The sequence below is a fragment of the Mixophyes fleayi genome, chromosome 6, assembly GCF_038048845.1.
Source record: "Mixophyes fleayi isolate aMixFle1 chromosome 6, aMixFle1.hap1, whole genome shotgun sequence".
NCBI classification, from domain to species: domain Eukaryota; kingdom Metazoa; phylum Chordata; class Amphibia; order Anura; family Limnodynastidae; genus Mixophyes; species Mixophyes fleayi.
Window position 1 is genome coordinate 84,282,512 of NC_134407.1, and position 72,089 is coordinate 84,354,600.

General features: G+C 40.3%; 2 protein-coding genes across 5 annotated transcripts; both read left to right on the forward strand.

Annotated features, from left to right (window-relative positions):
- The first annotated feature begins 7,525 nt into the window (after positions 1–7,525).
- On the forward strand, positions 7,526–16,476 carry LOC142161405 (uncharacterized). 4 transcript variants are annotated; one of them, XM_075216986.1, is made up of 4 exons: positions 7,526–7,851; positions 8,380–8,491; positions 9,549–9,659; positions 12,000–16,476. In XM_075216986.1, the coding sequence occupies exons 2-4, from the start codon at positions 8,461–8,463 to the stop codon at positions 12,953–12,955; spliced, it is 1,098 nt and encodes a 365-aa protein (XP_075073087.1). In that variant the 5' UTR covers positions 7,526–7,851; positions 8,380–8,460; the 3' UTR covers positions 12,956–16,476. The 4 variants fall into 4 exon arrangements, with proteins under 4 accessions (XP_075073087.1, XP_075073088.1, XP_075073086.1 ...); XM_075216987.1 differs by having other exon boundaries at positions 8,424–8,491; XM_075216985.1 differs by having other exon boundaries at positions 7,526–7,712.
- Positions 16,477–22,723: 6,247 nt separating this feature from the next.
- LOC142095345 (uncharacterized) lies at positions 22,724–50,629 on the forward strand. The gene is made up of 6 exons (XM_075178297.1): positions 22,724–22,865; positions 25,331–27,256; positions 41,886–41,993; positions 45,597–45,788; positions 45,871–45,967; positions 47,909–50,629. The coding sequence occupies exons 1-6, from the start codon at positions 22,842–22,844 to the stop codon at positions 49,816–49,818; spliced, it is 4,257 nt and encodes a 1,418-aa protein (XP_075034398.1). The 5' UTR covers positions 22,724–22,841; the 3' UTR covers positions 49,819–50,629.
- Positions 50,630–72,089: the final 21,460 nt, after the last annotated feature.

Genomic DNA, 72,089 nt, shown 5'->3' on the forward strand with positions numbered 1-72,089 from the left:
TGTATACTAATAATAATACAATTATACTAATAATACTTGGACTTCAATTTTTTTTTCTTTAGTTTCTTTGGTTTTTGGCCACTTAGGTTTTTTTTTTGCTTTCATCTGTGGATTTTTCATATGTCTTTGCAATCAAGTCATTTGTAACTGCTGCTTCTCTGTGTTGTAGCTGCACACAATTATCAAAATGCCATTTAGCCATATTACACAAAATTTAGCAGGAATCAAACCCATGAACCCACTGATGAAAAAGGGATTGTTTAACTACTACGCTAACATGAAAGTGGAAACAGTATGTGCATGAAATTGACTAGAAGGAAAAGCTGAGCATCACTGTCTCTCATAACAAACAGTTTAACGACAATAATTTTGATTAATGTAATAGTCAATCAATTATATGATTATTATCCAATCTACAATGAAATATTCGAGCCCTCAATGCTTGGTACATGCACAGTTTAAATTTTGGGATAAGGAAATTCCCAACAGAACACATGCATTACTGCCAACATGAAGGTTGAAGGATAAACACTAAAGTATTACACACACACATTCTCTTGTTCTCCATCTCGAATAATGTCATAGTAAAACTAATAAACGTGGATGTAACGGCTAACAATTCGCAATCATAAATATGCACACTAGCCATATTACACGGCAAAACATATACTAGCATACTCTTCTACAAGTTACACAGTGGAGTACATCCACAGAAACATGGGAATATACAAAGTCAGCACAGATACAGGCATGATTCTGGTTTCGAACTCATGACCCTGCTGTTGCCAGATGGAATAGCTAACCTCCACACTAACGTCCAGACTAAAGAGTACATATGCTATATTGTCTATACTGAAATAATAGTTCATGCAACATATCTGCAATTGTGAAACCTGATTCTTTACACAAAAGGAACACCTAAGTATATTAGCAAACAATGTAATCAAAACGAACCACATACACTTACATCATTTTTTTTAATCAAATGAAAAAATATGGCTGGTGGTTTTTTAGGCCAAAACAAACACACGCGCTCTCTAAACGCACCTGTGTCTGCCGTCATCTGAGCAGGGTCAGCGTATGCAGCTGCAGATACTTCATTAATTATGCATCCCTTTAAAATCACATTTGCTGCACTACTTTTTGGTTGGGAGTTCAGTGGTTTTGGTGAGTAAGACAGATGAAAAAATGCAGTTTAGAGATATTTGGAGCAGTACCTTTCACAAATCAAAGTATGTTTTAAGAGCTAAAATAGCATTGCAATGTGTTTTATTGTTTGATACACCAATGCTAATTTAACTATAAGCTTATCTACTTTGGGTAGTAAGGGGTTTACATTTAATTGTATATATTGGATTTTTGGTGGTAGGAGTAAAGTATATAAAATTATTTTAGATTGTTGGCCTTCTTGCACTGTGTATTGTCACTTTGAATAGAGATTGCATCTTGACATAATTATTTATAGTTTGCTTTTGTAGGCCCTTTTCTTGTCTCTATTTGTTACCTGCTCCCCCTCCTTAACAGATTATATGAGAGAAAGGTTCCAATTTGGGTTCGCCTAAGGTGCCTTTGCTGAATTTGTGTGTGGTAAGTATAAAGTGGCACCCACTCTTATGTCTGTTGGGTTTCTCTTTCTGTATTTTTCTGGTGAGGTGGTTATACTGCATTTCAGCTCTGCCACAAAAGGACCAGCTGACATCAGGTCAGTGATTCTCTCGTTAACACAAGTGAGTGTTAATGTGAAGTGTGAGAGTGCTGATGAGGACAAGGCTGGAGATCACTCTGCCATGCTGATTGAGTTAGAATATACTGGAAGCTTTAAAAGGAGGGTGATGGTTGAAATCATTGTTCTTCCTCTGTTAACCAAGGTTACCTGCAAAGAAACACATGCAGTCATCATTGCTTTGAACAAAAATTGCATCACAGGCAAGGATATTGCTGCTAGTAAGATTGCACCTCAACCATTTATTGGATCATCAAGAACTTCAAGGAGAGAGATTCAATAGTTGTGAAGAAGGTTTCAGGGCGCCCAAGAACGTCCAGCAAGCGCAAGCACCATCTCCTAAAGTTGATTCAGCTGCGAGATCAGGGCACCAACAGTGCAGAGCTTGCTCAGTAATGGCAGCAGACAGGTGTGAGTGCATCTGCACGCACAGTGAGGCAAAGAATTCTGGAGGATGGCCTGGTGTCAAGAAGGCCAGCAAAGAAGCCACTTCTTTCCAGGAAAAACATCAGGGACAGACTAATATTCTACAAAAGGTACATTTTCTCTGATGTATCCCCTTTTAGATTGTTTTGGGGTATCTGGAAAAACGCTTGTCTGGAGAAGGAAAGGTGAACAATACCATCAGTTCTGTGTCATGCCAACAGTAAAGCATCCTGAGAGCATTCATGTGTGGGATTGCTTCTCAGGGAAGGGAGTGGGCTCACTCACAATTTTGCCTAACAACACAGACATGAATAAAGAATGTGTCACGGTTTGATACACTGGACTTTTGGACCTGCCCAACTTGGTGCTACACCCAGCAGGGTGCGGAGTCTAATGGACGGATGGTATTCACCTGTGATCACCGCAAGGTGATTTGGGCTTAGCGGCATCCGTCCGCAGGTCGCGGTCCCTACCAGGAGTGTTAGGCGAGATCCCAGGGGAGTAGGAGTAAGGTGTATGTAGACACACTGAAGATAATTGGGATATAAGCTCAACTTCCAAGTAGCGGAGTGAAGATAGATGCAGGATGAACAATTCAAGTAGCGGTTTAATGATGACTAGAGATTTGAACAGAACAGTCTTTTGTATATTGACACAAGGAGAGTAATAGCAACAGGTACGGTTCCACTAGCAGAGTAACAGGAGTAAATACAGCTTAGCAGTATAATGACATAATAAGAGCAATAGTGGCATGAACAGTCCAGCGGCAGAATGGTAGCAACAAGTGCAGCTTGAGTATTTGGGACCACAGTATGGCAGCACGATAAGAGAGGTGCAGTTACCAGCAGGGTAATAACGATAAGTGCAGCCGGAGTGGAATAGCCTGTAATACAGCAACACAATAGAGACAAATGCAGTAGGAACAGTCCAGCCAACAAAGGTAGATGAAGTCAAGCAGCTTGAGAAATACAACCTGTAGTACAGCCGGACCACAGGGACAGATGCAGAGTAGTTGATCCAGATAGCACAAAGATGGAGATTGGTGCGGTTTGAGCGGTATAGCCCGTGGAGCAGCGACACAGCTGAAACAGGTGTAGCTTAAGCAATGTAGACCGTGGAGCAGTAACACAGCAGAGTCAGGTGTAGCTTGAGCGGTACAGCCCGTGGAGCAGCAACACAGCAGAGACAGGTGCAGTTTGAGCGATATAGCCTGTGGAACAGCAACACACAGCAGAGGCACGGACGATCAAAGTAGACACACAGGAAACAGGCAAGGTCCTAATCAGGCAGGTAACTTGATCAACAGGCCCAGAGGAAAGGGAGGAAGTGCCTTTTCAAGTTTAGAGCCAGAACTAAGAACCAATAGGAACCTGCAATGGACAAACAGGTACTAGGTCTGCGCATGTGCAGAACCAACACCAGCAGCTGAGATATGCTTAATGAGGGACAGGTGAGTGTCTTAGTCTTCGGTTGTGGAAGCCGAATGAGCGCCGTGTGACAGAATGGTACCAAAACATACTCCAAGAGCAACTTCTCCCAACCATCCAAGAACAGTTTAGTGACGGACAATGCCTTTTCCAGCATGATGGTGCACCTAGCCATAAGCCAAAAGTAATAATTAAGTGGCTCTGGATCAAAACATCAAAATTTTGGGTCCATGGCCAGGAAACTCCCCAGACCTTAATCTCATTGAGAACTTGTGGTCAATCCTCAAGAGGCAGGTGGACAAACAAAAACCCACAAATTCTGATAAACTCCAAGCATTGATTAGGCAAGAATGGGCAACCATCAGTCAGCATGTGGCCCAGAAGTTGATTGACAGCATGCCAGGGCGAATTGCAGAGGTCTTCAAAAAGAAAGGTGAACACTGCAAATGTTGACTCTTTGCATAAACTTAATGTAATTGTCAATAAAAGCCTTTGACACTTATGAAATGCTTGTAATTTTACTTCAGTACATCATAGCAACATCTGCCAAAAAGGTCTAAAAACAATGAAGAAGAAAACCAATATGTGTGTCATTCTCAAAACTTTTGGCCATGACTGTAGGAAGGTAAGCAAAGAATGGTGTGAAATGGGGGCAGCAGTGTGATGAAGGGGCACAGCAGAGTTGGATTAAGGGAGGAGGGTCACGAGCCCCAGGCCTTCCACTCTAAGGGGGAACAAGGAGCGATGCAGCAGAACGGCAGCGGCGATCACAACTAAACTTAAGGAGGCTGTAAATAGAACTATAGGGTGGGGACTGCAAAGGGAGAGACATGTAGAGGGACTGCAAGGGAAAGACATGGAGAGGGGGCAAAGGGAGAGAAATGGAGAGGGGGCAAAGGGAAGAGACATGGAGAGGGGGCAAAGGTAGAGACTGATGTGGCAACGGGAGAGATATAGAGGGGGCGATGAGAGAGATATGAGGGTAAGAATACGTTTTTTACTTTTTTGGGATGACAATATGCCCTTAGTTGTAGGACGGAGGAGTCAGGATTAATTAATAAACGCTCCCTCTAAAATAAAAGTCTAAATCCGACCCTGACTGCAAATGTAAAATTACCAAGTCCTAGAAACCCAGAGATAAAAGAAGGTGCAAATATAAACAGCAGTGAATATTGAACATAAAGTTAACAATATAAGTGATGGTTAAATCTGTGCAATTGATAAAAATGGGGAGGGGGTGAATAAAATTAAAAACATAATAGCTGAGAAAAGAAACATCAGAGCCGGATTTAGACCTCATAGGGCCCTAGGCAGGATACTATTTTTGGGCCCCCTCCCTGAAACAATCCATAGCACTATATTTTTGCAGCTTACCATATACCGCTATAGTTACGTAGAAGTGAAAGCATGTGCCGCCGCATGCCTACCATATACCCCTATAGTTAAGTAGATATGAAAGCATGTGCCGCCGCATGCCTACCATGTACCCCTATAGTTAAGTAGATATGAAAGCATGTGCCGAGGGCGTGGCTTGCATCTTTGGGGGCGTACCTAACATGTGAAAAGAGCAAGGCCACCCTGCTGCAGAAAAAGGCACCCCTAATTAATTACCAAACAGTCCCGTTTTTTTAAGTAGTTGGGTCAAAACAACATAATAAATATTGAAGTCAGGGCAGAAATACTTAAGTTGTTTGCAAAAATAATACGCATAAATCCAAGTATTTGCTCTTGTCACTTTTGTCCCTCTATCATCACACTGTGCCCCTTCATTGTCACTTTTGCCCCTTCACAATATCACATGTGCCCTTTCCCCATCACCTCTGTGCCCATCACCATCCCCACCTCTGTGCCAATCACCATCACCACCAATGTGCCAATCACCATCACCACCTCTGTGCCCATTACCACCTCTGTGCCCTTCACCATCACCACTTCTGTGCCAATCACCATCACCACTTCTGTGCCAATCACCATCTCTGTGCCGTTCACCATCACCACCTCTGTGCCCTTCACCACCACCACTTCTGTGCCAATCACCATCTCTGTGCCCTTCACCACCTCTGTGCCCCTTCACCATCACCACTTCTGTGCCCCTTCACCATCACAACTTCTGTGCCCCTTCACCATCACCACTTCTGTCCCTTGTTTAACTTACCTTTCTATTGCGCGCTGCTCCTCCTCCGTCAGTCCAGATGTAAAAAAAAAAGAAAGAAAGAGTCACGTGATCGCTCGTCGGGTCCCGGCAGCCTCTCCTCCTCTCTCTATCACTGAGACACTGAGAGGAGAAGAGGCTGCCGGGACCCGATTCGCGGCACCCGACCCCCCCTCCCCCGATTCGCGGCACCCCCCTCCCCCGACTCGCGGCGCCCCCCCCCCCCCCCCCCCCCCCCGGGAGGGGCCGAATTTTTTTTTTTTTTAAATTACTCCTGTCCCCCCCAGCTGTGCCCCCCAAGAGCCGCTAGGCCCTAGGCAGGTGCCTAGGTTGCCTAGCGGTAAATCCGGCCCTGAGAAACATGGTACAAAAAATGATAGTAAAGAAAAATATAATAATTCAGAAAGAAAAATAGAGTAATATGTATATAAAAAATAAGAGGTTCAGGAAATACATAACTTGTTCACCATCTAAATGTTAATAATAGAAAGATACTACATAAACAAAGGCTACGGTAACGAGTACCTGGTACAATTAAATCCTTAGAAGGGGACAAATAAAGTTATGATGCAAACAATAGGGAAACGTAAACACTTAGTAGCAAATAAGGTGGTGTGGAATCAAGTAGAGATAAGCAACAAATATTGGAAACAATATTGCGAGAGGAGAGTCTTTGTACAGCTCTTCACAGAAGATAAGGTGGGGGAGAGGGGAGTCCTTGCACTGCTCTTCACAGAAGATAAGGTGGGGGAGAGGGGAGTCCTTGTACTGCTCTTTACAGAAGATAATGGGGGGGGGGAGAGAGGAGTCTTTGTACAGCTCTTCACAGAAGATAAGGTGGGGGAGAGGGGAGTCCTTGTACTGCTCTTCACAGAAGATAAGGGGGGGGGGGAGAGGAGTCTTTGTACAGCTCTTCACAGAAGATAAGGTGGGGGAGAGGGGAGTCTTTGTACTGCTCTTTACATAAGATAAGGTGGGGGAGAGGGGAGTCTTTGTGCTGCTCTTACAGAAGATAAGGTGGGGGAGAGGGGAGTCTTTGTGCTGCTCTTACAGAAGATAAGGTGGGGGAGAGGGGAGTCTTTGTACTGCTCTTTACAGAAGATACGGTGGGGGAGAGGGGAGTCTTTGTACTGCTCTTACAGAAGATAAGGTGGGGGAGAGGGGAGTCTTTGTATTGCTCTTCACAGAAGATAAGGTGGGGGAGAGGGGAGTCTTTGTACTGCTCTTTACAGAAGATAAGGTAGGGGAGACGGGAGTCTTTGTACTGCTCTTACAGAAGATAAGGTGGGGGAGAGGGGAGTCCTTGTACTGCACTTCACAGAAGATAAGGTGAGGGAGAGGGGAGTCTTTGTACTGCTCTTTACAGAAGATAAGGGGGGAGAGGGGAGTCCTTGCACTGCTCTTCGTAGAAGATAAGGTGGGGGAGAGGGGAGTCTTTGTACTGCTCTTTACAGAAGATAAGGTGGGGGAGAGGGGAATCCTTGTACTGCTCTTACAGGAGATAAGGTGGGGGAGAGGGGAGTCCTGGTACTGCACTTTACAGAAGATAAGGTGGGGGAGAGGGGAGTCCTGGTACTGCACTTTACAGAAGATAAAATGGGGGAGAGGGGAGTCCTGGTACTGCACTTTACAGAAGATAAGGTGGGGGAGAGGGGAGTCCTTGTACTGCTCTTTACAGAAGAGAAGGGGGGTTGCATGACGTCACTAAGCACAGACAACAGATTCCATGTTAGCTCCGCCCTTTTCCTCCTTCTCCCCTGACCGTCCAATTGCAGTTATACGACCGCTCAATCATCATGGCTGACGTTATATCCGTCTATGTGTGAGTGACAGTCAACCAGTGGTGACCGGAAATGATAGCTGCAACAATAACAGTGCAGCCTGGGGCTCTGATGCCGGTTGCTACCTCTCTATGAATATTCCCTACTGGTGCAGGCTGTGTCACTGTGTGCAGGAGTGGCTCCACCTGTATCGCTCTGACATAGTAAGTTATCTGCAGGAATGCACGCAGATTGCTGCCATATCCTCTCCAGTGTCCCATTGGCACCTGCAGATCATTCCCGTCATCCATAGCCATTGTCAGTGCAGCTGTGAAGAGCTGAGATGGATCCACACACTCCCTGGTATATGCAGAGCTGACTGAAGACTCAGCATGAAAAATTATATGTGTAATATAAAACAGCTATTTGTAAACTGTTTTTATGACATGTCCATAAAACATAATGTGGTTTAAATGTTTGCATTTTATTCTTTGTGACAGATTATTGGTAATTTTCTAGTTTATGTTCAAAGATACTTACAATTTGGTTATCCCAAATAATTTCAACACTGTTGGTGTGTAGGTTGAGGTCAATTTAACCTGTTATTTTATGTTTTCATAATTTGGGATATGAAATTTCTCTATTACCTAGAACCTTGATATTTTGTCAACTTGTGGACATAGACTTTTATCACACATTCTTTATATAAAGGTTCCCTTAATCGGAAGGTATGAACAAGCTACTAGTTACATTTAGAATACATATCACAGAACAAGAGATTGTATAATACATTCCCATAGTTTATCTGGCCTTCTGGAACATTGTGTTCTGTTTTAGAAGGTACTTATTTTGTATCCTCCACAACCTGAAGAGCTGCTCTGTGTTCTTTAGGAGCAGTCTGAATTTACATGGTTGTCACTTACTTCTCCAATCAGCAGTGGGGCCATCTAGAAAAGGGAGAAGACATACCGGATGGAGGATTACCAGAGCCCCGGGTCTTTAGGTAAGAAAATCTGTCTTTCTACTAATACATTCAATGTAGAGCATATTTAGTGTTAATTATGTACCATTGTTTTTTAAGTTTTTATTTTTTAGTAATTATGAAGTTTCGCGTCCTAAATTATTCCAACCTGATGAACAATGTTGAGGCAAAGGATAATCTTAAACTACCTTCCTCAGTAAATAAGTATGACACCGACTCAAAAGAACACAAGTTTAGCAGTACTTGCCTGAAATAAACTTAACTTTAAGGTCTCCCTGTTTTTTTTTCCAAGTGGGTCCCTGCATTTCCTGTTTTGTAGTGACAAGGACTTGAAAATGAGGTGTGTGTGTAGATAGATAGATAATCTCTCTCTCTATCTATCGCAGAGAACCAGCAATTATTGGTATTTTTATTATCTGTGTTTTTTTTTTTTTTTTTTTTTTTAATAACTGGGTCTGTGATAAATTATCCCAGGGCCGTAACTAGGGCTGTGCGATAGAGGCGACCGTGCAGGGTGCAACGCTGAAGGGGGGCGCAGTTTAGGAATATTCTAGGTTTATTTGGTTAAAATTGAGGGCTTGGGGGGCGGCATTTGACATTCTCGCCCCAGGCGCTAGAATTTTAAGTTACAGCTCTGCGGCTTTCGGTATATATTTTTGCATATGTTAAATGGTCATTAGGGCAGAGAACCGGTTGTTAATTTATTTGAATCCCACCACTATATATATATATATATATATATATATATATATATATATATATATATATATTATATAATGCATTTGCAAATATGTGTAACAGAATTCTTTAAGTAAAGTGCTAGCAACACCCCCACATTAGGTTGGCCATACCCACTTGGCAAATGTCACTCCCACTTAGATGGGGGGCGCCGGTGCCCTGTCTCGCCCAGGGCACTAGAATGTCTAGTTACGGAACTGAATTATCCTATATAAGAATCTACTTTCTGTCTGTAACTTGTTAAGTATATCATTTCATTATATATGTTCTAAGGTCATGCAACTTTTGTAAGATTTGAGATAAATAATACTATGTACCCACTCATATTATTTGTACACAGGACAGATCAGTGTGAAAAGTGAAATGGCATCTGTGATTGACCAACGAGTAGAGCCCCGTGTGCCCGATCCTCGGCATTCTGAGGACATGATTGATGTTGATACCAGCACAGGTGAGTAATCTCTTAATCTCTCTATCCATGAAGACATTTTAAGACAGATAGAAAAATAAGACAATGGAGGACCTTTGTGAAGACTGGTAGAAAAATAAAAAAATTGTTTTCCCCATACCAATTACATTTTAATTGTCATCGTTCTAGTGTAGCTTAATAAGTGAAAGTGAACATCTGATTAGTTGGCATGTTCTAACACCACCATTTAATCTGCACTAGTTTTCACAATGGTTCACATGTGCTGGCATTTTTCCTATGATCAGTCTGTTTACAGTTTGTATTTTATAACTGAAATGCCGAAATAGTCTTCTCATCTTGCAATGTAAACATCTAAGCTAGTAGGATTGTGCAACAAATGGTTATATGGTGTCAGCCTCTAGTCTATTTTTCAGTTGTTTGTCAATATTGATTCTTTAACCTGGTTCAGATGTCGCTTGGACAGCCCCCTTAACAACTCAAAGGTGGACTACATTATATGAAGCTTGACTGTTGGAGTTTTTGATGACTTTTTAAATACCAAGATTTACAATTTAGAGATCCAGTGGTAGCTTATAAAATTTGTTCGGCCTATACATCCAGCCTGATATTGCGACAATGACTAATGAATCTGTGTCATTTTATGGAGGTGAACATGAGAATTGAAGAAGGATGTTTTTTTTGTTTTAGTTTTTATTTATTTAGTATTTCATATGTGACCAAGTTTTGATTATGTGTTTTATTTTGTAATATTTTCTTATGTATGTGGCATCACAGGCTGTGAACCCTTTTCCCTCCTCTTCACTGCTGCTGCCATCACCGTGCTGTTACTACACTGACTGTCAGTATATGAAAAGTGAAGTGGTAGCAACAGCCTGAAGTAGAAAAGGTGCAGGGAAGAAGGAGATGTGCTCAATCTAATGTAAAGCTGCACTACATATAGTCCTCTCACCCATTCCTCCAGCATCTTTGGTCAAAAGTGGTAATGGTACAGGTGAGGGGCAAGTGTGCAGTTGTTAAGTTTCCCAGTATGAATGCACGGAAAGTATTGATATTTACTAAAAACGGAGTGTCTTTATTTTGAACACAGGTCACACAGTTAATAGCAAAATGCAGTCAGTTAATAAAGGTATCAAAAGTCTATAGGCACAACATGTAATGCTGGTGAGATGTATTGTAGAACTCAGTAAGACAGGCAGGGGTTAATGCAGAATAGTCTGGCACTAGTCTGATGGAAAGGGTAGGAGGTAGTGAGCAACCAGATGTATTTGGCAGAATCAGGTCACAATACAAAGGCACACTGGATCAAGCAGGAACGAAAAAGACTTATTAATGCTGGAATCCAGGTATAACAGAGAGAGTGCAGGTACAAAGAGACTGAATTGCTTGGTTTAATCACTGGAGCAGGATATACTGTTGTCCGGGTAAAGTAGATGGAGTGCAGGTACAAGGAGACACTGGATATCAGGTACAAATGGTAAAATGCAGATGCAGGATACCAGGTTTAGCAGAGACTGGTATCCAGATATACAGATGAGGTACAGGACAAGGAGACTGAATACCAGGTTAGTCAGGAGGCACAAGGCACTGGATATCAGGTACAAATGGGGAAGTGCATATGCAGGTTACTAGGTTTTGCCAGTTTACAGGAGGCACCAGATGATCCACAGGAGAATCAAGCAAAGGAGTGTCAGGCAAGCCAGAGGTCAGAAGATCCACAATGATACCAGGGAGAAAGTAGGAGCAAGGTCAAATGAATCCGGGCTCTTGGGTCAGAAACAAAGGTGCAAAACGATGGAACAGTCAGTGCCAAAATCAGGAGAACAACAGGCACAATAACACAGAAGTACTGACAGGGACCAGAAACAACAAACATTTGATGAACTGCAAGAAGCAATGTTTAGGCCGGGTATATAAGGCAGTGCAACAGGTGCAGGTGATTATCAGGATGGAGGTTAACTCCTGCAGGCTAGTTGGAAAGGTCCAATGGAAAAACAGCAGCACTTTTGGTAGCACAGAGGTATTGCAAGCCAGATACAAATTCTGATCAGTGTCCTAACAGCAGTACAGCTCTATATAAAATTTGATATCCGTTTTGTGTCTGCATTTTAGGTGTATACCAGGTATGGCTCTGTTATATTGGAATTAGTGTTAGATTTGGCATAAATTATGACTCAGCATATTGGCTGTGCACCAGCTTACGGTTCTGAAACTTCATTTTGGCATCCGGTATGGCTGATATCACTATATATTACCTTGAACCATTTACCTGAAGACAACTCTTAGAAAAAGAGCTTAAGACTGATACAATTAAATTTTTACACCCATTTTCACAAAATAACTTATTATATTTGTTTTTGACAGACAAATCTGAGAGAGAGAACATACTTGAACAAGACGACATTTCCCTTGGGCCTGAAGATTTTGTGGTAAATGTTATCAAATATGAAGACAATGATCTTCAAGATATTCAACAGGAGACACCATTGTCAAGTTCTGAATATGGGACATTTTTTACAAACTACTCAGACCTTGTCACACATAAGACAAATCCCAAGGGAGAATTATCCTTTTTGTGCTCTGAATGTGGGAAAAGTTTTGGCAGCAAGTTAAAACTTAGCAGACATCAGAGGATTCACACAGGAATCAAGCCATTTTCTTGTTCTGAGTGCGGAAAAAGTTTCATTAGGAAGTCCCATCTTGTTATACATCAGAGAGTTCACACAGGAGAGAAGCCATTTTCATGTTTTGAATGTGATAAATGTTTTGGTGATAAGTCGGATCTTATAAGACACCAGAAAATTCATTCTGGAGAAAAACCGTATTCATGCGCTGAATGTGGGAAGTGTTTCAGCCGCAAGTTCCACCTTTACACACATTTGAGAATTCACATTGGACCAGCGATGTACCCATGTTCTTACTGTGAGGAATGTTTTAGAAAAAAATCAGATTGTGTCAAACATGAGAAGATTCACACTGGAGAAACTGGATTTATATGTTCCGAATGTGGAAAACCTTTTAAACAGGAGTCTCATTTTATCACCCATCTCCGAATCCATACAGGAGAGAAGCCCTTTTCATGTGGTGAATGTGGGAAATGTTTCAGTGATAAGTCCGTTCTTGTTCGACACCAGAAAATTCACACCGGGGAAAAGCCATACACCTGCTCCATTTGTGGAAAAGGTTTCATTCGAATGTCACATCTTGTGATACATCAGCGAACTCACACTGGCGAAAAGCCCTTTGGATGTTCTGAATGCGGAAAAGGCTTCCCTAACAGCTCCCGGCTTCTCAAACATCGCATAATTCATACAGGATAGAGAATATTTTTTATATTGCTGATCTCTTAGACTTCATGTGTGTGGTACAATAAATCCATTGGTTGTTATGTTCTTCGTCTGTTTTGAACACTGCTACATATATGGAAGAACTTCTAAAGTAGGGTTGCTATTTGCATGTTGAATAATATCACTAGTCTGTCACATCCTTGTAGCCATTTTAGAATCTTTGGAATTATGAATATGTTTTGTATTTACATAACACTTGCATGTCCTGAAGGTGAAATTGTATAATTTGGCTTGTTTTAGTAACATATTGTATATGTATATAGCGCCAACATCTGCTGTAGCTTTGTGCAAAAATGATCTGTTTTATATCACATATACTGTAAGAACTCAGCAGCAGAGCTCTCTCTACCCTCTGTCTCATGTCTGTACCTTCTCCCTCAAGTTTATTTTTATTTCTTTTCATTATTTCAACTGGTACTGTAGAGTTTTGTGGCGCCTTATATATAAATGATGATGATATAAATACAGACAACATCTTTTACAGGGGCCATATGTTGCAGTTGAAAGCAGATTTGCACATCCATATATTTGATACAGCCCTCTGATGCTTTATTTGTGACCCACAGCTATCCTGAGTTTTGGTGTAGACTGTAATATGCTATAAGACATTATTGTTTCATGTAATCCCACCTATATTTTTAATACATACAGGTGGTTCTTCCTAGGATTGTCTTTCTGGACAAAGCACACCCTCTATCAAATTTTTACGTCGTGGGTCATAATTAATGAGCCTTTAGTTGTTACGAAGTCCTAAATTTGACAGATCTAAGTTAATGTGTCAAATAATTATTGACAGATTTCACTTTGCAATTATTTATTCAACAAACCGTAAGCCAAAATGTAGAAGTCATGTGTGAAAAAGTAAGTCCACCCTTACTGCTTCCATTTACATATACGTTCACTTAAGCAGGTGCTGTTAATTAGTTGCGCTTCAGGCAGTGTTATCACCTATATATAAAAGCAACAGCTTTTGTCAGTTCATTGTGGAGCATTCTTATATGTTTATACCATGTGAAGGAGAAGTCATCTACAATCATCACTGAGAACAATTGTTGCTGCTCATCAGACTTGAAAGGGTTATAAAGTCATTTCCAAATAATTTAAAATCCATCATTCTACAGTGAGAGAGGTTATTTAGAAATGGCGAATTTAAAACAGATGCCAGTGTTCCAAAGAATGGACACCCCAGCAGATTCACCCACCAGGCTGTATGATGCTCCAAGAAATCTTATAGAACCTTAAACTTGCGTGCAGTCCTCTGTTCATGACTCCACCATAAGAAAAAGACTGAAGAAATACAGTTTTTTTGGAAGGGTAATTAGGAGAAAGTCTTGTAGAAAAAAAAAAAGGAAAATCCCAGTACGCCTTACGTTTGCAAGCTTGCATATAAATAAATTAATTCTGGAACATTGTCCTCGGGACAGAAAAGGCCAAAGTTAAGTTTGGTGAAAACTAAACAGCGTATCACCATATGAATTTCAAATTAACCACCAAACATTATAGTTTGGGGTTGTGCAGTCACAGCACTTGGATGCCTTGCAATCATTGCATCCACAATAAACTAGAGTATTTTAGAGGTAAAGGTAAGGCCTTTTGTCTGACAAGTGAAGTTTAGCCAAAATTAGATCTGGCTAATTAACTTCTGCCTCTAGGCACTGGGGTCTTGAGTTCAATTCCTGACCATGGCCTTACCTGTGAGGAGTTTGTATGTTCTCCCCGTGTTTGCGTGGGTTTTCTCCGGGTGCTCCGGTTTCCTCCCACCCTCCAAAAACATACTGGTAGGTTAATTGGCTGCTAACCAATTGACCCTAGTCTGTGTGTATGTTAGGGAATTTAGACTGTAAGCTCCAATGGGGCAGGGACTGATGTGAGTGAGTTCTTTGTACAGCACCACTAATTAGTGGAGCTCTATAAATAAATAATGGTGCTGGGACAGGACCTTAAGTAAACTGCATAAAGATTGCCCTCCAATGTCAAATAATGGAAATAAACAGTTTTGTAAGGAGAAGTGGGCTAAAATTAGTCAAACCCTCTAGTAGACTGATAAACTCATACAAAAAATGATTATGCCAAGTTATTTCTGCTGAATGTGGTTTTGCAATAGTGTGAGTCACTCATGGATCTTCAAATAGGTTTATTTTTGTTAAATAAATAATGAGAAAGTAAAATTGTATTGACTATGTGTCACATGAGATTTGCTGTATCAAATGGTAGGATTTAGTGAAGATTAGGGGTTAAATGTATCAAACACAGTTTCCGGTGGGTTTGAAAAGTTGACATGTTGACTATAAGAACCAATCAGATTCTAGTTATTTTGCAGAATGTACTAACAAAATTATAACTAGGATCTGATTGGTAGCTATAATCAACATGTCAACTTTTCAAACCCACTGGAAACTCTCAGCTTGATCCTTACCAAACTGTTTATTTCCATTATTTGGCGTTTGAATTATTTGAACTGTGCATTCTTTATGCACACTTCACTTAAGGCCTTGTCCCAGCATCATCATCATCACTATTTATTTATATAGCGCCAATAATTAGTGATGCTGTACAGAGAGCTCACATAAGATTCTAGTTACATTTTTTTTGGTACATTCTGCAAAATAACTGGAATCTGGTTGCTATAGGCAACATCTCCACTTTTCAAACCTCCTGTAAACTCTAAGCTTGATACATTTACCTCAAATGGTAATTATACACCGATATGTAATAACACAGATTTGAAAAAGGGTACTTTCTTTTTCATAGAACTGTAAGTGCTACTAGCTTTCATGCATCACTCCCAAGGCTTTGCACTTTCCACTTTCACCAAGATTAAGGCTCAAATAACAGGGCATGTCAGGTCAGTTCTGCTTTCGCTGTCCATGGCCTATGTGTTTTCATCTACTAATCTTACAGAGTACTTCTGTCATATAGAGGACTGAAATGTCTTGCTTAAACTTTGACCTCCTCAGCAATATTTTAATGGTCTCAATTGTTAAGATTGGCAAGAGACAGATAGCACAGTGGATGGATTACATTAAATATAAACATAGGTCAGGTTTATTACTTAGCACTGTTTTACAGGAGCTTTAATATGTATATGCCCAATATTGGGTTCGCTTGCACTTTAATGAAATTTGATCTAAATACATGTGTGTGTACATGTATGTATTATTTATTTATGTGGTCCTTTACATGAAATTCTGGGACACTGAGTCACAATGGTCCATTATAAGATAATAACGCTACTAAATTATTTGCCTTTTAGAACTCCTGTTATCATTTTCATTATTTTATATCCTTGTTTGTTGTTTAGTTAATTTTGTAACAGTTCAGTTTATATGTATACCTTTACTGAAATAAAATGTCAGTGTCTGTGGTGTGCATTTACTTTGCTGATGTTCACTGTATTGATTTATGTTACTGCAGTGGAAGTTTGCCTTGTGGTCGATTCTGTTATATCTTACATCCAGGATTAACTATGCATTATTGCATTACATATTCTCATAACCCCCTAAACTGAATTATTTGAACTTTTTTCTAGATTATAGCTAAACATGCAAAATAAATCAACACTAAAACAAAGGTTTACTGTAATGTTCTTACCTACTTCCCCGGTCACATGTTAGTGAGCTACTAAAGTATATAAATTCTGTTACAGTGCTCCCAGACTATTTCCAATCCTAAACTACCATGGGTTTTTCAAAAAAAGAATGCATTTCTTTCTTGCCTGGGAGGGAACAAATATCAGAAGAAAAGAAAGATAATGATAATGTGAATAGTTTGAAAAAATAGACTTTGCAAGTAACAAACAACTGCAGGGAATTTCATGTTGTTTGCCATGCTTGCATTTTGTTTCCTATACTAGTTATCCAGGTACCAGGAGCTTTTTTTCCAAAATATGGCACCAATACATTTACATATAATATCCAGAGTAAACAAATCTGTTCTGAAAACAAAAGAAACACAGTCAGTTTCTATTATCAAAACCATCCCTGGGAATTGACAAGAAGTGATTCTCAGAGATGAAGATTTAGAGCTGTCATGTGAACGCTCGTGTCCCAAAAACTAGAGGCCCGGTTCCCAGGGTAGAGATATGGATGCACAAAGCATCTGTCTGCCAGGAGCCTAAACTTTACATCTGAGTGATATTTTACTCTAGAATAGTTGTACTACCTATGTTTCTGTCTATGGTTACTACTACTTAATATGTTTGTTTTCACCTTATAAGTTTATTAAGTATATAAAAGACAACATACAAAAGAGCAATAAACCAACTATAGTTTTCCGCAAGAAAAACATCTGGTATATCTATAAGATGGAGTTTATTTTGAATAACTGGATCTAAATGCTATCCCACTGCTACTCTTCTAGCTCCAGATGCCAGGAAGCGCATACTGAGCTTCTAATTTTCTAATGTCTCCACCTCTTCCCTTACCTGTTGGAGTTCCCCAAGTTACCGTTCTTGGCCCCCCGATCTTCTCCCTCTACACCTCCTCCCTTGACCTCATCCACTTCTTTGGCTTCCAGTACAACCTCTGTTGATGATACGCAAATTTATCTTTCATATCCTGACCTCTCCACTTATGTCTCGTATCTCCTGCTGTCTCTGGCTCATCTTATCTTGGATGTCCCAACGCTTTCTTAAACTCAATATTTCAAAAAAGGAACTAATTTTCTCTACCTACCCTCCTTACCGCCCCCCTCTGCTCGACCAACGACTGCCGCCTCATTACTTCAGTGATTTCCTTTTCTCACTTCCGCCTCCAGGACTTTGCCTGGGCTACTCCACAGCCATGGAATGATCTCATATGCCCTGTCAGGGTAGCCTCTACTCTCATTTCTTTATTCTAGCCTATCAGCCTTTCTCCTAACTTCCTTGTCTTGGCTTTCACCCCTACTCCCCCAATCGATACCACACTATATGTGTCTCCCTTTACCTTTAGGATGTAAGCTCTCACAAGCAGAGCCCTCTTTCCTTGTGTTCTCCTATTCATCACCCTCTGTACCTCTTGGCCTGCTTCCCTAGCCCTGTTTTCTTAAGCTCAGGCCTACTTCACGCTGGTCACTACCATCACTCTCATTCGCTACCCCGTAAATAATTTGATCTGCATTAACATTTTATCTGTATATTTGTTTATTCTGCAAATAACCTGCATTACCAAATGATCATCTCTCTGCAAGCACCCTGCAATTCCAAACTGCTCATCTTTACATTCATCAAGAGTGCTTACTTCAACAAGAACTTTGCAGTATTTAGTGCTTATTCTGCAGTCCATGGGTCTTTGTTTGTATTACCATTGCTGTAGCTGGGGGCTGGTTCTGAATCTCTAGGGCTCATTTTCCAGTTCTGTGTATATGTGTTTGGGTTCCAGGTCTATGGCTGTCTCACAGTCCTGAGTTCTCCATTCCTAGTCACAGTTCTTAGTTCCAGCAAAAAAACATGGCTATTTATCAGAAATTTAGAAACAAGATTACATAAACCACTGTTTTATCTGTTAATGTTTCAGAAATATTTTCCAACTGCAACAATCTCGTTTTATGACAACTTGAAGATTATTTGGGTATTCTTTTCAGTGTAAACAAAAACACATAAGTGAGTAACCAACTAGATCAGCTGCATGTAAAGAGACAGTGTGATAATCCTGGTCCTTCGTCCCATTGGACCTTAACTCATGCAGTTTCATTCTAGGGGCGGCAAAGTTGAGATTCTCACATTACCTCTGGGCAATATGCTTCCCTTGACCTAAACCAGCATTTTGCCACTCAATGTTTATTCGTATGGTAGGATGTGCTGACTCTGATATTATATTTGGGGCCGATGCATGCAGTTCTATTGTGGCACCAATTAAACCTTCATACAATTGTTTAATTCATAAAAATGTAACTCAATGCTTGACCTAGTAAGAGCATTTTATGAACATGCCAAAATTTCCCCAGCATTGCATTTGCCCCTTTGAGATGTCATGCATCTTTAATTTGTATTAATCCTTTGCCTCACAGCACTGGGGTCATGAGTTCAATTCCCGACGTTATCTGTGTGGAGTTTGTATGTTCTCCCCATGTTTGTGTTGGTTTCCTCCGGTTACTCCAGTTTCCTCCCACCCCCAAAACATACTGGTGGTAGGTTAATTAGCTGCTACCAAAATTAATCCTACTCTTTCTGTGTGTTCATACTAGGGAATTTAGACTGTAAGCGCCAATGGGGCAGGGACTGATGGGAATTCTCTGTACAGTGCTGCGGAATTAGTGGCGCTATATAAATAGATGATGATGATCCACTCATTTTGATGGGAGCAGCATAGAGCTGTTGAGTGGGTGTGGAAAATTATGTATTTTCTGATGGGAGGAGCCGGGCAGTTTGGAAAGTTTTATCCAGATATGGGCTCAAATTGCAGCACCCAAATACCAGATTTAGTTTTGCAGGATTAAATATTTAAATAAGATTTAGGGTTCATAAATACATACCTGTTCAGCAGGGGCTGCAGGTCCTCTTACTTTTTTCAATAAGACTTGAGGGTGTTCAGAAGGTGCTGCTAATCAGTTATCCTATACTTTCAGTGGGGAGCTTTTTTTTACCATCCAGACGCATAGGATGCATGTAAGCATCTTTATATGCGCGCAAACACACGTAATAAAAAATAGTCACACACACAAGTTATTCGTGTAATAAAAAGAGCCCCAAAATCCCCTCACACTCATGATTCATGTAAGACATAAATTAGGTTGGAACAAGTAGTATTTTAGGGGGAACATGGAATAATTTAAAGAAGTGGGTGGTCCTAAAGTGTTTTTCACAATGAGCATTTCCAGCTAGACCTGCAATGCCACGAAAATAGGCACAGACTGTTTTACAGGGAACTAGTATATGGACATGACCCTATGTATGAGGCAGTTTAATATGCACATTTGTAGAAAAAATAAATGTGTTTTGATCATTTAGAAATATTATTTATGTTCTCTGTATGTTTTCCATAAATTAAGCTGTGAGCTCTCACTAGATTTTAAGTCCCTTGGGGTAGAAACCTTACCTTTATGTGTCTTCAATTGTCTGTCAATGAACAATGTATATCACTCCCTGAGCTGTACAGCTTACAACACATAAGCACAAAGCTCTAAAACTCACAATAATATATGGTGCAATAATTCTACATACCTTGTATACACTTCAGTGACAGATGCACAATACAATAGTGTTAGTCAGCAGAGACCAGGCAGAGTGGCCAGACAAATACAGAAGTGGAAGCTGCTCAAATCAATTTATAGGCCATAACAGGTGCTTGAAAGGGTGGGGTTATCCTGCAAGGAACATACACACAACATTTTTTCCCCCAGCACACTGCTATAGCCAGCAACAGATCTGCCATTTCTACTGTAGATAAAAATGCAAAAGTCTTTGTTGCACACATTTGCAAATGTATGTTTAAGCCATCCTGCCACGCCAAGGCGCTTTTGCTAATAGGATGGTCAGTGGCCAGACAGCTTACTTTGCCTGGTCTCTGCCGACAGGCACATGAATGTATTGTGTGGCTGTCAAAAAAGGGGACGGGGCACTAAATCGCCTTCCCTAGCAAAACCCCTGGGTCATTGTCCCTTGATATGGGGGTCATCTTTCCATGTGTGGCCAGGTGTCCTTCCTCAGGCTCCCGCCTCTAGACCTGTACAAACTGGTTCTTTTATAACATCTTTGGAGTTGCTAGTGGTTGTATGAAAAGTAATATATAAATACTGCCAGATATGAATTGTTAACAGAATGAAACCAAACTCTATGTAATTAACTTGTTGAAAACGTTAGCTTCTTCACCACATCATTATATTAAATGCAATAAATAGATTAAACTTATTTGCATGTTGTTATTTGCTAAAATATTTGTTCGCTTGCATACTAATTGCATTGCAACCAATATTAGTGCACAGAAATTGCTGATTACCACTTTTATCCAATTATTAAACTTCAACACAATGTTTTCAGCAGATGGTTGTTAGAAATGAAGATCAGAGATCTGAAGGTAAATTGTGCAGGTGTGTATGTATGAAACTACATGCTCAGCTGGACTTTCAGTCATTGGTAAAATTGTTACAGAGTTCGCACCTGAAGTAGATTGCATGACTGTGTACCCAGTTTAAGTCATATTATATGATACCAGTGTGAATGCTGTTATAAATGTAATTGACACACTTTAGGGGTAAAATGGAGGAGCATATCTATAGAGACTTATACATGATCAGAGCATAAAGGAAGAAAGAGAAGAGGGGGATTGAGGATAATTGGGGGGTTTGTATTGTTTATAACAAATCAGTTGTAACAAAATCAAGTGTAACACATTTTTTTTCTTTTATGTAAAAAATTTAATGAAAACACTTGATTCAAAATGTATTTTTAGTTTGTCTATATATAAGTTTAATGTCTCCCAAACCAACCATGTAATTCTCAATATGCATATGAAATACACACGTGGTGATTTATCATGCATACATGGCAAAAATAATAATTGGGATCTTTGTAGTTAAGATTGCCAGGAACTGTGGAATAGTTTATTTATCTAATAATATCAAATATAATAATAATAATAATAATAGTCCACCTTTTGACGGGACTGTCTTGGTTAAATTTGTCCCAAATTGTCTTTTTTAAATGTTGAGAAATATGGTGAGGGGCTATAACACTGGTCAAAATATAAGGCAGGGTGAGTCTGTTACAGTTACTAGACATCCAGGGATTCATTAAGGAAAGTAAGGCAAAAAAAAAAGGGATTATGTTTTCTCCTGGACAAACCATGTTACACGGCAAGGGGTGCAAATTTATTATTTTACACATAAGTTAAATACTTGCTCTTTATTTCACGTAGCACACAAATACTTGATAGTTTTATATTTATATTATAATTTAAAGTTGATCTATGACATGCCCTACCCCAACTATATATCTGCCATTACATTTTAAATTCACTTCCCCTCCAAATGCTTTACTTTCCTTAATAAATCATACTTACCTACTTTCTTCAGCTCCCTTCCGGGAGCCAGCCAGTGGAGGGGGGCGTGAAGGGGCGGGGTGGCCGAAATCGCGTCATTTCGGCCCCGCCCCCTGTGACGTCATGACGCAAATTGCGTCATTTGACAGCGGGGGCGGGGCCAAACGCCGCGATTCACCGGGAATCGCGGCGTTTGGGATCTAATTCTGCCCACTTCACTAGGAAGTGGGGCACTTCCTAGTGAAGTGGGCAGAATTCGGGAGATTGCCACACTCGCCCGGGAGTCCGGGAGACTCTCACAAAATGCGGGAGTCTCCCGGACATTCCGGGAGAGTTGGCAAGTATGTAATAAATCAGCCCCCCAATCCCCTTTGTTTTTGGTGGAGGGTGGTCTGCCACCAAAAAACTGATAGGTGCATTACTTTCGCAACAGGATACTTGCACATAAAAACACCATCATTCAGTCAGTTACATTCTTACTTAAACTCTTCAAATACAAATTTCACGCTAAACAGCAGCAGGAACCGAGTGCTAGTTCCAGCAAAAACAGAGAGTCTCCAAATACAACTCTATCCGGCAATGTTTCCGAACATAATGACTGAACTGGGTGCATTACACAATAAGTAACCATACATGCTATCTACATTTCTCTGCACTTCTGAATCTCCTCGTTGCACGGTTTGCCCTTACTAATAATGGCCGCACGGCTGCTACTTGTGATATCACAGACGCATTGTCGTCTCTATAGTGACGGAGTTTTCTCACACATGCGCATTTCCACCGTAGTGCATCTTCGCATGCGTCAGTGAACTCTAGCTCCCGAGAGCACCCGCGCCCGGCAGGTTCAGGCCGATGACGTCACAAAGCAGCCGTGTATCTCAGACTGGGAAAGGGTCCTGGAGATGGTGGTCATGGAGGAGGATATGGTGGGTGCTGATACACACTCACTCTGCGCATGAAGTCTAATAAGACTCACAGGCGGCCATTTTGTGCATCAGGGGAGGTCTGATAACTTTTGGAGCAGAGGCATGTGACCCAAGGTACACCTCCCTACCCTATTTGCCTATGATGCCAACATATAATAAAGTGGAAAATGGAAGCTGTAGATGAGAACAATTGTCATATTATTATTTTTTTATGTTGGGGACCAGAGGGTAGCTGTGGTCTTGGGGTATTAATTTCCTATGGAGCAAATATGTCTTGATGATGGAATTTGGTACCCGATACATACTTTTTTTCAGTATAAACAACTAAGTAATCTAGTTGCATTGCATAAAAAGGGGAAGTTGTAATTCCAAGGAAGAGTGTTATTTTGAGTGCTGGAATCTGGCACTGGTGAACCAAATTCCCCTTCTTGCGCATTCCATCCCACCACCAGGACTGTGTACTGAGAAACAGGTGGGTATTAGGAGTAAAGATGCTTGAAAATGTAGATGCTCCCCTTGGAGATTTGAAGTTTGTAATAAATGGCAACGTTTTTCAAATGCAACTGGAGCATATTCTGGGATGGTGAATGAACTGGGAAAAGGTAGTACAGAAATGGTGGGGGCCCAGTGATAACCAAAATGACTGGTGGTGAGCAGAGTCAAGTGACTCCTGTAAATAAAACCAGAAAGAGTTATTGTGGGCACTTTAAAAGGGATTGACATTGATACAGCTAACTTTATGCGTAACATTGCTCTCTTATGAATGTCACTATTAACTTGTTTTGTAGATCACGGCGACAGTCTTAGTCACACAACAAACCCCAATGTGATAATCTATTGCATCAGTCACAAATTTCATTTAACAGAACATTTACACTAATAATTATCCACCGGGCATCATGTACATGTGTGACTGGAAATTGTTTTCCGAGTGGTTCACTACTGTAGTCAGGTCTTGTTCTGGTACTTTCTATATTCTTGCAACTCTTCAGAGGACTGCAGTGACTCCAGTCCCAACTAGCAGCTGATCGGGCAATAGTGACCCACACAGTCTGGGGCTGTGAAAGGAGTGAAGGATCACCCAGGAAAATCTTCTGCATGTAGCAGTCCTGGGGCTTCAGTTATCAGGGGGATTATGGTCGTAACAATAAATTCAGTTTGTGGTTGTGCAGCTTCAATACCATTTCAATGTTCTTTTGTGTACAGAATAGACCTGTTAGTCAGGGACGCATCCTAAAGAGGGAACACGGTTATATGTTCTTCACCTGATGGGAAAGCATGGGGGTTCCTTTTACTAGATCTACATTTAAATGGTCAATATAAGAAAGGAAAGTTATTCAGCCAACAACAAACTACTAACTACTACTAACATTAGTGGGAGCTGCTTTCCAGTGTGCTCTGCTTATGTGAAATGAAATACCAGCCATAGACTCAACTGGAAAAGTGCCCCATTGTGGCCAAATAGCCATGACAGTTTCTTGATTTTGCTAGATAAGGCTTTTAACAATTGTCTTTTCCTTGTTTTGTTCAGCAAGATATATTACTGAAGTAATGTCTCAATATAGTGTATTCAATGGTAGCTTTATATCTGCCTTTTCTGCCATTATCAACTCACCCTTTATAAGAGGGTGTAGCTTGAATGGATGTAAAAATATTGGTCAGTAGGTCACTATGACAAACACACTTTAGGCATTTTGAAAAAAGTAATTCGCATTGACCATGTGTCACTTTTTTTTTTTTACCTTTCAGGCTATACCCCCAATAGCAGGGCATGTCACCTAGGGGCCGATTATAGTTACTGACTTAGCATGTGAGCCACGCGGGCAGTTTTTTTTCTGTCCGCACCATTTTATCTACTTGGCATCACCCATCCAGTGCGTCTTACTGGTTGGCAGTGACAAACAGGAGGGTGGCAGAAGGGAGACGGCATTGCACAAGTACATTCTTACTATATTGGGTAGTGTAGTCACTCTTCTAGGTGGATGGATGGATGGATTTTTTTGTCTCCTTAATAAATCCTTAAGTTGTCAATTATTAAACTAAAAAAAAAAAAAAAAAATATTTTGTGACTTTTTATTTTGTCCACTTTAAGCAAAAAAATTCTGCCAGAAAATATCCAAAATTACTGCTGAATTAGATCAACATTGTGATCTTTCAAATATTGCTATGGATTGGTGGAAAATACAGTCGGATGATCATGTATGTGTTTAATGTCCAACCACACTAATTGCTTCCTATTGGATGTGGCTGTTTGGCCTGGAGGCAGACAGTACCTGGTGTATAGTATATTTATAGGCGACATAGTGGAGGCATCTGTTTTGATCACCTGAAGCAGTATGTGTAAGTGACAAGTCTACCTTGGTTGGCATACTTGCTCTTTAGCATACTTAATTTAATGTATTACTATTTAATTCATTAAATATTGTTTATTTTTATTTATTTTTTACTTTTTTTTTTTAAATTAGATAAAAACATGGCCAGTAACACACCAGACGGGTTTCACATCACTCTTGGCATCAGATTCAAGGACTGAAGATAGAAGTGACATTGGCACCATTCATGGTGGAACAGAATCATGGAACAAAAAAGGACAGCCAGTGAGATGTGTAACCAGTGAATCTGTATCATTTGTGGAAAAAATTATTACACACACCAGTGCTTACCCACTCATGGAACATACACATACAAAATATACTTCTAGCCCTATAAAATCAGAATCTGACTCTGAGGAAGAATTTGAGGCTAACCATGTTGGTGCGTCTGAGGAGTGTACACCGCTTTCAACTCATGTTAAGGAGGAATCCTGTTCACATGAAGAACTTTCTACAGAGACCAACATTTATACAGCAACCAAACGTACCTCTGTATGCGTAAAGAAGGAGCTAGACTGGGACGATGAAGAACACTTGACAAATCCTAGAGGGTTTACCCCTGCACAGTTTTCACAGACAGAATGTAAAACCGTTGAGGTTAAAGAGGAAGCCGTCTCTTTCACTGAAGAAAGTTTTTCAGACATTGTGACTTTTACTGTTCCAGAATATACCCTCTCCCAATATATGCCCAATATTCACAAGAGCAGTGACCGCACTAGACAGCAAGCAAATACAACTGGCCATGTAAGTGCCACAGCAGAGGCAGTACGTAACTGTTCAGAGTGCCAGAAACATTTTGTAAGTGAGGAAGATCTTATTACACATAGAGCAATTCACGAAGATGAAAATGTGGCTTTTCCAGTCAGTTTGACACGACTCGTTGACGAATCTGGTCTTTCAGATCAACAGAAGTCCGGAAAACTATTTATATGTTCTTATTGTGGGAAATCGTATAACCATGTAACTCATTTTAATGTACATCTGCGGATTCACACAGGAGATAAACCATTCTCATGCAACGAATGTGGGAAATGTTTTATCCGGAAATCAGAACTTATCGCTCACCATAGGATTCACACAGGGGAAAAACCATTTGCCTGCTCTGTCTGTGGGAAGAGGTTCACAAACCGCTCAAATGTTATCTCGCATGAGAGAATTCATACCGGGGAAAAACCATTTGAATGTCCTGACTGTGGGAAATGTTTTACAGACCGTTCAGGACTTTATACACATAAGAGGGTTCACACACGTGAAAGGCCTTTTTTATGCTCTGACTGTGGGAAACGGTTCCCTACTCGATCACATCTCATAACACATCAAAGATTTCACACAGGGGAGACTCCATTTCCTTGTTCTGAATGTGGTAAAAGTTTTACGAGTAGCTCTATTCTGGCCACACATCAGAAGACGCACACTCAAGAAAAATCCTTTGTATGTGTGGAATGCGGGAAAAGTTTTGCCAGTAATGCAAATCTTGCAACCCACCAGCGAATCCACACAGGAGAGAAACCATTTTCCTGTCCTGATTGTGGGAAATGTTTCTCTGACCGCTCTTGTTTTTCCGTACATAAGAGGATTCATACCGGAGTGCAACCCTACACCTGTACGCGTTGTGGGAAATGTTTTCCTAGTCGATCACATCTTGTCAGACATGAGAGGATTCACACAGGAGAAAAGCCATTTTCATGCCTCGAATGTGGGAAGAGTTTCAACTGTAAGACAAGTCTTGTAGCACATCAAAGAATTCACACAGGCGAAAAACCATTTTCATGTACTGAGTGTGGAAAGTGTTTTCGGGGTCGGTCAGGGGTTACTGCCCATCAAAGGATTCACACAGGGGAGAAACCATTTGCATGCTCAGAATGTGGGAAATGTTTCACTGACCGTTCAGGACTCATTACACATCGAAAACTTCATATAGGTAATAAACCATTTGAATGTCCAGAATGCGGGAAATGTTTTGTGTTAAAACACTATTTAACCAGGCACTTAGCAAAGCATGCAGTTAGAGTCACTATATCCTAACAAGTCCTTTGGCACTAATCATCATCATCACCATTTATTTATATAGTGCCACTAATTCCGCAGCGCTGTACAGAGAACTCGCTCACATCAGTCCCTGCCCCATTGGGACTTACAGCCTAAATTCTCTTACAGACACACACACACACACACACACACACACTAGGGTCAATTTGTTAGTAGCTAATTAACCTACCAGTATGTTTTTGGAGTGGGGGAGGAAACCGGAGCACCCGGAGGAAACCCACGCAAACACAGGGAGAACATACAAACTGCTCACAGATAAGGCCATGGTCGAGAATTGAACTCATGACCCCAGTGCTGTAAGGCATAAGTGCTAACCACTTCTGCCTTACAGCAGATTGCTTGCATTAATGGACTCTGTATGGCAGCTATATTTCAACTACAGTTTGTATATATAAACAGTATAAGGAGCACATCTCTAAGACCGTGGACGGACAAGTGAAAATACCTTTGTGGTGTTTGACTGTTATACTTTTGAATAAAATGAGAAATGTTTATTTACATTTGTAAAATTGGTCACAATATGTTAACTAAATATGACACTATAAAATCATAAATACAAGTACAGAAATTTTTATCCAGAATGCTTTGGAATTACGGTTGGGATATTTCTGCTCATACGTCTTATCTGTCCTAGACAGGTGTTTTTGTCCTGTGGGTCAGCACCCGAGTTATGAGTTGCCATGGATCCTGCAGTTCCAATTATTCTTAATCATTTTGGTATTAGCTGTACATGCTCTCCTATTAAAAAAAAAAAAATTAAAAAAAAAAAATATATATATATATATATATATATATATATATATAATATATATGTGTGTGTTATTTTGTAGTCGACAGTAAAATGCATTACATGGAAGTACCATTTTAATCTGAACAATGTGTTCTGCAGTTGATTCACAGTCAAATCAATTATGCTATATTCTACAGGTTAAGAACTCCTGTTTTTAGTCTAGTGAAATAAATGACTGGTTATTATAAATTGTACTATATGTACAGTTGTATTACTTGGGGTAGATGAAAACTGTTTATCTGGTAACTAGAAAAGTTGGTGTTGCCCATAGCAACCAGATGACTGCACTCATATTCTAAACTGTACTATTGTAGAATGGAATTGTTTGCTCCAGGCAACGCTTCCATTTTTTACAATTACCTGTACAACATACATGCTCCCCTAAATGTAGAGGTAATGTGTGGATGGTTTATATCTGGATACAATTGTGTATCTTGTTTTGAAATGGTATTTAATAGAAATATCAATGTACACAAACAGAACATTTTTTTTTTAAGGACTCAAGGATAATGTTCCTAAACAGTGGTGGTGCGTGTTTCCAAAGAGGTTCCTAGGTCCATAGTCAGACAAGAGTAATTTGACTGAAATTATGCCACCTTTCCCCACAAAGGGAAATCTACAAAATATGAACTGCAGTGTACATGAAGTGTATTCTTACCCCAGAGGGATTTTTGTCTCTTTAAGAAGTTGGCAAACATCTAATTTTCATTTGTGGCTATATAAAGAGTAAATAAAAAATATATTTTTTTAAAAAGTCCTTGGTCTCACTTGTCAGTAGTATTTGGGGTTCTTACACAACATAACATCGCAAACAACAATGAAGGCAATTCTTCAACAAGGTCAGAACATATTTCCAAAGCAAAAAGATAAAATACAGTGTATGTGTGTGTATATATTCCCTAGCATAGCTAGGGAGCTTTAGTCTCTTATCAGCAGACCTCCTCTTCTGGATTGCCCTTATGAGGATGCATTATAGGGGTTTAAACCTGATATATACAATCTAAACCAAGTTTATTTAATGAACTCCTAACCCACAGGTTAGCATTCATGCTTGCAGACTGCTTCCTACTACATTGTTGTATTGTCCGTTGCTACCTGGCTGTTGTGTCCTGAAGTCCTCTGATAGATAGTATGTGAAGTTAAATAATAACTCTCCCTTTAGTGGATCCTTCCTTAATAAAATCACACCAATTACATGAAACCAAGAACTGGAGAATCATAAGAAGTAAATCAAGACAGTAGGGAGGGGGAGCAGGATAATGCAGTATCTTTTTATTTCAACCAATATTAAAAAAGTACATTAGAATACATTTAAAATTACACTCATCAATTGCTTTATGCAGGGATCAATTGTCTGATCACAGTTCAGTTACCGGTCACTTTTGCAGTCTCTCTCGGCAGTGTAACCTTGACCGCTGTGTTCTAAGTTTCGGTAACCACACACACCACTTCTGATCCTCACTATGTGTGATAGAGTAGAAATGATTCAAAAATAGTAAGTTTTCAAAAATGTAAAGTTCTCTTTATTCTTTCATAATGCAATGCATTAAGTCTTAGTTCAACAATAGAATAAGACTGGGGTTTCCCTATACAAGACACAGATTATATTCAGTAAAACCCACCCCTCTTAACAGACTTCACTAATCACATCATATACTTTGAAATAATACACCATACAAGTAAAGAAATAAATTATAAATGCTTTCGACAGATACTACATCAAACAGAAAACCTATACCCAAGAGGTCAAGGGGCATATGTGACCTCTCACATTCCTAAGCTTATGTCCACATAGTTCTGACCTACTTCACTTTAAAACACATATACTACATTAACAATATGTTATCCAACTTCTAATTGTACCATAATTTATTCCATTACATGTGTTTCATCACTTCCTGTGTGCCAACAACGCTTGCACCAATCGGCCACAATATTAAAAACACTGACAAGTAAAGTGGATAACATTGATTATCTCATTACAATGGCACCAGTCAAGACGTGGGATATATTAGGCAGCAAGTGAACAGTCAGTTTTTGAAGTTGGAAGCAGGAAAAATGGGCAAGTGTAAGGTTCTGAGCAACTTTGACAAGGGACAAATTGTGATAGCTAGACTGGGTCAGATCATCCCCCAAAACAGCAGGTCTTGTGGGGTGTTCCTGGTATGCAGTGGTTAGTACCTACCAAAATGTGGTCCAAGGAAGGACAATAGGTGACAAGGTCATGGGTGGCCAAGGCTCTTTAATGCTCGTGGGGAGCGAAGATTAGCCAGTCTGGTCCCATTCCACAGAAGAGCTACGGATGTAGTTCCCAAACAATTTCCATGTGTTCTGTTTCAAATGGACTGCCTGTCACAGGCATTGGTGCTACATATAAATTTATCCACTTAACGTCATAAATCACCTTATTGTTAAATTACCAGGACTGGTGTTGATGAGAGCTTCACCTCTTTTCTCATGGAACTTGATATGTTCGCCAGTACTTGGTTGTACCCAGGACTGATTCTGAAATAGTGGTAATTTAACAGAGAAGGGTTAGCACAATAAGATAGGAGCAAAGATAAAAGACTGACCTGCGTGTACCACTCTGAGTACCATGAGAGCTGGGATGGATGATGTACCAATAGGATTCTGAGGTATGAATAATGGAACAGGAAGGATGCAGTTCTCAAGTTCAACCAGTACTAAGGATTGGATATCAAAAGGAAACGTTGGTTGTACTGATGTTTTAAATATTGGTTACAAACATTGTTTAGTCCTAAACATTGCTTTTAGAACCGATATTTCTATTTTTTTTTAAAGCACTGGCTACTTAAACATATAATACACTTCTGAAATCATTCTTATGTTTATCTAAATGTAGGCTTACAGTGTGTGACCGCTGGGTGTGTCTCATGCAGCAAACACAGTGAGTGAGTGACTGACACTGACTTTCACTGCTCAATTACCAATAGCTGCCAGCCAGTCTGCAACTCGTCCATTATGCTGCTGGTGATTGGCTTTCACTCTTAGCTACCATCCCAGTAGAGACATGCATGCTGGAGCAGTCCGTTCAATGTCTTTTTTGTTTGACTAGAGTCAGACTATTTTTAGTTGTGATGAAGACAGTAAGTCAGTCAGCAGGCAGTCCAAAGCACCACAGTGTAATTAAAAATACAAATAAAAAAAACACCACCGTAAAACATCAGAGGAGAAATCTAGCGATGGTGAGAAAACAATGAATCCTCACCATTGCAGGTTTAAACAACGAATATTGGAACCATCTAAACAATGATGAAACATCAAATGATTCTGACTGGCACTACTTTTGGCAGTATAGAGTACCAAGTAGTATAGTGAGCCACAAAATAAGGTACAAGTTGTAATTCTAATGATTGGCTAGTACTGCTGTATGGATGTGGAGCAGCACTAGTACTGATAAAACTTGACAAAGCAGGAGCAGTAGGAAAAGCAGCAGTGTAAGTAAACAAATGTTAATGCACATCAGAAGTGGAATTCTATACACAGGAGGCCTGATTTATTAGGGAACGTAAGTCCTGTTGCGTGCCGTATTTTGCATAAAATTGCTTTGCACATACTGAGAAATGGACTGTACGACAGTGCACACATGTGCATGCAATTCATCTTCAAATGCAAATTACACTTTCAACAACCTATGATTTGAAGGGTGGAACAGGGGAGGGAAGGGGCGTACGGATGTAGGTATTGTACAGTAAGGGCCTGCCAAGGTAGAAAACACGAATGCACATTCGTTTAATTCAAGCTCTTAGCATCTCCAAGGTACATGATTTATAGTGTACCCGTCTACTTTTGAAGGCAGCTGTCCGATGATGCATTTAGCCCCACCCCCCCACCCACTTCAACAACGGAGATGTCTGGATTTGGGATGTTTGCCTGCTTTCTTGGGAGTCCGGGAGAACTCCCAAAAATTCAGGAGTCTCCCAGACATTCCGGGAGAGTAGGCAACTCTGATTTGTAACCATCTCACTTGCACCAACTATATGGCAGATGCAAGTGCTAATTGATAGTGATGGCTGTCGCGTATGTTGCATGCCATAACGTGTTTTTAATTAAAAGCAACTTTAAAAATGCATTTTATGTACAGTATGCATTAATACAATCCTGATAAATGTATTTTGTTATAAATGTATTTTTATTAATGACTTTATTATTAACAGGTGTTAATGTGTTTAATATTTTTTTATCTGTGCGTTCAGATGGGACTTATTGCGCAATGTGCATATCCTGCAGTGTGTTGTGCCGTATTGCCAGAGCACACTTATCCCATATTCAAATGGAAACGTTTCTTCAGATCCACTTGTACTTGAATATGTGCATAGGTGTGTGCAAATCCGTCCATTTAAAAAAAAAAAAACTTTGCTTTCCTTGAGGCTCAAGGTGTGCAGAGTACCGTGGTGCAAAATCCAGAGAACAGAACGAACAGCATACCAGAGATAAACATGCAATAATCAAAATCAGGTTAAAGCCGCAAACACGATAATTGGGTTCACAGGCTATGATTCGGTCCAGGCAAAACACATGATGGTCCAGGTCACAAGCAAGAGTCAGATACTGGAAAGCAGACAGGATTCGGAACAACACTGAACAAGAGCATGGAAATGCTAGTGTGTGAAAGCTATAACTGCAACTACTCACTGACACAGGTAGCTATTAAAGGTAGCAAGAACAGCAAAGAGAAACAGCAGCTGGTCAGCCTTCAGATTATATAATAGATCATGTGATTGTACACACAGGTAAAGACCTGAATGCTCCTTAACAGTACCAGCAAGGCAATTAACTCTATACTGCTCAGAGAGAAGTTGCCTGCTGTTCCTAAGCCTTAACAGGGCCTAAGCCTTCTGATTGCCCTATGCTGATACACTCTTCGCGCCTCATCCTTCATTGCTTATGTTCATATTAAGCAACAAACAAAATATACTGCGCATGCACAACAACAACCAAATAATGCACATAGCCAGCAATATGTTAACATTTAGCTTATTATATAAGGCAGAGGTGCCCAAACTCAGTCCTCAAGAGCTACAAACAGTTCATGTTTTCAGGATTTATTTATACATGCAAAAGTGAGTTAATCTATTTGGCTGGGTCAGTAATTATCTCACCTGTTTCTACAGACAGAAATCCTGAAAACATGACCTGTTGGCTGACAGTACTGACATGAACCAAAGTTTTAAAGCCCAATCTAAGGGGCATTTTCAATTAGATCCGGCGATCGCGATTATATGCGGCTGCATACTTCCCGTTACCCTAACAGAGCAGATTTCCGTGTGCACCCCATAGGGTTGCGAAGGGAAATCTGCGATGTTGCATTACCATATTGTCACTTTACATGTGCAACCAAGCGTAATCGCCGGACTTGAATATGCCCCCGAAAGTCCTGTACAGAAGAATATTCAAACCAAAATGTTTCCTTGATGATCTAACTGTCCCTGGTTTACAATCAATTTGACTATATTCTCCAACTCTACATTAGAGTATTTTCAATCAGACTTCCTAAAACTCTATGATACCCATGTTCCAATTTGTAGAGCCAGAGTGTTTGAGGCTTACCTTCCCTGGGTTAATTCCATTCTCACTGATTTATATCAGTTCAGAGATGCCTTGTGGAAGACATGGCAGCTTAGCAGCTCTACTAAAAAAAATTCCATGATTACAGACACGTGCTGTAAAAATGCAGTAGGCAAATACGAGTAGGAAAAGCACAAAGCTACTCGGACAAATATCAACAAAACACTTCAAATCCTGCAATTTTCTGTAAGGTCATTAATAATTTATTTTTGACCTCTTGCTATCAGGAACCCGTTATGCTATTTCCTTATTGGCGATTACTGGTAAGGCATAAATAACCAGAATGTTGATACAATTTGGCCACACTTATACATTCGCTTTCCCATCAAAATGTAATCTGAAATTCACATATAATTTAGTATCTGAAGACAAGATTGAGCATGCACTTATATTGTTCAAATTGAACAACCAATGTGCGTTTGACCAGTTGCAGTCAAAGGTTCTACACTAAGTGCTCTGTTCATCGCTAAACCGATTTCCTCCTAATTACAGTCATGGCCAAAAGTTTTCAGAATGACACAAATATTGGTATTCACAAAGTCTGCTACTTCTGTGTTTTTAGACCTTTTTGTCAGATTTTGCTATGGTATACTGAAGTAAAATTACAAGCATTTCATAAGTGTCAAAGGCTTTTATTGACAATTACATTAAGTTTATGCAAAGAGTCAATATTTGCAGTGTTGACCCTTCTTTTTGAAGACCTCTGCAACTCTAGACAAGTGATTTTCCAGACTCCCCAAACAATCTGAAAGGGGATTCATCGAGAAAATGAGTGTCCTCAGCAGTCCAAAATCTGTACCTTTTGCAGAATATCAGTCTGTCCCTGATGTTTTTCCTGGAGAGAAGTGGCTTCTTTGCTGGCCTTCTTGACACTAGGCCATCCTCCAAAAGTCTTTGCCTCACTTTGCGTGCAGATGCACTCACACCTGCCTCCTGCCATTCATGAGCAATATCTGCACTGGTGGTGCCCCAATCCCACAGCTGAATCAACTTTAGGAGACGGTGCTGCAGCTTGCTGGACGTTCTTGGCTACCCTGAAGCCTTCCTTACAACTATTGCACCTCTCCTTGAAGTTCATGATGATCCGATAAATGGTTGATTTAGATGCAATATCCTTGCATGTGAAGCCCTTTTTGTGCAAAGCAATGATGACTGTAGGTGTTTCCTTGCAGATAACCATGATTCTAACTCAATAAGCATGACAAAGTGATCTCCAGCCTGTGTCATTCTCAAAACTTTTGGTGATGACTGTATACTCTGTGGACCTGATTCATCAAGGGACGTATCTGCCGTTTGTGTGCATATCATCCGCAAAATTACTCTGCGCATACCCAGAACTGGCTCATATGCCAGTGAACGCAGCCACGTCAGAGTCATCTTTGTTTAAACAAAGGACACTTACTACAGCCTATGATTTTTGAGAGGGAATGGGGCGGGTAGTCAATGTACAGTGAGGCGTGCCAAACTCAAGCACACACAGTCACGTCTCATTAAAGCTCTGGGAATCTCAGAGTTACTTGTTTTTCTGCTGTATATGTTGCTCCAGCTACAGGGCTAGTCTAAGTCCTGCACACTAGTGATAACATTCTTGTTTGCACGCTATAACATGTGTTTGCAACTGTAAAAAAAAAAATTTATGTTCAGTAGATAAAAATATAAAAAACAACTGTTTTGTCATGAACGCCTATATTATCAACAGGTGACATTAATTCAATATTTTTTTTTCTATGCGCTCGTTTGCAAATTTAAATTCCACATAGGTATTGGATGTATCCTGCTGTCTCTTGTGTAGTAGAGCAGACCCACACCCAAATTCATTAGCACACATATCTTCAGATCCGCTCATTGTTGAATTCGGGAGTATGCAGAGCCAATTTACGGACGTTTTTACACACATTGCGCTCAGTATGCGTGCCGTGATGAATCAGGCCCTATTATGTCTTCTGCTCAAATTCCCAAAGCATAGAAAATATGTGGAGTCATGCCAAGCCTCATAAGTTGCGACAGAAACATTATTTAAAATTACAACTCTATCTCTGTACTGTGCATAGCATCCAAAGTGGTGGAAGAATGTGCTTATTCCCAAATCAGCAGCTTTTACAAAACAATTTGTTTAAATATATTTCAATTTGGCTTTCATCAAAACCAATCCACAGTAACAACCCTTAAAAATCTGCAATGGAATTCTGTGTGAGATGGACCAATTCAATTGATTGGTGTATTATTCCTATATTTTGCAAAGGCTTTTGACACTATGGATCACACTACAATGTTAAGCAAACTACAGTGTTCAGGTATAGGAACACATGGAATAAAGTAGTTTCACTCCTATTTTTCAGGAAGATCCTAGTCAATATTTGGCTCTTTGGTTAATGGTTAAGTACCTCAAGGCTCTGTTTTGGGGTCATTACTTTTTTTCATATTTATAAATTACCTATGAAAGTATGTAAATTATATACTTACTATATCCGTATAGTCTATGAGCATAGCTTAAACCTTTCAAAGCTTAAAATGTAGTGCAATCTGATTTTTGGCAGGTGAACATTGGATAACTTAAAACAAACTTTTTGATCAGCTATAAAAAAAAAGTATCCATGCTATTTGGAACAAAGACTAAACTTGAAAATTGTTTTATACCTAATTTACTGGTTAGAGCAAACTCCAAACACTTATCTGACAACACAATCCAAATAAATGTACCTGGATATATGTCTCTGGATCCTAACCATTCATTTGATTTGCATATGCACACCTTGACATCCAAATTAATTTCAACCTGGTTTGCTTTATAGAACAAATCCTGCCTAACTCCCAGGGCTGGAAAGTGGCTTGTGAATCACATGCTAATGCCGATATAGACTATAGGGAAGTATGGTACAGATCCTGAAATTTAACTTGGCAAGCTAGAAAAACGTAACAACTGAATCTGCCAATTTGTTTTGCTGTGTAACTACAAAATGCAGCAGTTTGATTTACTATCAGATCTAGACTGTCTATCCCTGGAGTCTAGATGTAGAGTTCACTTTATTTGTTTGTCCTTTAAATACCTTCTGGTTACACAATTATTACTTGCACAGACTTACCATTGCCGCTAACAGTACTTACCACCTAAATCTATCAGAAGTCTGTCATGCATGTTTGTATTTGTAATTCTTAATGCTTTTTGTCTGTAATTTGGTCACAGCTGTAGATCACTTTATAGTATGTATTCAGGACATACTTAATAATGGGATGTAAACGTCTTCTTACTTTACAAATGCATACATGATATAACTGGCATTATGTGGCTATATACAGTATTTTGGGCATGGGGCTTCAATGTGGGCAATATAAATGTATATGCTGGTCATTGGGTCTGTATTCGGTGGACAACAGGCAGCATATAATGGAGAGGACGGCAACTGTTTACTTTTACGCTAAGCATATCCTTATTACCATAACACTCTTACAAACTACTCATATTTCCATATTTTTTTCCACACCTAAAATGCCCCAGAAAATACACAATTTACATAAATGCACAAGGTTGATGCTATTTCATTGCATTTAATGTCCAGTTATTTTAAATGCCATTGGACTTTATTATCTAGACATGCGTATACATAATAACCAGGATGTCTATCCAAGTGGATAAATGGAGTAAAAGTATATATTAGTGAGGATAGTAAGTGGTCTTTCTACACCATAATTAGATCATGGAATCGTACCTGTATTTGAAATGTAATTACATGCAACCCTCGCTTTCTATCCTGTTACTTTCTAAGCTGGAAAGCGTGATGCAAAACTACAATTCCCATAGTAATACAGGTTTTCTTCTTCTTACGTCGTATCACTGCTAGCCAATAACAACCAAAAGACCTTCGTGAGAAAGGCTTGAAACGCAACCAGGAAGCGGCGATGACACCGCTAACTCACACCCCGTGTTGTGATAGGACGGCGTCCAGTCCATTTAATGCCTTCCGACTGACTAACTTCCGGTCACTCTGAGGCTACTTCAGGTCAGTGCTGAGTGGATGGGTCTTGTATATTAGTTTCCAGATTATCATATAGGTGTGATGCCATCAGTCATAGTTTATGCATTATCATGTTTTCAATATTGTCCTATAATTGTCAGTTAGTTCTTTCCAGCTATTTGTATGCACATAATGAATCCAAGGCAGCAGTAATGTTTTCTGTATTATTATTGAAAACATTATCTGTAGTAACACTAACATCTGGTGCAGACATCCTGTGATCTCAGTATGGGATATCAGTAATATACACATAATAAGAATACAACACAATCTACCTATAATCATCATCATCTCCATTTATTTATATAGCACCACTAATTCCGCAGCGCTGTACAGAGAACTCGCTCACATCAGTCCCTGCCCTATTGTTGGGGCTTACAGTCTAAATTCACTAACACACACACAGACACACAGACTAGGGTCAATTTGTTAGCAGCCAATTAACCCAATAGTATGTTTTTGGAGTGTGGGAGGAAACCGGAGCACCCGGAGGAAACCCACGCAAACACGAGGAGAACATACAAACTCCTCACAGATAAGGCCATGGACGGGAATTGAACTCATGACCCCAGTGCTGTAAGGCAGAAGTGCTATCTACCTATAATTAACATATTTCATTGTTCTGGTTTGAAATTATATACACCAATTAGCCACAACATTACAACCACCTGCATAATATTGTGTAGGTCCCCCTCGTGACGCCAAAACAGCTCTGACACCCGTCAAGGCATGTTTCCACAAGACCTCTAGTATCTGGCACCAAGATAGCAGCAGATCCTTTAAGTCCTATAAGTTGTGATGTGGGGCCAACATGGATCAGACTTGTTTTTCCAGCACATTCCACAGATGCTTGATTGGATTGAGATCTGGGGAAATTGGAGGCCAAGTCAACACCTTGAACTCTTTGTCATGTTCTTTAAACCACTCATTATCATCATCATCATTTATTTATATAGCGCCATTAATTCCGCAGCGCTGTACAGAGAACTCATTTACATCAGTCCCTGCCCTATTGGGCTTACAGTCTAAATTCCCTAATATAGACACACACTGACACAGACAGAGGGGGAGAGACTAGGGTCAATTTTGATAGCAGCCAATTAACCTACCAGTATGTTTTTGGAGTGTGGGAGGAAACCAGAGCACCCGGAGGAAACCCACGCAAACACAGGGAGAACATACAAACTCCACACAGATAAGGCCATGGTCGGGAATCAAACTCTTGACCCCATTGCTGTGAGGCAGAAGTGGTAACCACTTAGCCACCATGCTGCATCTCATGAGTTCTGGACATGACCACTCCAAAACCCTGTTTTCTTTTTCAGCCATTCACTTGTAGATTTGCTTGTTTGCTTAGAATCATTGTCCCATTGCGTGATCTAATTTTGGCTAAACTTAACTACTCAGGCAAATGACCTTACACTCCTGAACAAATTTTGTAGTGTAGCAGGCGCATTATTATCCCCATACGCAGCAAGCTACAATGCACTGTTTGACACCTTTCTATTATAGCCAGCATTAACTTTTTCAGCAATTTGTGCTACAGTAGCTCTTCTGTGGGATTGGACCAGACGGCCTAGCCTTTGCTCCCCACGCACATTAGTGAACCTTGGGCACCCATGACTCTGTTCCCGGTTCACCGGTTGTCCTTCTTTGGACTACTTCTGTTACATACGAACCACTGCATATTGGGAACACCCCACAAGATCTGCCATTTTGGAGATGCTCTGACCCAGTTGTCTAGCCGTTACAAATTGGCCCTTGTCAAAGTTGCTCAGATCCTTATGCTTGCCCATTTTTCCTGCTTCCAACACATCAGCTTCAAGAACAGACTGTTCACTTATTGCCTAATATATTCCACCCATTGACAGGTGCCATTGTAACAAGATAATCAATGTTATTCACTTCACTTGTCAGTGGTTTTAATGTTGTGGCAGATAGGTGTATATTTTTAAGTGTAAGAAAGCTAATGCTCACACTTGCTATACAGAAGCTAACTGTGTTTCTATTTGCTTATATTGTTGCTCTGTTCTGTGCCCGCATGACACATATAGAAATGATGGGCTGTCTTTGTAAAGCTACAAGCTAAAGCAGTTTTTGACTTATGTATGTGTAATGGAGTACTTGTCACAAAACTACGTCTGTCATTTTGCATGCAAGCTTCACAAGAGCCTATGAGCAGGGTACATCGTACAGTGTAAACACGGGCTGGATTTTATTTTCACTCAGGTGGTAGAGGACATTTTATGAGAGCCACTTATAAATAGTTTAACCAATGTAGCTTAATGTAAAAAATTATTTATCTTATTTATTTTCCTCAGTATTTATGGGATTAAACAGATACATGTAACATTCATATAGAGTGCATAATGTCGCACAGTATGTGATCTATTGACTTTTGCTGCTGGTGGTACATTTATAGTATATGTCCAGGTCACTATTTGTCTACCCACTTAATATGCAAATAAAATATTAAAGGAAGTTCCAGGATACAGTTTCTGGATCTCTGGTCACATTGTTGTCCCTATATTTAATTTTTTTGCGTTTATTTTAAAGTTTCATATTGCTATGAAGATGTGATGATGCAAATAAATGTTATATTATTATAATTTTTAAAATATGTCTTGGTGGTCACTTCCACAAGCTTTAGAGTCAATTTTCAGATAATCATACAGCTTTCCTGAAGATGGACAGTGATAGGTGTCGTATGACTGAGAGGATATTAAATCTAAACCTGGAGATCATCCACCTGTTGACTGGAGAGGTGAAGTGTGATGTCACTCTGGTGACTTCTTTGCCTCAATAGGGGGTTATAAATGCATGTTCAGGGAAATATTTTTGTTGTACAGTATAGTAAGCACTGCACATTGTTGTACATTTCTGTGGTATGAACCTTGTTATGTTCATTTTTATCGCTACCAATAAACATTGTCCAAATAGATTATTGTGGTTCCAACGCACAAAGATATTTAAATTAATCTTATATTGCTCATAACGTGCGTCTGCTAGATGCAATTGCTACTTGTTATGCATTCACAAAGCAGCAACGGAAGTATAATAAAGCAAATGTCTTTATTCAGGCAAACACATAAACAAGGATTCAGAACGTGGGATAAGCAGATTTCCAGGTTGCAGTGTAAACAAGAATAACTCAAATCCACAGATATGAACAGGTGAGATCACAGAGCAGCAGATTCCAAATAGTGACTGTACAGTTAAATGGCAGGGACAAGTATTAGAAGTTACCCCAGTCCAGGAGGCACAAGGCTGTTCAGGGAAGCAGTCCAGGGATCAAGCAGAGATCAGGTTAAACAGAATCCAATGGACAGGCAGAGATCAGGGTCACAAGCGAATTAGCATAGTCCAGAAGGCAAGCCGAAGGTCAGGGCAACAGGCAAACAAGCGGGGTCCAGGAATAAAGCCAAGGGTCACAGCAGGAGGTCAAACGGCAGCAAAGCAAACACTGGAGCAGGGATTAACAGGAGACCAGTAGTAGCCAGGTACAAACGATGAACTGCACTGAGCACAGGTTGAGGCAGGTATTAGAATCTCTGAACCAGGTGCAGTTCTAATCAAGGAAGCAGGATTAACTCCTTAAGGCATGGCGGATAATTCAGGGGCAGAACAGCAGCACCTCTGGTGGATTAAAGGTACTGCTCCCACATACAAAACATAGGCAGAGTTGTAATACTACTCTGTCGAAACCGGGTTAATTCTGGTGAAATAAGCTTTAATATGAGACCAAACTCTACCTTCTGATGACCTGAACCATAAATACCTTTACTATAGTTTTACCTATATATAAATAATCTCTAATAGATTTTACTAATAAATAAATGTGGATTGGAACCTAAATAAATGTGTATTATTTACAAGTGTGTGAATGTAAATATGTGTTATTAATCCGTGCGATTGCATCATAACACGTGGTGTACTTATCGCACAGTAAAACAATATTAATCCATTTAGTTCATCCAGTTATTGAGTTTCACAATCTACAGATGGGAGTCTCAGAATTGTGACCAGGCAGATTTAGGTTCTGGTGTCAAGTAAAAGTATTAGATCCGGTCAACATTTCACATTCACAAAAAAATCCTTTCTCTGCAGTGATATGTTGGTGTCTTTCTCAATGCCTAGGATTGCACGGTCTTGAAAAAAAACATCTGATGGGCATATTTCCCGTGTGTCATGTGGCTTGAGTTGAAACCATAGCCCCACCTTGGAACCTCCACCTCACTCACTGATACATGACAGAAACAATGACCAGAAGATTCTAGAACTCACAAACAAGATCATTCAGCTGCTGACTAGAAAGGTTAGCACTGCTGGGAATGTGTATATAGTAACAGGATTGTCTAGAATAGTTGGTAACAATCAAATTAAGGGAAGTTTTATAGAGATAGAGACATTTAGTAAAATGGTATTGGATGAAATTGACACCACTATTAATGGTGGCCATTTTAAGAGAGAATGGGATCTTGGTTACAAAGAGAGACAGGCTCTCAAAACTTTAAAAGATAATAAAAATATTGTAAGAAAACCAGCCGATAAGGGCGGGGGTGTAGTGGTGATGGATAAAGAGAAGTATGAGAATGAAATATTAAAACAACTGACTGAGGGAGGTAGATATAGAAAGTTAAAAAGTGACCCTACTAGGTATACTACAAAATTTTTTTTAGGTCTACTTCAAAAACATAGGGAGTCAGGAATATTCGATAAAGATCTATTTGATTATGTTAATATAGAGGATCCCGTGATTCCAGTTATCTATATACTCCCCAAGATACATAAAGACCCACTAAACCCCCCAGGAAGACCAATAATTGCAGGGTGGATCCAACTGTTAACAAATGTGAAAGAAAATAATTGACTAATCAAGAGAACATCAAACCACGAGCAAATATGGAGAATTATACATGGGCGTTTATTTCGCAATACAATATTGCACATAAAAAGATTGAACACATATTCCACAGACATTGGGACATTCTAAAAAAGGACCCAGTGACAGGAGCCAATTTACCTGAAAAACCTATGTTTGTTTACAGAAAGGCTCCTAACATTAGAGATAAAATAGTCAGAAGTGTAACGTTTGACATATCCAAACCTTATGTTAAAAGTAAAGGGTTCTACAGATGTGGGTTATGTGTCATGTGCAGAAATACTCCATTGGAACGTATGAAAACGGAGGAGTTTAAAGTGTCTGAACAAACATATCTCATTAATCAATTTATTACTTGCAATGTAACGAATGTTATTTATGCCATTGAGTGTAGTTGCAAACTTCTATATGTAGGTAGAACTACTAGACCTCTGAAAATTAGGTTGAGGGAGCATGTGAATAATATTCGGAAAGGGCTTGAGACTCACAATCTCTCAGACCACTTTAAGAAGTTCCATCAATGTAACCCTAAAGAAATAATTAGATTTTGGGGGATTGAAAAAATTGAACCGAATTGGAGATATAGAAATGTTATACAGAGGTTAGCTAAGGCCGAGATGAGGTGGATTTATCAGCTTAGAACCTTGGAACCTAGAGGTCTGAATGCAGACTTTGAATTAAAATGGTTTCCGTAATTGACATTTTTGATGCATTTTGAGAAGTGATAGGAATGTTATTTCAATATACCTTGGTCTATATCCCTGATGGAGGGGTGGGAAGCTTAGGATTTTGTATTTATGTATTTATTACTTGTTTATTTTTAACTAACCTGTCATTTATATATGTTTCCATTGTTCCTCTCACATCCATGAACGCTATTGTGGATGTTGTTTGAAATTGAGCTGTATACTTACATATATCGATTTTTGAGTCTGTACACCTACCACGCATGCGCGGAAAATTCTGTATCCAAGCCTCGATTTGAAGTACAAGAGGATCATGTGACCTCCGCTGTGTACCGCGTAGACGGAAGTTGAGTCACGTGAACTGTGTCTTTGATCCGATTGTGCGGGATTGGATATGATGGACTTTAAAAGGGACATCACATAAACTGCCGGATACCTTGACAAAGATTCTTTGAGGAATCAAAACGCGTTGGTCTGGAGTGGAAGTTGATTGATTCATCGCGGAGAACTATGTTCATCACTGGTGATATTTCTCCTGTTGTTTATAATACTTGTATTAAGATTTTTGTTATACGCGGATAAGGAGCATGTAGCTCCAGTTTTTATTTCTGTTTATGGTACCAAGGGTACCTTTTTTAATAAATGGTATTATACTATGTTTGTTCTGTTTTTCCATTCATGGGAGGTGCTGCATTTCTATGGAAGCAAGTTTTGTGAATATCTGACAGATTTGATGTGCCTGATTTTAAGTGGAATCTTGTAAGCATAATCCCTGAGGGGGTCCCCTTCACGTGGTGGAATTTAAGAAGATCTCCATTTATTCACTTAGATAAAGGGCTCCCTTTTTGGAAAGGTTATACAGTGTTTACTGTACTACTCTATGTATGGTTTTATTTCTGTTTTTAGAACCTCCTGTTGAATTGTCTATGTGAAACCATAATAGCGCTAAAAGGTATCTATCTTTTTATACTTTCAATTTTGGGGAATTGTGAATATCCCTGTTTACCTTAGGCTGCTTTTTTGGGTTATACATTAGCGCCCATTACTGGTGTTCACTTTCCTTATAATATAATCAGTTTGGTGTGTTTGTGCAGGAGAGGAATATAACAACTGGCGCAATCCTGATTCTCACATTGGATATCACTTATCTCATACTTGCCTTTCTTTCTGGGAGAGGCGCAACGGAAATGACTTTGTCGTGGGGTCGGGGCCAAAATGACGCGATTCACCGCGAATCATGTCATTTTGAGACGGCAGTAGCGGGATATTTGCCTACTCTCCCAGGAGTCCGTGAGACTGACCTGAATTTCGGGAGGCTCCCGGACATTCCTGGGAGAGTTGGCAAGTATGACTTATCTTCTGACTGGACAGGTAAGAGACTTTGCCATTGACAAGTTCACCATGGTACAGTGATCTACTCAGCAGTTTCCCAGTATTCTTTAGTGGGTCTATTCTTACTCAAGCTTACAAGCTGTTTTATTTTGTTGTGGAAGTTTGGAAATGTAAACCTTCTACATGTGAGTACTTTTATTACTTACACAGTGTTATCTGTGCATGAACAATCTTATTTGAAACAGAGATCTCTAGTACTCAGCAGTTGGAAGTTTTTGAACCATACCTGTCATAATAGAAAAGCCCAATTAATATGAACATTTCTTAACCCCTCCCCCCTTCTAGATAAAGCCTGCAGCAAAACATTGCTATTCCCTTTCTGTCTCTCCAGCTGCTTTGAATGAGAGAGAATGCAAATTAGCATATTTTGGGCTGTGTTTCTTGAGACACTTTGAAGCTTTACAAATATATAGAAATCACCCTAGCACTTCCAAAGGAAAAATAGCTTGTTTTTCTGGGATATTGTAGGGCCTCAAACACGTTAGCTGTACACTTTTTACAGACTAAACCTCACCAGGATACACACTAATAAACTGGCTGGGTGAGGATACTGTATATGTGTACACATGACTGGTTGGATTGTGAAAGGGCTTGCATACACACGGTAGACTGTGACGAGATTATATATATATATATATATATTATATATGTGTGTATCTCATGAAAGCTCTCTGGGAATGCCCAGAAGATGAGTGCATGCGTATTCTGCCGGGCTGCGTCTGGAGAGGGAGGACGGGGGAGGAAAATAGATGTGTATGGCTCTGCATATGGGCAGAAATACGCTTGTTTTTTAAGTAATTTAAATCTGTTTTACATCCAACTCTACATCAAAACTATAGTGTACTAAAATCGTGTTCTTTTATTTAGAGGGGTTTGGTAGGTAGACCTTTTATACTTGTCATAGTAGACATATCTTCAAAGAGTTTAACATAGTGTATTTGTTTCTCTGAATTATTAGGACTACATTGTTGTAAATAACTCTGGAGATCATGTGACCCCCAGGAGCAGCCATTCCTGTGTGTCAGTAGGATTGAGTAGGACCCAGTGCCCCATCATGGAGCCTCCACCTCACTCACCGATACATGAGAGAAACAATGACCAGAAGATTCTAGACCTCACCAGTAATATCATTCAGCTGCTAAATGGAGAGGTGAGCACTGCTGGGAATGGAAAATTATACGGTAACACCAAAGGATTTGTCTGGATGATGACTGTATTATTGTGTGTGTCAGATTCCTGTAAGGTGTGAAGAACGTGGCTATTTTAAAGGACACAGAGATTGCTATAAGGATACCATGGCGGAGAATTATGATTCAAACAGGCCATTGGGTAAGCTATTTCTGCTTTTGTTTGTTTTGACCCAAATATACCCTCAAATGTAAAAAGAGCAGCCTTGCCACCATTGCTAGTAATATATTTTATTTGTGTTTCCACCTTTTGCGAGATTAAGAAGTAACATTTTGTGAAGTATTTTTCACCCACATGCCCATTGGTGTATCTGTTACACGGATACACCCACTATTGAGTTCTGTGTATCTAATAAATATATATCCTAGCTCAGAAGCGGGAATATCTTTGAATAGATGTTACTTGTAGTGTTATATGGTTCAGGGTATGGTATCTGGTTGGAATGATTAAGGATAATAATTTTGCATACAGTAGCATGAAGGGTTTATGTACTCGTTTCATTACATAATGTTAAATAGTTGATGAAATGGAAAGACTGTGCATAAAGGTACCCTGGCACTTCAAACAATTTGTTATGGACACTCAAAGAACTATTAAAGGTGCAATTCAATATAGATATATTGTGTGACCCTTGAAATATCAGGTTGCCCTTTACTGGTATAAGATGATATTAGTCTAAGTCAGTCAGTCAGTCACCAAGCACATCATCATCATCAATATTTATATAGCGCCCGCCAGCAAATTCCGTAGCACTTAGCCATTGGGAACAAACATTAATAAAACAATACTGGGTAATACAGACAGACAAAGAGGTAAGAGAACCCTGCTTACAATCTGTGGGACAATTTGGGAGTTTGAAACACAAGGGCATGTGTTACATCACATTGCACACTGGACCAGCTAGAATGTAAAGGTAAAAGTATTGAGTGGGCTGTGTGTGTAGCAATGTTGGTCAGAGGGTTGTTGTCTTGTGTTATCTGTGTAGAGGGTGGTAATAGGGTAACCTAGGGAGATTAAGATGGTGGTTGAGGAATATCATAAGCTTGTCTGAAAAGGTGGGTTTTCAGAGAACGCTTGAAGGTTTGAAGACTAGAGGAAAGTCTTACGGTGCGAGGGAGGGAATTCCACAAATTGGGTGCAGCCCGAAAAAAGTCCTGTAACCGAGCATGGGAGTATGTGATGAAAGTGGAAGAGACGCAGATCTTGTGCAGAATGGAGGTGTTGAGTAGGGAGATATTTTGAGACAAGTGTTGGTGCAATTTTGTTGATGGCCTTGTATGTTAGTAGAAGAATTTTATATTGGATTCGTTGAAAAAAAGGCAACCAATGTAGAGACTGACAGATTGACTCAGCAGACGTAAAACGATTTGCAAGGAAAATCATTCTAGCTGCTGCGTGCAAGGAGGGAATTACATTATGAAATTGACTCCCGAAAGTTAATGAATCTTTTAGGTTTATAAGATATTTTAAACATGCCTCATGTGCCCACAACCCCCTTTGCATGCAGTCAGCATCAAAAGTCTGTGTGAATGCAAATTAGTTTTGACAACCCTCTGTTCAAAACACATTTTTAATCTGGGATTCTTCATACTGGCCTAACTTGTTACCAAAATGTCATACAAAGGTATTACATCTATACAATATGTCATAATTTACATACCAGACTTGATGGCTGTAAGGGAGATTCCAAGACATTTTAGCTTTTACGACCTGTGCCATAAATTGGTATTGGACACTCACCTGCTGCTAAGAACATACAGCTGGATCTTTATATATAAGGTATTTAGAGATGATCAAAAAATAACAGAGTTATTTAGTCTCACCCTCTTAGGTTTTAACACATGGTTGGACATAGAGGTTTTGTGAGCTGCACAAAGTTAATACTGTGAATTAAATCACAAACACCTATATACAGTTTATATGATTCATAAGTAGTTTACGACAGAAATGATTAAGGGCATATTGTGTAATTAGACCAATAGATTGTGTTTATAGCCCATATTTTTACTTTAGTAATGACCTCTCTATTGTGCTGTTGCTTTAACACGACTGCAATAACAACTGTAGATCTATTTCCATTAGGTCATAATAGGCACCTTCTTGAGAACAGAGAGCATGCACAAAGGTTATGTTCCGCTCCTCAGATTAAGAAGGAGACTACCGACTGTGAAGATGGAAAGTTTGATGTTGGTGCTTATACATCTTCAGCATGTTCAGAATGGAAGATATCAACTCAAATGAAAGAAGAGCCAGTGTTGTTTGATATAGAAACCAATAAAGATATGTATACTAATAAAAATACTAATTTAATGGTGTGCACAGAAGACAGGTTATCAGATGCAGACAAATACACTCCTGCAGATAATACATTTGACTGTACAAAGGAAGTTTCCTCTATAGAAAATTTAACAGATGTCAAAATGTATACAGTCACAGAGCTGACTAAGGAGGCATTCTTAACGCTTCCTATTAAGATAGATCCAGATTTGTGTCATGAAATCTGTCTAACTGAGACCAACAATTCTAGACCCTCTGAACAGACATGGACAGAAAATGGACAAATTCAGATGGAGGAATCTGCACCAGGTGTGATAGAGGAAAACATTTACACACAGATGGAATGTATATCTTCTCTGCTGCTTAGGAAAGGAGAGAAACCATTTAAATGCTCATATTGTGAAAAGTCATATAACAACATCACCCAGTGTAATCTACATCAGAAGTGTCACACTGGAGATAAACCATTCCTGTGTGCTGACTGTGGGAAATGGTTTTCTTCAAAGTCAACCCTTATGTCACATCTAAGGACTCATACGGGTGAAAAGCCTTTTGCTTGTCCTGATTGCGGGAAACAATTTGCTCATCGGTCAAATCTTTTTGCACATCAGAGGACCCACACAGGGAAAAAACCCTTTTCATGTTTGGATTGTGGGAAAAGCTTTACTAAAAGCTCAGCACTCTATGCACATGAGAATAAGGTCCACACACGAGAGAGACCTTTTTCGTGTTCTGAATGTGGGAAACGTTTTAGTACTAGCTCAATTCTTCAGGAACATCAGAAAATCCACATAACAGGGAAATTATATAAATGTTCAGTGTGTGGAAAAAATTTCCCCAAAAAATTCAATCTTACTTTACATATTAGAACTCATACCGGAGAGAAGCCATTTTCATGTTCAAAATGTGGGAAATGTTTTGCTGTACGCTCCTCTCTTTCCGTACATGAAAAAATACATGCAGGGGAGAGACCCTTTCCATGTCCACGGTGTGGGAAATGTTTTCCTAGTAGAACACATCTTGAGAGACATGAGAGAATTCACACAGGAGAGAAACCATATTCATGTTCGGAGTGTGGGAAGAGCTTTACTGACAGTTCTGCTCTTGTTGTACACCAGAGAATTCACACAGGGGAAAAACCGTACTCATGCTCTGAATGTGGAAAATGTTTCAGAGATCGTTCAGGCCTTGCTGTACATGAGCGAAATCACTCCGGGGAACAACCGTTCAAATGTTTGGAGTGTGAAAAATGTTTTAGTTGTCGCACAAGTCTTGAGCGCCATGAAAGGACTCACACTGGAGAGAAGCCATTTTCTTGCTTGGAGTGTGGGAAAAAATTTATTAATGTCTCTGCCCTCTCTATGCACCACAGGATTCACACAGGGGAACGACCGTGTGTTCAGTGTGGTGAAAGTTTTCCTAGTCAGTTCCATCTTGAGAAACATCAGAAAGTTCACACTGGGGAAAAATCCCACTTTTGTTCTGAATGTGGAAAAACTTTTGCTTATCGTTCGGGTCTTGTTGTACATCAAAGAATTCACACAGGAGTCAAACCATTTTCATGTTCACTGTGTGGGAAATATTTTTCTGATAAGTCAGGTCTTACAGTACATGAAAGAAAACATACAGGAGAGAGACCATATACATGTACAGAATGTGGGAAACATTTTATGTTAGGAAATTATTTAACCAAGCATATGAAAACTCATAGATAAATTTGGTTTTAGTAATACATTTTCTAAATAATTTGTGCCTCACTAATTTCTTCTGATAACATGAGAAATCCATTAACCTACATCAGAGACAGGCAACCTGATACACTTCAGGTGCCGCATGGGCGGCCCTCTAACTTTTAAAAGGGCTGCACATCACCCATAATCTCAGTAACAAGTTAAAACAATACATTTAATCAAAGGAAGAGACCCCTGTCTGTAATAACATATCAGCATTTTAAACATGTGTTGCAAGCTATAACAAACACATCTGACAGTAAAGCTGGAGGATGCTTGGAGCCACAGGTGAAGGCTCGGAGGACTGTCTGTTGCACATCACTGCCCTACATTGTAGATTGATGTACAGTATTGATATAAAATCTGAGGATTAATTTCTATTAATAGTGAGGTCTATCAAAAAAAAAACAAAACAGCGATTTCATCTTGTTCGTCCTTTTCATTTCTTCTTATAGTTCCCATCAAGCCTGTACATGCTGCCAAACCAATAAATGGATTATGTTTGTTTGTAAATCAATAGCCTTGAATTGTCCATACTCCTAATCTGTTTTGTGCCAGTTCCAAATAAATGTACATTTGCCAATTCAGTTGCCGTTCATACAATCCACTTTTCTTTCAATGTTTTGGTCATCTGCACTGACAAATTAAAGTAGAACACAAAGGAATGTGAAATAAGTAACTCAACAAAGTTTGTTTCTAAATGAGTAAATGTATATGGTTCAATAACTGCTGCTAAGAATATAATCTATACAGTGTAGTGTGAGTACTACTTCAGTATTAAAGAATATTAAGTTTTGTACTATTTGTTTTTATTATTCTGCTATCCTTTTGAACAAGCATTTTTTTTTAAACAAAAAGCCTTTTGTGACGTTCAACTTCCTAATGAGATATAAAATATAAAATATTATTTTTGCATTAGGTGTTTCTTTCTGTCTTCGAACATTTTTTGTTTATAGCAGTCATGTTCTCTTTTTGCTGATAATTGATATAAAAAACACCAAAACAATGCATGCTGTCTTTGGCTTACTTTAATTTGGAGTTAACTGAAACTCTATCAATGTGTCGCCTTCAACTGCACAAATGTTAGCGTTCACACTCTTGCACTACTTGTACAAGTATTGTTTCTTGCAAGGTTAAATAACCAATACACAAGTGTTTTTATACAGGTCACATTGCTCTGAGGGGATTTCTTATCTTTTTTTTTTACCTTATTATGCGGCAAGATACGGCATTATTACTCAAAATTCACAAGTTATATTACAAAAATGAAAGTTGTTTGAACGAGGTGATCCTCATATCCTGGTGAGTTTTACCTTCACTGACTGTTATGAATCGGACACAGAACACTTTTGCCATGAGTCAGATGACACAACTGACATCACAGGTCATTAAATACAAGTTGCATTTTACAGGAGTGACAACTCACCAAATATGAGGATATTATATCCATGTCAGTAATCCCACCCTTTTTTTTTTCTTCTTAACTGAAAGTCTGGAATGTGCTTTCTTTTCCAAAGTGCTTGGGAAAAATAGTGAAAACTCAAAACGTGCACAAGGATACAGTTTCAGGCCCTCATCAAAAGAGAAAGAGCCTCTTTATCCCCGACCCTTCCCGGAGCCAAAAGGCCCCTTAGGGGAGCAGGGTTCTTCAGACCCCGTTTGCCGGAAGGCTAGGGGTGTCCCTTTTGCCTAGAGTTCTGTAAAGGGCTTCCATCATATCACCAATTTTTCTGCCTCCCCCGGAAGAGGAGACCTCAGAGGGTTCAGGGAAGTGGGAGCCACTAGGACCACACCACCTCCCGTAGATTGTTGGGGATGGGGCCCATAAGGGCTGCCGCACGACCACAAATCCGTAAGATAAACAAGTGAAAGTGACAGCGAGAAAAATAACTGTGCAAGACGGCCCCAGCCTTCCGGCCCACTCATACAACAGTTGGTCTCTTTTGGTTCTATCAAATTTGTGGAGACTTTTACTTTTATTTTTTTAAGCAGATACCTAAAGACCAGAGATGAAAATAAAACAAAGAGCACTCCAGTCCACTATTACATCATTTAATAAAATTTTACTTTTATTATTTAGTTTCAAATGTTGAATAATCCTACCAGGTAAGAGATTGGTGAAATATTAAAAATTAATAAACATTGGTAAAATATTAAAAGTGAATAAACAATAACAACATATAAGGGGAAGATTCACACCACATACATTTCAATAGGGTTGGGTACCTTATATCGACACATCTGTAATAAAGACAACTAGAAAAAACTAGAAAAAAAAATTCAAACAATTCCGGGGACTGAACATGCTGGCAGGCTTCAATGACGTAAGTTTCAAGGGACACACTGTGATTCCTGATTTTTTTCAAGTTGTCACTATTCAGATGTGTCGGGAATGACAGGTTCGGGCTCATCATGTCGGGGATACCGATGTCAGAGTTTTCAGCATCGATCTACCACCGATTTCAATGTATGGTGTACATGAATGGATCTATGGTAATAAACTGTGAAAAAAGATACACTTGTCCCATCATCTTTTTTTCTCCCAATAAATAATAAGGCTTGCTGACGGGTTTATCTTTTTTAATACACAGTTTGTTTGAGTTTTGTATGTGGTGTGAATATTCACCTTTTATGTTGTAATTGTTTATTCATTTTTAATATTTCACCAAACTCTTACCTGGTAGGATTATTCAACATGTTTAATGACATAATACAAGTTAAATTTTATTCAATGATGTTTTAGTGCACTGGAGTGCTCTTTGTTTTTTTTCCAAGTCTGGTCTTTAGGTATTTGTAGCTTCAGTTTGTTGTAAGAGCACACCCTGTTGTTAATGGGAATATATGTTTTGATACCAACTCATGAGGAAAGTCCCATTGCGGTCAGTAGTTTCTAGTGAACTAGCTAAGCCCTAGTCACCCCTATTTTGTGATCTTGCTGTATAACACTTTACTGATCATTATGGTGTATCACAAAATCAACTTTCATTATGCTCAGCCTCAAGACCACATCCCTCCATTGTAGTCTTGCCATCTGGCTCTGCGACAGTGTTTTGGTAATTTATGAGACTCACCTACATGTTCAGTTTATAGAAAATAAAAAGCAGATTTTGTGATCTGGGGTTGGGCTGAGACCTGTGGGTGCTGGAGGTGTAGCCTAAAGTGTCCAAATTTAGAATGTTGGGAACCATGGCTGCTGGAAATGGGTTGGGTATGAATTTCTGACGAAAGAAATTCTGACACTTATACTGCCGACATAAAAATGCCGGAAAGTTAAATGCCGACATTTCTTTTTGCCTGACACTCTGAAAATGCAGACATTTGGGTTGCCGACAGTCACAAAAAAAGTATTAAAAATAAATAAAAAGCTTGGCGAACCTCCCCCAAATAAATTAACCCTAATGCTGGTAGGAGCAAAATCGAGGGGAGTTGGAGTCCGCAAAAAAAAAAAAAATGCAGGCCCCTTCCCTATGGCTATGTAGCCCTGTGCTGAAAGCACTAGAGCTCTTCCCACACCCCTGAGCGGTGGTTGTGGGGTAATAAAATGTATGGTAGAAAAAACACTATTTTGAGTTGGTGTACTACAGGTACCAGCAAGCCCAGGCTGCCATGAACATTCTGGGCATGCTGGTGCTTGTACTATTACAAGCACATTAACAGTCTGAGTATGCTGGTTTTGGAGATGCTCTGTGCCAGTCGTCTAGCCATCACAATTTGGCCCTTGTCAAAGTCGCTTAAATGCTTACACTTCAAGAACTGACTTCATTTGCTGCCTAATATATTCCACCCCTTGACAGGAGCCATTGTTACGAGATTTTTTATTTATTCACTTCACTTTTCAGTGCTTTTAATGTTGTTTCTTAACGGTGTAACTGGGGCTATTAAAACCATTCATTTTAGATATATTGTTATAATAATACAACTCCGAAACTGCAGAGCAACATTGCATATACTGACTGATTTATAGTATGTTGTAGTAGCTACTTCATTCAGCTGCCACAGCCTGCTTTTTTAATTTCTCTATCATCCTATCTGGGGGACACTGCTTACCATGGGGTTGTGGAGGGGAGCTTGGGGAGTTGGCACTTAGCTAGTTAACTTTGTTAAATGTATGCTGACTGACCCCTCCCCTCTACCAACCCCTGTAGCCTCAGTTTGAAACAAATTTTTAGCGTCAATAGATATAAAAGACGCTTACCTTCATGTCCCAATTTGGAAGGGGCATCAATCTTTTCTAAGAGTTACGGTGGGGGTAACCTTCAATCAATTTCAAGCTCTCTTCTTCGGCCTTTCCACAGCGCAAGAGTTTTCACAAAGATAATGTCTGTGATGGTGGCATGTCTTCGATCCAGAGGAGTAAAAATAGTTCCGTATCTAGACGAGCTCCTCAACAAAGCCGCATTAGGGGTGTTGTTGCAACAACACCTGACTTTACCCATCAGGTTTCTCGAGAACCATGAATGGTTAATAAACCTAAAGAAATCTCAGTTGATTCCCTGCCAGCGAATGACCTTCCTGGGGCTCATCATGGAAACCAAGGAAGAAAAGGTGTTCCTGCCGGAGGAGAAGGCCAGGTCGTTACGAAAAGTAGTTTCGCAGGTCTTAGCCACTCCCAGTCCAACAATTCATTTATGCATGCGTCTCTTAGGAAAGATGGTGGCAACCTTCGAGACGATTCCTTTCAGCTGTGTACACTCCCGTTGTTTTCAGTGGGATCTCTTGACAAAATGGTCAGGCTCCCACTTGCAGTCTTCCAAAGCAAGGATGTCTCTTCAGTGGTGGCTGGTTCAGGATCATCTGGCAGTGGGCAGATCCTTTGCTCCGTGGTCCTGGATCATAGTGACCACAGAAGCCAGCTTAAAAGGATGGGGTTCTTCAGCTTCAGGGCCTGTGGTCAATTCAGGAGTCCTCACTGTCCATCAGCATTCTGGTATTGAAGGCCATGCTGATAGCTCTTCGGGGTGCCCAGACCTTACTACAGGGTTTTCTGGTCAGGATTCAATCCAACAATGCCACGACAGTGGCTTATGTCAACAGAAAGGGGGGAACCAGGAGTGCAGGGTCAATGACAGTGGCAGCACAGACCCTTACCTGGGCGAAACTGAATGTTCCTACAGTCTGAGCAGTGTTCATCCCAGGTATCCAGAACTGGGAAGCGGATTATCTAAGCCGCCATGCGATTATGCCAGGGGAGTGGTCACTCCATCCGGAGGACTTCCAGTCTCTGATTCGGAGATGGGTCTTTTGGACCTAGATCTCATGGCATCCAGGCACAACAGGAAGGTACCTAGATTCTGCGCAAGGGCAAGAGACCCCCTAGCAGTAGCCGTTGACATCATGACAATGCCATGGGACTTCTGGTTGGGATATGTTTCCCCCAATACCCATGATTCACTGCATTCTCAGACATGTGAGACAAGGGGGACTACCAGTGATACTAGTGGCCCCTGCCTGGCCGCGTCGAGTGTGGTACACAGATATAATCTCGACGGCAGTAGGTCAAGGATTGAGTCTACCACTGCAAGACGACCTTCTTCTCCAAGGACCTTTCCGATATCAGGACTTGCCTCGGTTGGCTTTAACGGCATGGCTGTTGAAGCCAGCCTTTGGAGGTCTAGCGATTTCTCGCCTAGAGTCGTGAACACACTGTTACGAGCTTGAAAGCCAGTTTCAGCACGTATTTACCTATATGTTCTTGGTTGATTGGCCTATTTTGCTTGGGGCTTTATAATTCAACTGAGGCTACAGGGGTTGGTAGAGGGGAGGCGTCAGCTAGTTAACTTTGTTAAATGTATGCTGACTAAGTGCCAACTCCCAAAGCTCTCCTCCACAACCCAATGGTAGCAGTGTCCCCCAGATGGAATCAGAGAAACGGATTTATCGTAAAGTATAAAAATCCTCTTTTATTTTTACCAATACCTAGAGAAGTAAAGGCATAGGAACACATTTACCATCCCAGTAGCTCCAGCATACAAATAATGATGTTATGCTGAGAGGAGCAGTTATTGAATGTGAGCCTATGTGAGTAATAGATTTTTTTGCTATTAAATTTCTATTTTTTTTTCCTTATGCGGAAAATATATGCTGTCTAGGTAAAAATCGGTTTCAGATGATTTGTGAAGAGGATATGCCAATTTTATTGTGCCTATTACCTGCTACTGCCTATTTTAATATAACTTCCTTTTTTGTTACAAATCAGTTTAATAAATGTTATATAGACACTTGTACAGGTAAAAAGATGTAATCTTTCACAGCTGAGAGGACTTTACATAGCCTTTCAGAAATACACAGACAGCAGTAATGGAGTCTGCTTCAGATACAACAGTCACATGGTACAAGCTGGACAGGCAAAACATAACAGAGCTGTAGATACTTAACTAGAGATGCTCACTGACCCCCGTGTTTTGGTTTTGGTTTTGGATCTGGATTACCTTCGTGTTTTGGTTTTGCTAAAACCACCCTTGCGTGTTTTGGTTTTGGTTTTGGTTTTGTTTGTTTTGGTTTTGCTATTTTTTTTAAAAATTAAATTTTTTGGGCTAAAATCACATAATTTCGTTATTATTTTGTACCTACATTATTATTAACCTCACTAACACTAAATTCCAGTGCTTTCCATTCAATTTTTACCATCTCACAGGTCACAATATGGTTTTCATACACTTTCCGCCAAATACTGCAGCGATCTGGCTGGATGGAAAGCGACAGGGCAATGACTCAAACACGGCATTTCCTACCACATGTAGGAAACATTGCAACAAGTGTTTCAAGTGTTTCTTGGATAAGTGAGGTAATTCTACAGCTAATACATGGCAACGAGCGCTGACCCTCCTGGGATGCTTGCTTTTATCAGACACACACCAATCCAGGGTGCCAGACAATGCACTAAGAAAAGCCATTGAAATTCATAGCAAAAAGCCAGTTTATCAGTGAGCTTCGAATCAGCCCCAATTCCCACAAAGTTATAATCTAGTTAGGTACCTTTTATGTAAAGTGCTGATTACAAACACAACAAAACACGTGTGGGAGAATGTGGCCTCTAGGAGGCTGACTACTAGACACAGACATTGCATGGATGGCTATCCAGGGATGTCTGCTCTCAAGATATTCATGCAGTCCCGGAACCTGTGCCAATATGTCCACTGCCCCTTCTGCATCACCAGAAGGGAAACAGCACAGCGGTTTTTTTTGGACTGCCTCACTACACAGGCAATGTTGGAAGTCTTGGAACATGAACATAAGGACAGTGTGCCTTTCATACCATTTGGTATTTTATGGATTATTTCCTGGAACCCACATCATTGGGGCAATCCAGGAGGCCTGGAGCATAATGAACTGCTTTAAGGCTATTTGGCTTGCCAGGAATCGCCTCATCTTGAAAAGGGAGAAGATGACCATCCAGGACTGTCGCAAGCCTACTAAGAGACTATAACACCATTGACAGTCCTGAGTAAGATGATTCATTTTCTGTCTCCCTCTTCTCCTTCTTCCCCTATGTGTCTTGTTTATTCAATGTAACACTGTTGAATTTGCCTGCAAATTCTACATACAAGCCTGCTTTTCTTCCTCTTCATCTTTGACTGTTAGCAATGGAGCCATCGTCTTTGGGTGGATATTACACCCTACACTTATAGTTAAATAGAAAAAGAAGCAGCATGCAAAGACTGTTTTATGAATAGAAATGCCCAAAGCAGCTTTTCTGTTTGGGTCTAGATTACACCCTACACTTATACTCCACCGTCCTTTGCATGTTAATAGTAGAATTGGATGGAGTTATGGGCAAGGTCACACATTTTTTGGTAAAATCTTTAAAACCAGCCCAGGGGGTAAATGTATCATACTCCGGTTTCTTCAACTCGCGGGAGTTCGGCGAGATGACAGCTAAAATTTAAAGCGGCGCTGCCTTGTAAAAGCAAGTTTCCCTTTACAAGGCAGTGCCGCTTTAAATTTTAGCTGTCATCTCGCCGAACTCCCGCGATTTGAAGAAACCGGAGTATGATACATTTACCCCTAGATGTCAAACTGTTGTGGTCTACATCATCCCTGCTTCTCTTTGGAAAGTGCAATTTGGTGCCAGAATCTCACGTGCCAGAACTGCTGCCACTGGTGCCACACTGCTGCCACTGGTGCAGGACTTACACAACCAACCTCATCCTCATCAACATCCTCATTAGCGCCCTCGTCGGCTACACAAATCTCCCCCTCATCCTCTTCTAATTTCAAAGTGTCATCCTCAATTGGTGTATCACCGACTACACTCGGGCTGTTCAGGCACACATCAGCAGAAATGTTGAAATGGCCCTTCTTTATGAGTACACTATCAGAATGGTCACGATTACACATACCACTTGTGGATGGACTCTCCTCAGGGATTGGTGTCATTTCTGATTCTGAGCATACATTTTCCTCTAATGCCTTACTGTTTTCTTGCAGCTCGGCTTTCACACGTAACAGTAGTTGTGCACCACTTTTGGACTCCAAATTACTTGGTCTTGCTTGGTCACAAGTGACCATACAAGAAGAAGGCTCAGTAACATTTTTAGATCTCGCACTAATAGAGAAAGGCGAAGGCCTCATTCTTTCTTTGCCACTGCGTGTGTAGAATGGCATGTTGGCAATTTTTTATTTTTATCAGCAGTTAACTTTTCATCAGTTACAGCTCTTTTTCTCTTCAACACAGTAAAAGGTTTTTTTGTGTGTGTTTTCTTCCCTGACTTAAAAAGACTATGTACTTTTACATAGGCTTTACCAGATGACGTACAGGGAAGATTGTCATCAGAACTGGTGCCAGCAGCTGCTTGCTGATCCTGCTCATATGTGGACTGCTGTGAATCCATTTTAATGAGACCCCAACCACTTAGTATTGCAAATATGTAATGCTGGTATATAATAATTTCAACACCAGAAAATAGATTTTTTGGAACAGGGGAATATGTCACACCCCAAGCACTTGTAGTGCAAATTCAGAAATATATACTGCTGGTATATAATAATTACAGCACCAGAAAATAGCTTTTTACTACAGGGGAATATGTGACACCCAACACTTGTAGTGCAAATTCAGAAATAAATTGTGCTGGTATATTACAATTTCTGCAGGCAGAAAATAGTTTCTTTAGGAGGGAATATGACACCCCAAACAGTTTGTAATATTTGGAAAAATGCCTCCTCTATAATCCTCTCTTCCTGCTCTAATAACTGCTCTCTTCCTGCTCTAATAACTGCTCTAATAACTGCTCTCTCCCTGCTCTAATCCTGCGACCTAACCCTTCTCTTTCCCTCTGTCAAATGCCACTGGATCGCTGTGGAGGTGGATATTTATGCATTTGAAACATCGCGAGAACCGAGCTCTGAGATCCAACGACGTCACAATGACATTTTGCCTCATTTTGAATTCCGAATTGGCGGGAGAGTGGCTCGGTACTCGGATACCTGAAGTTCGGGCGGATTCGGTTCTCGGGGAACTGAGCCCGCCCATCTCTATACTTAACAGACTAAACTAGCAAAAAGCACAAAACACTAATAATTAACATTATAAATCCTAGCAAGTCTGCATAATACATCCAAAGTGCTGTGGACACACAACAGGTGTTATTGAATGATCACGAGTGTGTCTTTTAAATTGCTGGTTTTTCACTGGACAGTATGCCAAAAAAGTGTTCTAAACTAATATTCTATAAACAGTGGATAAATGGAGATGCGAATTCTACTACAGATGGCAGTCATCTTTTGCCAAGCATGAGGCAAAAACGTAAGTAGCTGTAATCTAAAATAGTTTTCATAACTTCCAATATTTAGAATCCCAAAAGAATGACAAAATAAGCCACACCCCAACCTGCCCACAAATGGACATATTTGGGTAAAACTCCACCCACTTTCCTGGTAAGCCACACCCTGTTTTTGGCCTGAGAATCAGGGGCCTGCTTCATTAAGGATCTTAAATGAAGAGGATTCTTATTTCAGTCTCCTGGACAAAACCATGTTACATTGCAAGGGGTGCAAATGAGTGTTCTGTTTTGCACATAATTTAAATACTGCCTGTTTTTTCATGTAGCACACAAATACTTGATAGCTTATTTATACACTGAAATTTAAAGTTGATATGTGTGTGCTACATGAAAAAACAGGCAGTATTTAACTTATGTGCAAAACAGAACACTCATTTGCACCCCTTGCAATGAAACATGGTTTTGTCCAGGAGACTGAAATAAGAATCCTCTTCATTTAAGATCCTTAATGAATCAGGCCCCAGGATATGTTTCATACTGTGCCCTCCATCATGCTGCTTTTGTACCCCTTCATCTGTCTCCCCTGTTTCATACTGTGCCCTCCATTATGCTGCTTTTGCTCCACTTCATCTGTCTCCCTTGTGGAGGTCAAATAATTGGATAAAGTCAGCTAAATTGATTAATATTGGTTTACGTGCGATTGCGATTAGTACGCCACGTTGATGATGCAATCACACGGGTAAATAACACACACTCTTACATTCACACTCACACATGTAAATAGTACACATTTTCTAAAAGTTCCAATCCACACTCGTTTATTTAATAAATGAAATAAAGGTTATTTATACGAAGATAATATTAAAGTAAAGGTATTTATGGTTCAGGTCCTTTAAAACATATAGAGTTTTGTCTCATATTAATCCATATTTCACTAGCAGTAACCTGGTTTTAACAGAGTAACGATCGCATCTAGTGTTCGCTAGTTATTAGCAATATGAGATTAATACTTGAAAGCACTCTTCTTATGGGTCAGTTTAAACTGGTTCTTTGGCGTGAAGACGTAGGCAACAGTTAGAGTGAGTTTGTAAGAAAATCAAATGAACTGACCTATGACTTGCAGTCTACTCTAACATCGTAAACCCTGGACCAATGAAGAACTCTCTTAGTGTTATCCGTGTATAGTTTGTGACATCATCAGTGTTTTTTTCTAAACTTAACAGCATATAAGCAGTCCCTTATTCAGGAACGATCTCTCTTTGCCAACAGATATCAGGATTGAGGGACTGTTCCTGGATCCAGGGCTGCACCACGTATATATCAGTTGTACTTTGTATTATTATTGTGTTCTGCTAACTTTTGCAATTAAATTTCTTCTGTGCTTTGGAACCACATTTATCGCATCAGATAATACTTATTGGTAGCGACAATACAGACATAACACCCCTGTTTCATACTGTGCCCTCTAACATGCTGCTTTTGCTCTCCTTCATCTGTCTCCCCTGTTTCACACTGTGCCCTCCATGCTACTTTTGCTCCCCTTCACTTACCTTTCTATTGCCTTCTTTCTTCAGATTTATTCTCTTCTGTCTTGTCCGTCGCGGCTCCTCACTGAAAATGATATCATGCCCGACATTCAGTGTGAAGGGAGTAGGGCGCTGGACATCGCCACCATGTCAGATAAGTATTTTGTTTTTATTTTATTTTATTTTTTCTGGGCCGGCGGCTTTGGTAGGGTTGCACAAAATAGGGGTGTAGGCTGCATGCGGGCCGCGAGTTTGACACCCATGACATAAAGAGTAGTTTGTTGTTGATATGTTTATTATATGTGTATCTTGTATTTGAACTCTTCATTTGCAGTTATTCTGCTTATCCTATGGAGATATATCTTTTTCTTTGCCTTTAGTACATGAATGGTAAGTCCACAGGAGAGGGATCTGATCTCCTACATACTAGTAGCTAGAGCACAGAGGGAATTTCAACTTTACCTTTCTCCAAAATGTTCATACAAAGTAGTAAATGACCGCTCCAAATCGAAAATGTAGTTCTGGACTCACCGTGCGCCTTGATTTGTGCAAATGCACATAGATTTGCGGAGCAAGACTGTTGTATTTGCAGGGGAACAGCAGTTGGGTAGAGGGAAGGCATTCCTAGTGAAGTGGTGAGTAGACAAACATGTCTTGTGTTTTGGGGCATTGCAGAAAGAAGATTTCATTTTGTGGAGTGAAATTACTGTAATGAGATAAAGGAATGGAGAGGACGGATTTCAGGGTTTTTATTTTCTTTGCACGTCCATTCTTATTCACAAAAGGACTCAGAGCTGGTGCTGAATGAAGAGACCACCCTCTTTTTTCTCACCTTGCTTTCTTCCTTCCCACATTGCAAGGAGACAATTGCCTTATCACCCTAACTCCCACTCTTGTTGGGCTCACTTGCTTTCACTCCTTCCCTCAAAGTCTTATACTTGTACAGAGCTTGGGTTCCTTGCCTCTGTCTTTTTTTTCCTGTATTGTTGAGGAATAACACTTGGTGATGTCTGTCTCAGCATTTACTACATACCAATATTCCATGTATTATGATGTCACTGGTTGCCAGACAACCAAGCCAGTGAATTCTATTGTCCCTTGTTGTTAATAAGGGGTATATTTAATAAAGTGTGGTTTTGCCAAACTGCATGTTGTTTGGCAATTTTATGCGCAGTATGGAAAACATAATATTGCATGTTTTTAAACCGCACTGTTTGAAACAGGTTTTTTTTAAATGGGAGCTAAACAAACCTTGTAATTTTAGAAATGTGTGGTTTGCAAGAAACATGTTCATGCTGGGGTTCTATCCGTGAGAGCGCTCTTGTTTGGCAAACCCAGTTACTAAGTAGATGGGCTTACTGGAAGTTTACTCATTTAGCGTTGGGAGTAGAGATGGGCGGGCTCGGTTTCCCGAGAACCGAACCCACCCGAACTTCGCAGCACAGTGGCCTAGTGATGAGCACTTTTGCCTCACAGCACTGGAGTCATGACTTCAATTCCCGACCATGGCCTTATCTGTGTGGAGTTTGTATGTTCTCCCTGTGTTTGCGTGTGTTTTCTCCGGGTGCTCCGGTTTCCTCCCACACTCCAAAAACATACTGGTAGGTTAATTGGCTGCTATCAAAATTGACCCTAGTCTCTCCCTCTCTGTCTGTCTGTGTCTGTGTGTGTGTCTATATTAGGGAATTTAGACTGTAAGCTCCAATGGGGCAGGGACTGATGTGAATGAGTTCTCTGTACAGCGCTGCGGAATTAGTGGCGCTATATAAATAAATGATGATGATGATGAGTACCGAGCCGAGCAAGCTCGGTACTCTCCCGTCCGTTTGGAATCGAAATCGAAGCAAAACGTCATCATGACGTAGTCGGATTTTAGAGCTCGGTTCTCGCAATATTTGAAAAGCATAAATACCCGCCTACACAGCAATCCATCGCCATTTGAGGGAGAGAGCAGGGTTAGGTCACAGGCTGTATTAGAGCAGGGACAGAGCAATAATTGTACACCTTATTCTTTGTATTATTATTTAAATTCTAATCTATTCAATTCTATTATTATTACCAATTCAATTGTTAGAGCAGGAAGAGAGGAGGATAGAGGAGGCTTTTTTTTTTCTCAATATTTTGCACTACAAGTGCTCTGGGGTGTCCCATATTCCCCAGTGTGAAACACTCATTTTTCTGGCTGCCAAAAGTCATATTTAGCAGCAGCATTTATACAATATTTTGCACTACAAGTGTTTTGGGGTGTCCCATATTTCTCAGTGTGAAACACTAATTTTTCTGGCTGTCAAAGTGATCTTTATCAGCAGTATCTATACAATATTTTGCACTACAAGTGCTTTGGGGTGTCCCATATTCCCCAGTGTCAAACACTAATTTTTCTGGCTGCCAAAAGTCATATTTAGCAGCATTATCTATACAATATTTTGCACTACAAGTGCTTTGGGGTGTCCCATATTCTCCAGTGTGAAACACTAATTTGTCTGGCTGGCAAAAGTCATATTTAGCAGCATTATCTATACAATATTTTGCACTACAAGTGCTTTGGGCTCATTAAAATGGATTCAAAGCAGTCCACATATGAGCAGAATCAGCAAGCAGGTGCTGGCGCCAGTCCTGATGGTAGTCTTCCCTTTGCGTCATCTGGTAAAGCCTATGTAAAAGTACATAGTCTTTTTAAATCAGGGAAAAAAACACACCCAAAAAAAAATAAGTATACTTATAAGTATAAGTATAAGTGTAGTGTGCAATCTACCCCCCCAAATAAGAAAGGGACTTGGTGCATTTCTATATCACGTACAGTCTTGAAAGGCTGCTGTTTTGGCAATTTCTCAATAAGGATATGGTGTCATACACAGACTGACCCCAAACTGGCTTTGTCCATTTCAATTTATATGTACAGTCTATAACGGCTGAATCTTTTTGGTATTTTCTACAAGTGGAGGGGGGCCTATAGAGACAGAAACCAAACTGCCTTTGTCCAATTTAATTTATATTGTGCAGTCTATAACGGCTGAATTTTTTACTATTTTCTACAAGTGGAGGGAGGCCTATAGAGACAGAAGCCAAACTGGCTTTGTCCATTTCAATTTATATTGTACAGTCTATAACGGCTGAATTTTTTACTATTTTCTACAAGTGGAGGGGGCCTATAGAGACAGAAACCAAACTGGCTTTGTCCATTTCAATTTATATTGTACAGTCTATAACGGCTGAATTTTTTACTATTTTCTACAAGTGGAGGGGGGCCTATAGAGACAGAAACCAAACTGCCTATGTCCATTTCTATTTATATTGTACAGTCTATAACGGCTGAATTTTTTACTATTTTCTACAAGTGGAGGGGGGCCTAGAGAGACAGAAACCAAACTGCCTTTGTCCATTTCTTTAGATATTTAACTATAAATGTAGGGTGTAATATACACCCAAAGAAGATGGCTGCATTGCCAATATGCATAGATGGAGAGGAAGACAATCTGGTTTGTGTGTAGAATTTATGACAGCCTACCAATAATTAAACAGTTTTTTTCATAATTATATAGCTTTACAATTATATTACTTATCCAAGAAACAGGTGGAGCACTAAATTCGGTAATTTTATGTCCAAAAACATTGATTTTTAAACAAAATTGCAAAACAAAACTAAAACCAAAAGACGCAAGGGCGGTTTGGCAAAACCAAAAGCAAAACACGACGGTAATCCAGATCCATAACCAAAACCAAAACACGGGGGTCAGTGAGCATCTCTAGTTGGGAGCTCCTCGTAAGTGGTGCGTTGCATTTGTATGTTGTTTTTTTTTTAAAAAAAATGTCTATTATTTATTACTTGGGATCAAGGAAAGCTGAAAATTCCAGCTAAGTATATATTACACACAACAATAATACAGAAAAAATCATTGGGACAATACTTCAGACAAATTAATTACTTATTTCTTATGGCAAGGAACCACGATTATTTATTTGTTATACTAAGAGGGAATTATTATTTTTCTATTATACTAAAGGATCAATATTATTTATTCTATTAAGGACTCACAATTATGTAAATTCTCTCAACCCTGCTCACTCCTCCTCTGTGAGGGTAACGTCACTCACTTGTTTGGTGGGTATTTGAGTCTCACTCATAACACCGTCTCTCTAATCTTGTGCTGTCTATCTCTTGAGATGTCACACTCAGTCTTTGGTTGCTGTCTCTTAGTTATACTGTTATATTCTGAGGTAATGTGGAACAGTATATCTGACTAACTTAGTACAGCCACATTCTGAGATAATTTCTTCCTTCCAATTTCACTCATATTCTGTCTGTGATGATGTACTTTGACCCCTCATGGCAGTATGCCACAGACCAACTCCCCTGTTTGCTAGGGAGGATCCCATCATCATCATCAACATTTATTTATATAGCGCCAGCAAATTCCGTAGTGCTTTACAGTTGGGAACAAACATTAATAAGACAATACTGGGTAATACATACAGACAGAGAGGTAAGAGAACCCTGCTCGAAAGCTTACAATCATTAGGACAATGGGAGTTAGAAACACAAGTGCATGTGCTACATCATATTGCACAATGGACCAGTTAGACTACAAAGGTAAAAGTACTGAGTGGGCTGTGTGTGTTGCAATGTTGGTCAGAAGGTTGTTGTCTTGCGTTAGCAGTGTAGAGGATGGTAATAGGGTAATCTAGGGAAATTAAGATGATGGTTGAGGAATATCATAACCTTGTCTGAAGAGGTGGGTTTGGACCTCTTACCCTCCATCCTGAGTAGTCCCTGGCTGGTAATGTCTCACCAAACAGGTTCTGATCTGCTGATACCAGCCTTATGTTGCTAAGCAACTGTTCTTAGTGTGTCTCCTCTGGGTCCTAATGCTGTGGCCACACATCCAATAACAAGGTCAGGTGGAGATTAGGGCAAAGCCAGTGTCTGTTGGACAACAGCTCTCTTTATCTGTCCTTATTGACAGCATCCGTGACTATTGTTATTATTAATCTTTATTTATAAGGTGCCACATGAAGTCCGCATCACAGTACAGAGGGCAAACAACGAGACAGTACATAGTATAACAATACAATAGAGTAAGCAGATAACACTACAACTCTCAACAAGGCAACTGGGTTGCAAGGGGCATGTTCAGCGCAGGCTGAAACCTGTGTCCATTAGCGTGGGCACAACTATCAGGTTTAGAGCCGCTGAAAGAGGTGCAAAGACAATGGAGGAGTGGAGTCAATGGGCAGAGAGCCCAAACAGGAGGTGCGCAATGTAGCCAGTGAGCATAACCTAAAGGTAATGAGAATAGGAGAGAAGAGGGTGCTGCTCACTGGAGCTTACAATCTAAAGAGAAAGGGGACAAATGATTGACACATAGGGGTGAGCCAGTGTTTTTAGATCTGAGGGCAAGAAGCAAGAGTGGGAGAAATGGAGGATGAAAGAAGGTGAGGTATACTTCATGGTGAAATGAATAAGTGGAGGACTGGTAAGGTTTTTCTAAATAGGTTTGTTTTCAATTACCATTCCAACCTATACAGCCAAGGGGATAGTCTGACAGGAAGATGGAAAGCCTACCAGTGGTGGGGGGCAGCACAGGAGAAATCTTGGATAAGGAAGTGAGATGTAATTACCAGAAGGGAGGAATGGTGATGGTCATTGGCTGATTGGAGAGGGAGGGAAGGAGTATGTACAGGAACTGGGGAGGTCCTTGTACATGAAGGTGAGGAGCTTGAAGAGGATTATATAGGGAAGCAAAGCCATTGTAAGATTTGGCAGAGAGGGGAGGCATATGTGGAGCGGCGAGAGAGGAAGTTTAGCTGCAGCATTAAGTATAGATTGAAGAGGAGTCAGTTGGAGCAGGGGTGGCCAATAAGGAAAAGGTGGCAGTAGTCGAGACGAGAAATGATCAGTGAGTAAATAAGAGTTCTGGTGGCATCCTGAGAGAGGAAGGATGTGATACGGGTGATGTTGCAGAGCTGCAAACATTAGGATTGGGTCAGAAATTGAATGTGAGGGATGAAGTAGAGGGAGGAGTCAACAATAACACCCAGTGGAGTTGAAGAACAGAAGAGATAGTGGTGTTGTCAACAGTGATAGAGAGGTCAGGAGGGGAGGAGACTTGATGGATGGAAGACAATGAGTTCAGTTTTGGCCATGTTAAGTTTGAGAAAGTGTAAGGACATCCAGGAGGAGATGGTGGAGAAACAACTGAATACCCGAGAAAGGAGGATCAGGAGATGAGGTAGAGTTGAGAGTTGTCGGCATAGAGGTGGTAGTGGAGACCGAAGGAACTGGTGAGTTCAACCTGGGAAGAGGTGTACAGAGATAAAAGCAGAGGGCCAAGAATAGAACCCTGTGGGACTCCTATGGGAAGCATGGTTGGGGAGGTAGAAACAAACATAAAAACAGAGAAGGCGTGGTTGGCGAGGTAGGAGGCGAACCACAAAAGACAGTGTCAGAAAGGTCAAAGGAGAGTGTTGAAAGTTGCAAAAAGGTGCCAGGAATTAGAATACTGTGAACAGATGAGAGACTTAAAGAAAGACTATTTAGCAAGGGAAAGGGCAGAAATGTAGGATGAGAGGATGAACTTCAAAGGAAAATGAGGGAAATCTGCCAAGAAACAGGATTTCCTCCAGTGGCATTCGGCGGTACATGTGTATTTATGAAGGAGCCGGGTAAATATGAAATGCTAATGTTGGGGTTTTGAGTGGCAAAGGTGGACAGAAGAGGCGGGGGCAGCAGAGTCAAGAGGGATAGTGAGGTTGTGGTTGTAGAGGGAGGCTGAGTGGTTGGGGCAGGCCAGGATGGATAGAGGGGAGAGGAGAGTTTCAAGCAGAGAGGCAAAAACAGCAGGATCAAGAGATGAGGGGTGCAGTAGATTAGGAAAGAGTGAAGGAGAGGAGATGGTGGTCAGAGAGTGAGAAGGGAGAGTTGGAAAAGACAGAAAGAGTACATTGTTTTGAGAAGATAATGTGAAGGGAGTGACTGAAATGGTGGGTGGGGAAAGAAGTCCATTGTGAGAGGCCAAAGGAGGAAGAAAGGGCAAGATGTTTGATGGACACTGGGTCAGTGAGGTTGTCGATGAGGATGTGAAAGTCACCTAGGATAATGGAGGATAGGTCTTAGGAGAGGTATTGGGGAAGCCAGACAGCAAAATTATCAAGGAATTGGGAAGTGGGACCAGGGGCTGGTAGATGACTGAGACACGGAGATGGATGGGGTGGAAGAGACGGGTAAACTGAACTTTAAAGGAGGAGAATGAAAGAAAGGGCTCAGGGGTTGCTGACACGAAAGGTACAATTGGGGGATAGGAGGATGCTCACTCGCCGCCTGGGCGGTCATCAGGTCTGACAGAGTGGGAGAAAGAGAGGTCCCCATTGGAGAGGGCAGCAGTGTCAGTGGAAGAAAGCCTGGTTTTTGTGATGACAAGAAGGGTAAGAGAGTTGGAGATAAAGAGGTCATGGATAGAGGGCAGTTTGTTGTAGATGAATCTGGAATTCCATAGAACACAGGAGAAAGTGAGAGAGGGAAGTTAGGAGATATGGATTATATTGGCAGGGTTGCTGGTGCGTGGTTATAGTTTGGATCTATAATGGAGATGAGGACAGGGGGTGAGGATGGGTGTTGAATGGGAGCAACATGGTGAAAGACTAAGAGAATAGAGAGAGGAAGCATAGAAGGGGAAAGCGTGAACTAGCAAATGAGTGAATGAAAGGTGCAAGTGTACTAGGAAGGGGATCAGGGGGAGAGAAAAAAAGACAGCAATGAGTGTGAAACAGACTGACTGACTGATGTGTGTGTAACTGACTGATGTCACACATCAGGGTCATAGCCACACTTACCATGTCAGCTGCTGTCATATCACGTCTACCCGGGTGCCTCCTGGTCGCCTGCAGCATTCCTGTCCATCACATCACAGTTTGTAAACAAACACATAGGGTTAAATGTATCAAGCTGAGATTTTTCCGGCGGGTTTGAAAAGTGGAGATGTTGCCTATAGCAACCAATCAGATTCTAGCTATCATTTTGTAGAATGTACTAAATAAATGATAGCTAGAATCTGATTGGTTTTTTAAACCCGCCAGAAAACTCTCAACTTGATACATTTACCCCATACTGTTTGTTCTGCTGCATGGGTGTGGCCATCTTGGATGCAGTCAGGTGATCATTCCAGACCAACCAGATTTAGCAGCTGTGATCACATGAACTGTGCCCAATAGTTGTTTGGAACACCCTATTTAAAACCTGTTGCTGAGATCTGTTAATTGCCAGAACAACACACGTCTCTCTGATGATAGTTCTTGACTCCAGGTTCCAGTTGTTCCTGCACTGTTCCTGATTACCTTCCATTTAGAAAGTGATCATCTTCTGTGAACATCCTGCATTGACAACTGAATATCACTTTGCAAGTATCCTGCATTTTAAAGTGCATATCTATTTTCAATTACCTGTGATTCCAAGTGCATATCTTCCTTCAAGTGTTCTGCATTACCCGGATTTCATCTTTCTGCAAGTACTCTGCACTTCCAAGCTGCTCATCTCCCTGCAACATTCTTGTCAGAGATAGCCTCTATTGGGTCCTTTCTCTCGAGCCCTGGCACCTGTCTTAAGTGGGTATCGATCGATAGAGAGACAGACAAAGTTCAGTTGTAAGGCTGAAACTCAATCTGGTTCTGAACAGCCCCCAGTCAGAGTAGCTTTATTTATACACAGAAGATGGCATAAAAAAATATATGGTTACACAACAAAACAGCAGTTTGACATTTAGGATCAGCAGATGTTCTTGTTTCAGTCGCGCAAACCTGAGGCAGAAATAGCTGCGGTTTCAATGGTGTGGGGTTTTCACAGGAAACTGCTAGATGTGCAGACTTCTTGAGAACATGTGAAACAAAGCAGAAGAACAAGAAGTCAAGTATCGGTTACATGGTAATGGTCTGCAGAGCCCTGCAGATTGTTGCTCAGACATTAATTATACAAAATGTATCATTTTTCAGAAATTGATTAAATGGATATCTCTCACATAAACCCCTCTTTTTATCATTTTTATAATTATCCTGCCTATCCTTTTGGTGTGCACAAAGTATTCCTGCACCTGACCTACTTCATTCAATTCAATGGAACCCCTAGCAGGCCCTTAGAGGATGGTAAATGTACATTCAGCCAGGTCTATAGTTTATGTACACCTGGGTTCTTGAAAATAATAAAACATAAGGGAGAACCTTTTAAGTATGTAACTTATTCAGAGTCTAGTGAGAGCGAGTTGGACCTGGGTTTCTGGATCGGACTTTAGATGTTTCTTAAGTGACCTTTTTATCTTGATGTCTTTTTTTTTTTTATGAAATAAGTTTTTATTGGGTTTAGAAAACATAGACAGGTTATGCATGCAAATCAAACACAATGGCATGGTAGGCTATTGACAATGAAAGACTGACATCATGGCGCCAGGCCACAACATGCTTGAAGACCCTGAAAAGGGATGCGCCAAACCATACATATATAGCTGTTGAGCACCTCCAGACATGAAGCACGCATACAAAGACAAAGGGAAAAAGGGGGGAAAGGGTAATCATTGGGGGGGGGGCAGCAAAAATCCTCATTAAAGACCTAAGTTTAAGGTTCCTTTAACCCAGCAGAATGCAAATCAGCCCGACCCAACACATACCTGTTTGTCCCGCCCTACCAGGCAAGTGTTTGGATGTCAAATAGGACCCGCACCAATCAGTTTGTCAAATATAAGATCGGGGACTCTGGAGAATCTAAGAGATCTAACCATGGGCACCAAATGGCATAATATGTTTTGAAAGAGTCTGTGGATGAAAGGTGCATCTCATCCATGATCCTGTAGAGTTCCAATCTATTCGACCAATCCCGAATACTCGGAGGCGTAGTTGCTCTCCATTTCACTGGGATTACTGCCTTAGCCGCTGAGATTAAATATTTTAAGAGAGATTTTTTAAAGCGTGATATAGGCATGTCAACTTTATTTAATAACCAGAACACTGGAGTGTTGGGTATATTTTGACCTAGCAGCTTCCGCGTGATGTTCACCACCTGAGACCAGAATGTTTGCAGCGTCGGGCAATCCCACCAAATATGCAAAAGAGAACCAGGTCCCTGGTTACATCTCCAACATGTGTCGGGCACCCCGTGGAAAACTCTCGCCAAGTAGGTCGGGCATCTGTACCACCTGGTAAGTACCTTATAGTGGGTCTCCAGAATTGAAACACTAGGAGAGCATGCATGAGCTGCTTGGCAGATTTTGGACCAGTCAGTATCTTGTAACTCTACTCCTAGATCTCTCTCCCATTCTATCATGAATTTCGGAGGGGACACAAATAGATGCTCCACCAAAAGCTTATATATAATTGAGAGGGAATGCGGAGGACTAGTTAACCTGCAGCACAGGGATTCAAAAACCGTTAAGTTCCTAGAAGTGTGTTGTCTTGGAAGCCCCAACGATAGGAGATGTTTAATCTGCAGGTATCTCCAGATCTCTATATTAGGCAGATTCCATTTGGATTGAATCTCTGCAAATGGTAGGATGCCCTCAGCACCCACCAACTGGCCGACACGATGTATCCCCGCTTGAGCCCATTGTTTGAAAGCTGTCGGAGCAGTTCCAGGGGGGAACTTTGGATTATTGAATAATGGGGTTAGTGGGGAGATTGGGGAGGAAATACATGTAAGGATTCTAAGCTTAGACCATTTCACTAATGTGGGGCCTATGGTAGGATGGGCAATCTTAGGAACACTGGAGAGCCAGAGCAGTGTGGCAGCAGGGGAATCCAGAGAGAATGACTCAATTTCAACCCACTGTTTCAGCTCAGCCCTACTAGACATCTCCATTATTCTGACCAGTATCGCTGCGTTGTAGTAAGAGGAGAAGTGCGGAAGTTGTAGGCCTCCTAGATGTCTACGTCTAAATAATATCTCATGCTTAAATCTGGGACGTCTCCCACACCATACAAAGTCACGCACCATTCGCTGAATACCCTGGAACCATGAGTCTGGGACGTGGAT

Excerpts from the sequence above, each read along its gene's own strand:
- LOC142161405 (XM_075216986.1), top strand. The coding sequence starts at position 8,461 with ATGGAGGATTACCAGAGCCCCGGGTCTTTAG. Across the intron at positions 8,492-9,548 it reads CCAGAGCCCCGGGTCTTTAG|GACAGATCAGTGTGAAAAGT; the intron begins GTAAGAAAATCT and ends ATTTGTACACAG. Across the intron at positions 9,660-11,999 it reads TGATGTTGATACCAGCACAG|ACAAATCTGAGAGAGAGAAC; the intron begins GTGAGTAATCTC and ends TGTTTTTGACAG.
- LOC142095345 (XM_075178297.1), top strand. The coding sequence starts at position 22,842 with ATGGTGGTCATGGAGGAGGATATG. Across the intron at positions 41,994-45,596 it reads TTCAGCTGCTGACTAGAAAG|GACTACATTGTTGTAAATAA; the intron begins GTTAGCACTGCT and ends CTGAATTATTAG. Across the intron at positions 45,968-47,908 it reads TGATTCAAACAGGCCATTGG|GTCATAATAGGCACCTTCTT; the intron begins GTAAGCTATTTC and ends TATTTCCATTAG.